Raw genomic sequence first — 71,562 nt, forward strand, 5'->3', positions numbered from 1 at the left:
GTTAGCAAAGATTAAAAAAATAAATCTAAAGACCTGCTCAGCTCCCTTTTACATATGTTTGCGAGGAATGTGGGTTACATGTTACTCTCCCCCCCCCCCCTAAAAATATGTTTAGGGGTACTCTCATTTTCCTACTCATATTGAAATACTGCCCCTCAATGAGGCCAAACTTAGATTCACAAAATGTTTAGGGGTGTGCGTACCCCCAGGGAAAAGCACTGCATGTAGGGGATTCCCTGCCTAGAGTTTAGAGAAGGAAGAATCTCAGTCTGGTTTCTATTTTAGCATGAAGCTCCCTTATCTACCCAACTCACACACCCCGGGATGAGTCAAAAACCAAAGTGAAACCGGCCTTTGCATTTTGAATTACTATTACTATTTGCTCCTCTCCAAATTTTGCAATGCAGTTCTCCAGCCAAAATATCAGTGCAAAATAATTTTTTTTAAAAAAATGTGGCATTAGGACGGGGGGGGGGGGAAATGTATACAAATATTGGCAAAAATGGCATATGAAAATGCACAAAGTCTAGGGCAGGGGTCTGCAACCTTTAAGACAAAAAGAGCCACTTGGACCCGTTTCCGAAGGAAAAAACAACTGGGAGCCGCAAAACTCGTCATTATAAAAATAACTTTTTTGGCACTTTTTTATTATTTCTTTGTTTGACCCCTCAGAATTACTCCTCCTCATAGAAATAAACGTTAAATTAACAAGTTACCTTTTGTGTGTGTGTGTGTGTGTTCTTCACTCCCCTTCAAAACAGTGACCAGCGTACATGCCCCTTACAATGTAGCGGGCGGGCGGAAAGGTGACGTCGGGACGGTGCGTGACTAACGCACGCACTGCCCCCATGCGACGTCACAGCCAGTACAGCGCCCGCCACAGTGGGGAGTGTCGGGGCACACAATGCGCCTCCTCCCCTCGCTAGTATCCGCCCGGAGCCGCGGCAAAGGTGTAAAAGAGCCACATGCGGCTCCGGAGCCGCAGGTTGCAGACCCCTGGTCTAGGGAATGCCCTTGCACTCCTTTGAATATCAGGGAATGTTGCACTGAAATTCAGGCATTGTAGGATAAAGGTAAAGGGACCCCTGACCGTTAGGTCCAGTCGTGGTTGACTCTGGGGTTTTATTGGCCGAGGGAACCGGTGTACAGCTTCTGGGTCATGTGGCCAGCATCACTTCTGGCGAACCAGAGCAGTGCACGGAAGCGCCGTTTACCTTCCCGCCAGAGAGGTACCTTTGACGTGCTTTCGAACTGCTGGGTTGGCAGGAGCAGTGGGAGCTCACCCCGTCACAGGGATTCGAACTGCCAACCTTCTGATCAGCAAGTCCTAGGCTCTGTGGTTTAACCCACAGCGCCACCCAAAATGCTGACCAATTTTCCTGAACTTCCCCCCCAAGTAACTCAAAGTGGCATGCCTTCTATGGGTAGGTAAGGGGGTCAAGAGAGCTACCTTTAAGAGGACTCTGTTTATTTTGTTGGTATTTTTTACAGCTGTTTCCCCAAAACATCAATAAAAAAACTTAACCGGAGAAGCACCGAAGCCACTAAAAACACAACCTTCAGTCCGGCTGTGGAAAGTGTCTGCTGTGTGTGAAGTCCCAGAAATTTTCACCGTGTTGTTGTTGCAAGCCTCCTCTTTTGGCATTTGCAAATCCGTAGCAAAAATAACCAAAATCATGTAAGGGGGAACAGATTATCATGTGCTCATTATGTCACAGTGTGAAATTTATTCCTCTTTACTTCCTCTTCCTTTAATTGTGTTGTTGGCATTTGCATGCTGCTGCGTAGCACGAGGTTTTCTGTGTGGCTTAGAAAAAAAATTAATTAAAAATTATTTTGCATACAACCATGATATTCAAAAACCCTATGTAAATACCTTCCTCTAAAAAAACCACCCTCTTTGCATTTTCAGAATTAAAAACCACAAAGAAAAGAAAAGAAAAAGGCTTTCTATATATTCCCTTACTCAGCGCATTCCTTCCTTCGAAAAATAATGTTTAGGGTGTTAACGGAGAAATCTGAGGGCTCCCTTGGACAAAAAAACAAGGACACAAGCCAGGACTACCAGAGCAAAACAGCAGCCAGTAGGCTATTGAAGACTGTCGCGACAGGACTCCCACCTGCCACCAGGTGAAACAAAATGGAAGCCCAGAACAAAAGAAGACCCCAACTTTTATCAGTTACTAATCCCCCAAACTACACCCCTAGAACTACATCACAACTACATCATGACTACATCATTGATACATCACAAAAAGAAGGGGTTGTGGGAGGAGTTGTGGAGATAACCTGAGTATCTTGTCACATGGCCGGTTCCTCCTTTCTCCCTCCCCATGAGTCATTTCCAGAGGACAAAGGGGAGTTGGCAGTTTCCTGCCCCCAGAGGGAAGATCTGATCATTGTCCTTTGTTCCAGTCCGTGTTGAATCCACTCCCATATGCACGTCCTTTGTGACCTTGATGGTCTTCTGTCTGGGACCATCAAGGTTGTCATGCCAACTGGGTAGGGCTCCGATGTATGTGCTGGTATGCTCAAGGGATAATGGCTGCCCTGTATCTAACCTTCCCCATTTTGTAGTCCTTCCTTCATGGAGTAAAATAAAAGTGGAACGGTGCAGATCTGATGTATGGTTGATTTTCTATGAATTTATAACAGAAGCGTAGCGTATGTCATGTGTGAGTGAGTGTGTGTGTGTCGAGTTTGTATAAACTGAAGATTTGGGGGGGGTTTCCTGTGATAAAGGGTACTCTAATTTCCCTACTCATATTGAAATACTGCCGCTTAATGAGGCCAAAGTTAGATGCACAAAATGTTTAGGGGTGTACGTACCCCTGTGTCCCCCCAGAAAAAACAACACTGCCCTTTGTAAAGATTTCTGAGTAATCCTGGCAGTTGTGGAATAAGAAGGCAGGTCCTCTTTTGGCTCAGTAACCAGTTAAAAAACAGGAGGCAGAGAGTTAAAAAAACAAGAGGCAGAAAAGAACATTCCCTCCCACCCCAAAAATTTAAGGAATGTAAGATGTGAGCCCCACCATGGACTGGTATAAGAGCTTGTTAAAATTCTCTGTAGTCTATGCTTCATCATAATCTTTGCTTTGACTGTAAGCAGGGGGAAAACTCAGTTCCTGACCAAGAAGTCATGAGCATAAACTCATGACCGTAACATAAACAGCTGTGTTTTCCAAAAAACAAACAAACAGGGCCAGCAGCTTTTACCCTAAATATGGAACTGTTGATAGAAGCAACATTTCTTGAGCTGGGACTCGTGGACCTCCGGTGAATCTGAACATTGAACAATTCAGGGCAGACAAAATAAAATAACTTCTTTATGCGGCTCAGAGTTAAACTGTGGCACTCCGGTGATGACCATCAACTAGGGTAGCTATAAAAGAGGATGAGACAAATCTGAGAAGGACAATTAGCTATGATGGTACTACTCTGCTTCCATAGTTGGAGACAGCGGTGCTTCTGACTATCAGTTGCTGGAAGCCAAAGGAGGGAAGAGTTGCTCTTATGCTCAGATCCTGATTGCTCAGGATACTTCCAAGAAGTATCTGCCTGGCCATTGCAAAACCTCCAACATTTCTCTGATGAAAATAGGGATGTCCTAAGGAAAAGGGGGACATTCCGGGATCAAATCAGAAACCGGGACGGTTTCTGTAAATCCAGAACAGTAAACCCTGGAAAATAATAATAATAATAATAATAATAATAATAATAATAATAATAACAACAACAACAACAGGAATAATAATAAATTTTATTTATACCCTGACCTCCCCAGCCAAAACTGGGCTCAGGGCGGCTAACACCAGGTATAAAAACAATTAAAATACAACTTAAAAACAAGATTAAAATACAACATTAAAATGCAGCCTCATTTCAGTAGAAACTCAAATCAAAAACTTTTTGGGGATGAAAACGTCAAATCTTCACCAAGGCCAACTATCCAGACTGGTCCTACGTGAGCCAGAAAAAAGCCAGGGTAGTCCCCAAATAGGAGTTCCATCATAGAAGGAGAAAGGAAAAAGGAAAGAGGGGGAGGGGATCAAGTTGATTCCAAGCCAAAGGCCAGGCAGAACAACTCTGTCTTACAGGCCCTGCAGAAAAAAAGCAGATCCCACAGGGCCCTGGTCTCATGAGACAGAGCATTCCACCAGGCCGGAGCCAGTGTTGAAAAGGCCCTGTCTCTGGTTGAGGCTAATCTGACTTCCTTAGGGCCCGGGACCTCTAGGGTGTTGCAATTTATGGACATTAAGGTCCTCCGTGGGGCATACCAGGAGAGGCAATCCCATAGATAGGGACTGCCATTGTGAGAACAGGATGCTGGACTAGATGGGCCATTGGCCTGATTGAGCAAGATCATTTTATGTTCTTAGTGGTCAAGCACCTGTTCTATACGGAACAGATTTCAGGTTCAGTCCCTGGCAACTCCATAACTGTTATGTACTGAGTTGAATAGGATCCAAAAGGCAGCAGTCTGATTGGTCCTAGAACAATAGGATTCGGAATGCAGCAGTCTGATTGGTCCACAGGAGCCACCCAATCCATCTCCAGGGGGAAGTGAATCGGCAACCTGATTGGCCTACAGGTGAATCCTGGAATTAGCCAATCACGTGGGGCCCATTGTGTAAATAATGTATATAAAGCAGACATTCTGGGGGAACTTCCATTCCTCCTCACCACTATGAGCTGAATAAAGAGCATGAAATCCACTCTCGACTCCGAGTATATTTCAATAACAATACGGCATGAGACAGTTCCCTATTGAAAAGAAGGTTTTATTCAGGGCCATGAAGACGAAAACCTTGCTTTTGTTTGTAGGAAAGGGTCATGGGCTCAGTAGGGAAGGTTTTCTTACGAGGAAGCTTTGAATCTGAAACTAAAGCAAGGCAGCCATCTCTTCTCAAAGCGAAGTGGGGGGGGGGGGATGCTCTCTATTCTCATAAAAGCTGAAAACACATCACAAAAAAGCATGCCGCTAGCCTTCGGTGTTCAGCAATCGGTTGCAAGAACTTAGGTCAAAATGCAATACTTCTCTCCTCTCCGCAGACATTCCCACAGCCTGCTGGCTTGCCAACCCGAGAGCGGAGGATGGAGACATCTGCACCGTTTGGCTGCTCCAAGCAACGGCCGAGCCTGTTGTGTGGGCGTCGTGGTCAGAGGGTGGCCTCCTTGTGGTTGCTGAGAGGTGGTGGCCTTCAGGCGTGAGAGGGGTGAGAAACCAGAAGAGGCCTCAAGGTCTCGGCCTTGCTCAGCAGCCTCGCGGTTGGGTTTGCAGAAGTGATGGTCAGGATCTCTGCAGCTACATCATAGCTGTCTGCGCTTGCGGAACTTTTTGGCTCACAACAAAGACCTTGGTATTCTCTGAGAAGAACTGCATTCAAAAACAAAGCTCTAGCGCTGCACATTCACCGGAAGAAGGACAATAACGAACTCTGGTGAGAAGAGGGACATTTCTCAATTCCCTGCCAGCTGACCCTCCTTGACACCCCCCCCCCCCATTTTTTGACACCACCACAGAACATTTTCTATCCACAGGGCGAGTGCCACGACTGCTACCTCAATGGGACACGGCACACACAACCTCCACCGTCCTGAGAAAACCCATTAATCCCAGTTTTATTATATTTCATTCTTTGGTAGATTTTATTCTTTGGTACTAAAAGGAAAATGCACACCAATAAAAACATTTTAGAAAGGGGCAAGGTGTGTTGTCAGCACCTGGGAGGCAAAATGGGATGGCCTGGAGGTTGCAGTCTTCTTTATTAAGGTGAGGTGTTTTGTGTTCCTAGATAAACTTTGATACCAGCTTCTAAGTTTGCCTCCATCGGTATAAATTGGAAAATGCAACTTTAATGCGAATGGTCCCTCTTTTTCAGTGATGCAATGAATGCCAAACCTCAATCTGCCGGAGAAGAGAGGGAATGTAGGAGAATTTTCCAATCCTGGTGCTGCCACTGAGGAGACCCTGTCTCTTTTAAATACCTGGCTGACACCAAGAGAGGGGGGAGGGTGGTTTCCCTGAAGCTGATCAGAGAAGAAAAGGTGGGAAATCCATTTGTGAGCATTTGTGGTGGTTTCTGAAGTTCACTGACCCTAAGCCAGGTATGTTCAAAGTCTGGCCCAAGGGCTTAATCCGGCCCTCCAGTCAGTTTAATCCAGCCCCTGTGTCAGTTTATTTCCTGGGCTAAAATCCCCCCAAAAGCTCAACAACAACAACTGCAATCCTTTAAAAAGTCCAACAACTTCAATCCTAAAAGAAGGTCAACAACTTTGGTCGGCCCTCACCCATGTTTACTTCATCAAATCTGGCCCTCTTTGAAAAAAATTTGGCCACCCATGCCAATATCAACACTTTTAAAACCAAGCTCTTGTGTGAGTTTCATTTTCTCCTCATTCACAGCTGTGAATCCAGTGTTCTGTAAATTTCCCTCCCTTGCTTCGTGCTTCCTGACCCAAAGATTACCTTCCTGTTTTTCAAACTCGGGAGATTCCAGCTGTGCAGCCCTACCCAAAATACCCCAGTTCAGCTCAGCTGGACTTCTGCCATTCTCCCTCCCTTCAGTTCCCAGGTAGATTTCAGCAGTCGTCATCCTCTGAGCAGAAAAGTGTCTGGTTTGTTTAAGACAGCAGTATCAGCATCCCCAAAGAACAAGCCAGGTTGCAAGAGTTGCACAAAAGTAATGGCACCCTGCAAGCTAATGGATTTGGCGCTTCTTCTGCCCCCTCACCTAGTTGATGTCAGGGGCCGGGCTGAGGAGGGCTGCACTGAGGAAGAATGGTGGGAGCCACCCCCTCCTCCTGATCCTAATCCTGATTCTTCCCAGGAGCAGGAGGACAGTACAGTGGACCCTTGGGTTATGTTACCTTCAGGTAACATCATCTTCAGGTTGAGAACGTGGCCAACCCAGAAGTGGGTTTGCCGCTCGCACGTGCGCAGAAGCGGTCCTCCGGTTACGAAATTTTCAGGATATGGCCTGGCCTCTGGAATGGATCCCGTTCGTAACAGGAGGTACCACTGTATAGATTTGGAACAGTGGTTTGCAGAGGGGCATAGCTCAGAAGGCAGAAGCTGGGAAATACTGGGTGGGGAACAGCTAGCAGAAGAAACAGTAGAAGAGAGAGAAAGTTAACATTTTCACAGTCTCTGGACAGCATTCAATCCTCCCTCCCCACCGTCTCCAAAGTCACAGAGAGCTCAGAAAGGGTCAGAACATAAAGCGCAGAGGTTACAAACTCAGATTACAAGATGTAGGAGTGACGTAGATTAATAGGGACAGGGGTGGTGGTGTGTGAGCCTTAATTGGGAGCAGAAGTGATGGTCAGGATCTTTGCAGCTACATCATAGCCGTATGCACTTTGGGAACTAGCATAGCCGTATGCACTTCCCCGCCAACTGACCCATTTCTAGGAGATGTGTTCTTTGTTCTCTCACGGTGAAGATTAAAGATTCTAACTGGCAAGCCATTCCTTTTGTTTGATCTTCTTATCTGCTGCCGGGGAAGGTGGGGAGCCAATTCCCCGAAGCCTGGCAGTTGCTAGGTAGGAGAACAAAAGCCAGAGAGAGTGAGAGAGAGCTGGGCTACAGACACAGGGACATGTTTGCTCTGTGCTAGATCCTAAGTTGTGACACGCGGAGATCTTTGGGGGTGTTAGCGCTGTGAGCCTCTCCATCTTATACTCAGGTTGCACAGGTGTGTAAGTAAAAACATATATCCTAAAGACACCACAGTCTCTGCTGGGCTCTGCTCCAGCCTCAGGTAGCCTTCATTCCAAGGAAACTGGATCTAGGAACGTGCTTGGAACCGCTGGAGTCCCTCACCTCTCAGAGCTTGGGGTGGCATGTAACAATGTTCCTTAAGGTTTGGGCCACCGGTGTGGCACCCAAGGGTGCAGTCGTGACCTCGAGATCTTCTCCTGCCACCTGCGAAGCCTCCGAGGGTGTTGTAAATAAAAATATGCCCTTTTCCCTTATGGGGTATCCAAGAGCCCATATAGAGTCCTTACATAGGTTCCCTATTGGTAGGAGAAAATAACAGAGGCCAACCAGAGAATATTGAGAAGCAATGCAGCCAGTAAGCTTGATCTTTATTGATCTGTTGCAACAGGGTGCTCCCCTCACACGCAGGAGAGGAAGAGGACCTAGAACAATGCTGTGCAAGGGTTTATAAAGACTTTTGAAATTCCCCTTCTGTAGATCAAGCCCACCCCCAGAAACATTATGCATACATCACAGAAGGGGTGTAACCTAAGACCACCCCTCAGATACATCCCACCTACATCACAGAAATTTAAATGTTGTTTTTCTCTTGTCCTTGTTTATCTCCTGTCTGGCAGGTTACTTGATTGGATTTCCTGGGGAGCCTGGCCATTCTTTTGTAGTGGTAAAATACTTATTTCCTGGGCCAGGTCACAGGCTCACACCTTATTCAAACAGACATATCCTTGAGACAGGATTTGTGAGGAAAGAGACAATGGGGAGACTTTTCCATTTTGACCATGCAGAGAAACATTTGCTCAGTTTAGGAATCAAAATGGTTCCAGGTTGGCTTTCCTGTGCTGATCTATGTACATGTGGTTATGAACGTTGCCATATATCTAAAACCATAAAATTCCTATCACAAGGGTGCCCTCCGTGGTCAGAGGCAGGGATGTGTCTGAAGACCAGCTGTTGGAAACCACAGGGAGATGAGGCCTACAGCAAATGGTTCCTAGTGCGGGCTTCCGGAGACCATTGACAGCCTTTGGAATGAATGCCATAAGATGAGTCTGCAGGATCATGGCCAATGACCCATCCTTTTCTCACAACTGGCCAACCTCAGATGTCTCTTTTAGGAGGCTTACAAGCAGGATTCGAGCCCAAGAGCAGCTGTATCCACCCTGTGGTTTCCATCAACTGCTATTCAGACACACCCTCCAACTGAATGTACCCCACCTGTTTGCTCTCCCAATAATCTCCACCCTTAATTATTATTATTTTGCCATATATTTTATTGCAGTCCTAATTACCCTGGGCAGCTGCACTGGCAATCTGACTGTGGTTCGCTCCATATCATTTCTGGCACATTAACAACCTTGCGATAAGATAAGCAAAAGCTGTGGGGCCAGCAGAAGCAGTGGCGTAGCGTGGGTTGTCAGCACCCGGGGCAAGGCAAGTAATTTGCGCCCCCTAACCCGTGGATTTTAGCACTGGAGTCTCTTCCACTAGATTAGCGCCCCCCCCAGATGTTGCGCCCGGTGCGGCCGGCCCCCCCTGCACCCCCAACACTACGCCACTGAGCAGAAGCAACAAATTATATTTGCAGAAAGGCGGCTGCTCATCCTGGAGCCACTCAGAGACACCCTGGTTTTCCCACAACTGAGAGATATTTGCAGCTTCCCCATTTTCTTAGCCACGATCCCTCTCACCTGCTCCCCACCCCCTTCACACAGACAACTGGTTACTTGTCTAGTTCAATTCCCCCTGCTGTTGAAGCAGAACCTGCTATCTTATCTTTTTTTAAAAAAAATAATATTTATTAAAGTTTTTAAACAATAAACAACATACATAAAAACATAATCTTTTTCAATAACCATATTTCATTCTCATCTTTGGACTTCCTCACATCTCTTGTTCCTGCAACCTGACCTCATAAACTTTTCTAGCAAATTATTTACTTATTTCAATTTATATCATATAGTTATCCAATATTATTTCTCAAATTTTAGAATTTAAAGCACTCTTTTAAGAACTTAATTTTAAAATGTTATATATCCAAAATTTGTCTTTCCTTTCAATTACATTTAAATTTGTATTCCTTGTACTAATTTGTTGGAGCCATATTAATACAGATCTTACATCTTTCTTAACATTCATACAATTTACAGTGTTTTTGTAGATAGTCCTTAAATTTCTTCCAATCCTCCTCCACCAGTTCTTCTCCCAGGTCTCGGATTCTGCCAGTCATCTCAGCCAGTTCCATATAGTCCATCAGTTGCATCTGCCATTCTTCCACTGTGGGCAAATCTTGAGTTTTCCAGCCTTTAGCAATGAGTATCCTTGCTGCTGTTGTGGCATACATAAAAAAAGTTCGGTCCTTCTTTTGCACACTCTGGCCAACGATGCCCAAAAGGAAGGCCTCTGGTTTCTTAGGGAAGGTATACTTAAATACCTTTTTTAGCTCATTATATATCATTTCCCAGAAAGCCTTCACTCTAGGACAGGACCACCAGAGGTGAAAGAATGTTCCATCAGCTTCTTTACACTTCCAACATTTATTATCAGGCAAATGGTATATCTTTGCAAGCTTGACTGGGGTTATGTACCACCTGTATATCATTTTCATAATATTTTCTTTCAAGGCATTACATGCCGTAAATCTCAAGCCTGTGGTCCATAACTTTTCCCAGTCAGCAAACATAATGTTATACCCTATGTCCTGTGCCCATTTTATCATAGCTGTTTTAACCGTTTCATCCTGTGTATTCCATTTTAGCAGCAAGTTATACATTCTTGAGAGTATCTTAGAGCTGGGTTCTAACAGTTCTGTTTCTAGCTTTGATTTTTCCACCTGGAATCCTACCTTTTTATCCAACTTAAAAACTTCTTTAATCTGAGCATAATGTAACCAATCTCGCACTTTATCTTTTATTTTCTCCATACTCTGCAACCTCCAATTGTCTCCGTCTTTTTCTATTATTTCCCAATATTTCGGCCATTTGGAAATTTAGAAATATCTCTCTGCCACTTCTCAAAACACCCCATTTTGTCCACAATCTGTAAAGTTTGAAACAAAAACAACATTTTTGGCAATACATTCATCTTAATAGCAGCAATACGTCCTGACAAGGAAAGTTTCAATCTTGACCAAATTTCTAGATCCCTTTTAATTTCAGACCAACATTTTTCATAGTTATCTTTTGGAATACGAACTGTTTGCTACCTGCTCCGTTGGATTTACAAATTGATAAAGAATCCCTGGCAGTCGGACTGCCTGGATAACAGAGCTGTCAGATTGCAAGATCTTGACACTTTGTTGCTGGAGGCATTATTAACTGAGCTTTAGTGGAACTGTTACATTGAACTGTTACATTCTGCACTTATTGAGACATTGTTATACTTTGAGACCAACTCTGCTAAATACAACTAAACTGAAGGTCTTTTGGGAAACTAAAGGCTGTTTGGACTGTGTAAATATGGAAATTTGGGAAAATTTCGAAGATTTAAACAAGGGATATTAACAATTTGATTTATTCCCGATGTGCTGATCCCGGGGGGCAGGTTAGCATAGGCGTAGTCAAAGTCCGGTCCTGAGTCTCTAGCCTGGAAATCAGTCCACAAGGAGCGGGGCGAGGTCCGAAACAGGAAGCCGGGCGGGGAACAGGAGCACTGGAGAGTCAGGTCTGGGTCCGGGCAGGAACAGGAACTCAACAACGATGTTGCTCCCACAACCTGGGACCGGGCCGACTAGCCTTTATCTATTCTGAGGCTAGGGGCGGTCCCGGCCCCCAGGAGACCCGCCTCTCTTGGCCTTAAGGCGAGCACTCCTCCTGGGAGCAACCAGTTCCCTTTGCCTCTCTGCCCTGAGTCTCTGCAGATCAGGAGAGGCTAAAGGGTTACTGGGCCCAGGGGGAGACTCACTAAGGTTTTGGAAAAAAAATTGACTTTCAGAATCAGAAAGGTTTCAGAAAGAGACAGAATTAAATGTGGTTAAAAAAGTAAAATACCTAGGGGTGAACATAACAGCGAAGAACATGAATTTATTTAAAGAGAACCTGCTATCTTATCATCATTTGAAGAGAGGGGAGAAGAGAAATATGCAAAACACTGGCTCTCTTGCAAAGAGGGGGAGAGGCCAGTTCTGGTGAATTAGAAGCCTGGAATGATCTCACTGGGTGATTCCTGGTTCCTTAGAATGCTCTGCCCAAAGGTTTTTGCGTGTGTGCTTTTGGAAAGTCCCAAAATCTTAGTAGATGAGTCCTTTGCCACAAAGGGTGGCACCTCAGCTTGGGAGCCCCCTCCCAAACGATATTTGAGCTCACACACTGAAGAAATGATTAAAGACTTTTTTCTTAAAAACGAAACAAAAACTTGTCTGGCTATTTGGATCCTGAAGTATTCTTCGTTGAAAGAGTTTTCTTGCTGGTTTTCTTGCAATTTGATTTATTGGCCTTGTTTTTTGTTTTGTTAAACCTACCCATGTTTCCTAAGGAGGTTTAACAAACCAGTAGGAGAACACTTTAATCTCCCAGGACATTCTATACAAGATCTCAAGGTAGCTGTCATATTACAAAAGAATGTCAGAAATAGACTGGAAAGAGAAGTTGCTGAATTACAACTTATTACCAAACTTAAAACCATGGAGAGACCTGGTCTGAATTGGATTCTTATCTCATTATACATGATAAAGCTATTTTTGACCATTTCATCCCTTGCTTTTTCCCCTGTAACACCAATTGAAGTTGTTAACAGTCGTCAACAGGTTTACCACACCTATCAGCCAATCACCCATCTCCCACCACCCTTCTAAGTAATACCCCTCCCCACCCTCTCACTGGGTCTGGTGACTTCTCTTCCAGTGTATCTGAAGAAGTGTGCATGCACACGAAAGCTCATGCCAAGAACAAACTTAGTTGGTCTCTAAGGTGCTACTGGACAATATGTTTATTTTTTAATATACATTTAATCTGAAGGACACCATCCTCTTTCTATGCTCCTCCTGATGGAAACACTCAAATGGCTTTTGTTCTCCTACCCAGCAGCTAGTAGAAGAGGCAGAGGAAGGCCCATCCATTAGCCTGCAGGGTACCACCACTTAGTTGTAGCTCTTGCAACTGAGCTCATTCTTTGGAGATGTTGATGAGGGCACTCAAGCAGCCAGCTTTGTCTTACAGAGAAACGTTTCTGGCCAGTTCAGCAACCTCCCCATCTCTTAGATTCTAACCCTCATTGGGTACAGGACCCTGACAACTGGAAGGGCATCATCCATATAGACCCTACAAACCCACAACAGTATATTTAAAGTGTGCAGAGCTCTTTATGCACACCACCTGATTACCCCTGCAACGGCCATTACTTATTGAATTGTTGCTAGGGATGCGGGTGGTGCTGGGGTCTAAACCACTGAGCCTCTTGGGCTTGCTGATCAGAAGGTCGGCGGTTCGAATCCCCATGACGGGGTGAGCTCCCGTTGCTCTGTCCCAGTTTCTGCCAACCTAGCAGTTCGAAAGCACACCAGTGCAAGTAGATAAATAGGTACCGCTGCAGCGGGAAGGTAAACAGTGTTTCTGTGGGCTCTGGTTTCCATCACGGTGTTCTGTTGTGCCAGAAGTGGTTTAGTCATGCTGGCCACATGACCTGGAAAGCTGTCTGTGGACAAATGCTGGCTCCCTCAGCCTGAAAGCGAGATGAGCGCCACAACCCCATAGTCGCTTTTGACTGGATTTAAGCGTCCAGGGGTCCTTTACCTTTGATTTGTTGATTCAGTCTTGATCCTGCCCTTCTCCCTGAAGGGGTCTGGAGTAGCAAACACATGCATAATACAAGCATTGAAAAGCATTCTAAAAAGCCGTTAAAAAGCTTTCCTTTAACCTGCGGTCTCAAGATTGCCAGGAACAATTGCCAAATGCCTAGGTTGTACAGGAAGGCTTTAAAATCCCTATTGAATATCAGTAATGAGGGAGACAGATACACTTTACCAGGGAAGTGATTGCACAAGCATCACTGAGAAGGTATTTCAAACATTTCAACAACAACAACAGTTTAAAAACTTTCTCTCTCCCAGGGTCTGAAGTGGTTGGTATAGGGGAAAGTGCTTTTTACAGGGATTGGGGTCCCAAGCCATTTTGGGCTTTCTATGTGGGTGGCGTTGTGGTCTAAATCACAGAGCCTAGTGCTTGCCGATCAGAAGGTCGGTGGTTCCAATCCCTGCGATGGGGTGAGCTCCCGTTGCTCGGTCCCTGCTCCTGCCAACCTAGCAGTTCGAAAGCACGTCAAAGTGCAAGTAGATAAATAGGTACCGCTGCAGCGAGAAGGTAAATGATGTTTCTGTGCACTGCTCTGGTTCACCAGAAGGGGATTAGCCATGCTGGCCACATGACCTGAAAGCTGTTTGCCGGCTCCCTCGGCCAGTAAAGCGAGATGAGCGCCACAACCCCAGAGTCGGCCATGACTGGACCTAATGGTCAGGAGTCTCTTTACCTTTTATGCTTGTATTTACACTTTGAATGGCAACCAGTGCAGCACTTTGAGGACTGCATTGAACTGACCCATTGGGCTCTCCCACCTACCAGCCTAGCTGCCAAGCTCTGCACTAGCCACCCCTACATGCAGCAATTTACAATAGTCCAGTTAGGATTCCCATGTGATGTGCTTGTTCCCTGTGGCATCAGGCAACATCTGAGTTGTGTGTTTTGAGCTCCAGTCTTTATCTGTGCAGGAATGGAAGGAGAGGCCAGGATGTCAAAACCACAGGGTCTTTCTTCTCAGTTTGTGGGCTGCTTAGCACCTCGCAGTTGGCAAAAACAAACAAATAACACAGAAAACACATGCCCCCACAGCAATAGCAAGTCTCCCCACAGAGCAGGAAAACCATCAACGTGTGAAATCAGATCTGCTCCTTGGCTTTTCCTATATACGTCTTAAAATGTGAATATTTAACACCAGAAGTTCTGGACTCCAGCTGCCCTGGACTCAGATGTGCTAATAATTCACACGTGCAGATGCATATTTGCAAATATCAGACTTATGTATTAAAGGCAGGCTAGGAATTGCAGCTGCATTGAAAATAAGCAGCTGTCATGTCTCTTCCAACCTCAGTTTTCGAACGTCTCCGTTGACGAACATTTCAGTTTTTGAACGCCGTAAACCTGGAAGTAAATGCTTTGGTTTTTGAAAAGGCCTCGGAAGTCAAACATGAAACGCGGCTTCTGCTGAGTGCAAGATCCTGAGGCCTAGCTCTCAGCTATTGAGTTTTCAGTTTTTGAATGTTTCAGAACTCGAACGGTCTTCTGGAACGGATTACATTCGAAAACTGAGGTACCACTGTATTTTGATGGACAATTTAGCTGACATTTTGCCGAAGATAATATGCATGATAGTCCGTTGCATTTTACTCAAAGTACCTTTAAAATGAACAGGCATGACAATGTAATAATAATAATAATAATAATAATAATAATAATAATAATAGATTTATACCCCGCCCATCACTCCAGGGCTATTGACTTCAATAGGTCTGCTCTGAGGGAAACTTAATGGAATACTACTCTAAAAACTACCAATGAAACTACCGCATTTTTTGCTCTATAAGACTCACTTTTTCCCTCCTAAAAAGTAAGGGGAAATTGTCAGCATTGCCCTTGAGCCAGTGTGCCAACTGGACTCATGCACTACAGCCCCGACTGGGCTAGGCGAGCTGGGTAGCACTGCCAGAGACCTCCTTTCCCACAGGAACAGGTCACAGTGCTGTGGACTCACAGCTTTGAGCTGAGAGCACCGGATTCACTGTCTCAATAATACAGCCGTTGCGCAGCAGCGTTTTGCAGAGTCTTGCAGAGTATAAACCACTCAGAGAGCAGCTCTGTAAAGTATCTTCCTTTATTCTATAACTACAGCTATAATACAAAACTATATATAGAGCTAAATAGTCTGAGCATAAATCAATGCTATATTCTGAGTGCCTGCAGCTGCTCTTAGCAGCAATCTTATCTATAAACACGATCTCTTGCACTCTCTCTCCGACACACTGACTGACTCTCTCTCTCTCTCTCTCTCACACACACACACAGAGACTCACTCACTTGACTAATTAAGTAGAGAGCAGTACATTGCTCCTCCTCTCTGTAGAGTCAGCAGAAACCTCAGGAGATTCTCAGGAGATTCTTGGGTATGGGAGGGGTGAAATCTCCTCAGAAATGTGTGCGCGTCTTATGGAGCGAATGCAGGCTGCGCAGCTATCCCAGAAGCCAGAACTGCAAGAGGGATTGCTGCTTTCACTGCGCAGCGATCCCTCTTGCTGTTCTGGCTTCTGAGATTCAGAATATTTTTTTTTCTTGTTTTCCTCCTCCAAAAACTAGGTGCGTCTTGTGGTCTGGTGTGTCTTATAGAGCGAAAAATACGGTAGCTTGGGTGAATCCTGGAGCCCTGGAGCCCAATCCTCTCCTCGCAAAAATTGCCAGAGAGAGAGAGAGAGAGAGAGAGAGAGAGAGAGAGAGAGATATGATCAGGTTCACAGCAAAGAGTGCTGACATCATTCCTTCCTGAAGGGAAATGATTGCTTCCTGGTGTGGGATAAGAATATAGATTTTTTGTATATGAATTTCTTCTTACGGAACATCTCAAAATGATTTCATGATGTGGTCAAAATCCATGTAATCTCAACCAGGTGGCAGGGCATAAATAATAAAATTAAGATTATCATTATTATTATTTTTAAAAAATACTGCTTTAAAAATGATGGTGATGATGATTTATTATTTATACCCCGCCCATCATGCTGAGTTTCCCCAACCACTCTGGGCGGCTCCCAATAAAAAGCAATAAAATATCAAAAATTAAAAACTTCCCTAAACAGGGTTGCCTTCAGATATCTTCTAAAAGTCAGACAGTTTTTTATTTCCTTGGCATTTGATGGGAGGGCATTCCACAGGGCGGGGGCCACTACAGGAAACATTAGTGCAGTAATAACCTGCAGTTTCACAAGGGTATATATTTACAGTAGATAATCAAATAAGCAATGAAATGAATTTGGATATGCAGAAGATATTAAAAGAAATTAAGTAATTGCAGAAAGGGGGGAGGAAGTCAAATTTTCAAATGCTCAATTGATTGTAAAACCAATGAAATGTATAAACCTGAAAAGAAATAAAAAAATGAAAACAAAATAAAAATGATTATATTATATACACTTTGGATCTCCCTGCCTATTGATATCTGTCAGGCGTCTTCACTGTACTCTTTTCGATGCTTGCTAAATATATTTTAAATGTTTAGAAAGCTGATGTGAGTTTTCATCTGTTTTTATTCTATTGTCATTTTAACTTTTTGAAGGTCTCTCATCATTGTTAACTTTTTTTTTAATTGATATTTTTTTGTTGTATCTTGTTTGCAAAACTGCTTTGAGGGTCATCGTCCTCTACCCGCCAACTTACAATTATGCTTTGTATAAATTTTATGATAATTATATATCACGACTTAGGTTTGTTAAAAGAAGGAAGTCGCTGGACAATCCAGTTCTCTGTAGACAGGCTGGGGTCACGAAGAGTCGGACACGACTAAATGACTAAACAACCGCAGAGAGGATGTACACAGAGACAGATAGAGTGAATCAATTTGGGATAAAACAAGCCAAAAAAAACAAAAACCCCTACTGAGAAGCTGCTCCATGTGTCATAAACACGAGGGGAGACTGCACAGCTGTTTTGCTTTGCTAAAAAGAAACTTAGGTGTTCTGGGTTCTGAAAATAAAAGGAAGAAGCTGGATGGGGTGGGGTGAGAGGGAGAGAGCGAAAGGTTTTGCTCATCTATTCAGACTGAAACTAGTCCCCATGCTCTAGAAATGCTGCAATCGCCCACCCATTTTTTGCTGCCTAATCTGTTGTGTTAAAAAAAGGTCAGCTTTTCTAAATTTGTGTGAGGAAGCTGAATGGGGAAAAGAGGAAGAGGTTTTGCTCATGGTGCACATTGTTATAAGAAAAAACTGCTCCTTTTCCCTTTATGGGGTACCCAAGACCCAGTATAGAGTCCTTATGTAGGTTCTCTATCGGTAGGAGAAAATAACAGAGGCCAAGCAGAGAATATTGAGAAGCAAAGCAGCTCGTAAGCCTGATCTTTATTGATCTGTTGCAACAGGGTCACCACTCACCACATATAGGAGGGGGGAGGAACCCAGAACAATGGTGCGCAAGCTCTTACATAGGCTTTTGAAATTGCTACCCTGTAGCTCAAGGCCACCCCCACCCCCAATATATCATACATCCATCACAGAAGGATGCGGTCTACAGCAGAAAACCTGTCTGCCAGGACACCTGATAATGGTCACTGCTTGCTTTTACCTGGGCATCCTGGCCATTCTATTGTGATGGTAAATATTCAGGTCCGCAAGGGCTTCATAAGCAAAGAAACCGTCCGGGCTCAGAGAGGGAAAGCTGGTTGTAACATCTTGTAAATAAATACGTGTGTGAAAGAAAGAAAAAAAAAAGGAAGGAAGGAAGGAAGGAAGGAAGGAAGGAAGGAAGGAAGGAAGGTAGGTGCAGCTGGGTACTTTTGTGGGTGGAAACAGATGTGGGTGAAGAATTAGGATCTCTTGCTCCCAACAGAGCAAAACTTGCAGGCTGGCTGTGTGTGTATGTCCTGTTCTGGATCTGCTTGGCCTATGTTTGAAAGATCAGGTGTGTGGCGTGGGAGCTCCTTGGGCCCATTCCCTCCCCCTTCTGGGGTGCTCCATTCATAGCTGCTGGCGTGACTTGCTTTGCAAAGCTTTGGCCAGTGTGGTGTAGTGGTTAAGAGCAGTAGACTAGTAATCTGGTGAACCGGGTTTGCGTCTCTGCTCCTCCACATGCAGCTGCTGGGTGACCTTGGGCCAGTCACACTTCTTTGAAGTCTCTCAGCCCCACTCACCTCACAGAGTGTTTGTTGTGGGGGAGGAAGGGAAAGGAGAATGTTAGCCGCTTTGAGACTCCTTCGGGTAGTGATAAAGCGGGATACCAAATCCAAACTCTTCTTCTTCTTCTACCTACATCCTCAAGCAAGGTTGCGCTATTGTGTTAATGTTGGAGGTGAGTTCCAGAGACAGTCTTCAGTCCAGCAGTCCAGGCTGCCAAAGAGGGGAGGAGAGAGAAGCTTTTGGCTTCTGAGTCAAAATTACTGCCTTTTGCTGTGGCTCTCTCTAACCACATAAACGGGGCAGGCGATGTGTTGCCCTGCCCCCCAGATGTTAGGCTGCCCGTCCCATTAATCTGGTGGTTGTTCAAACTGGCTCCTGAGTCTAATGGGAGGAGTTGCTCTTATTGTTCTCTGCTGTGATGCTATCTCACCCTTCCTCCCAAAGCCCAGGCTGGCAGACAACAACATAGCAAAACAATACATTTTTTATTTAAAATGAAAAGCATATTTAAAACATTCCAATCATTCAGTAATATCTGGAGAGAATCACATTGATGACCCAAGCCATGCAAAATATAACCTACCTGAAACATGAACCAAGTGTTTTGCTTTTTTTATTTATGTTCAAATGCAATGCTGTTGTACTTTGTATTGGTGAATAAACTCATTTGTTTAATTATCTGGTGTCCACGTATCAGAGGGGCCTCCTGGCTTTGCAGAGGAGGGAAGACACTCCAGTCCCTGACACAGACAAGAAATAATAATAATAATAATAATAATAATTTATTATTTGTACCCCGTCCATCTGGCTGGGTTCCCCCAGCCACTCTGGGCAGCTTCCACAAAGACCAAAAATACACTCAGATGTCACACATTAAAAACTTCCCTGAACAGGGCTGCCTTAAGATGTCTTCTGAATGTCAGGTAGTTGTTTATCTCTTTACATCTGATGGGAGAGCGTTCCACAGGGCGGGTGCCACTACCGAGAAGGCCCTCCGCCTGGTTCCCTGTAACTTGGCATCTTGCAATGAGGGAACCGCCAGAAGGCCCTCAGTGCTGGACCTCAGTCTCCGGGCAGAACAATGGGGGTGGAGATGCTCCTTCAGGTATACTGGGCCGAGGCCGTTTAGGGCTTTAAAGGTCAACACCAACACTTTGAATTGTGCTCTGAAACGTACTGGGAGCCAATGTAGGTCTTTCAAGACCAGTGTTATGTGCTCTCGGCGGCCGCTCCCAGTCTGGCTGCCACATTCTGGATTAATTGCAGTTTCCGGGTCACCTTCAAAGGTACCCCCACATAGAGCACCTTGCAGTAGTCCAAGCGGACTGTTGGTTATGGACATATGCTACATTAGTGTAGCCAGCTGCAGAAAACCTGTCTGCCAGGATACCTGATAATGGTCTTGACCCTGGAAGCTAATAGTTTGGCTGGGCGGTAGTAATCTGGCTAAGTACACCCAACCACAGCTCGGTCTACAATTTGGCCAGAATATTCCTAGCCATTAAGACACCTCCTGATGTAATGTTTTCAGAGATGTTATCTTTCATGCCAGGCTCCTCCTTGGCACAAGCAGCTGCTTTGATTTATTTTGGCTCAGCTTCATCTGGGATGTAATTTGTGTTCCTTTCAATGGGATTCGTCCCAAAATCCTTCATGCTTCTGAAGCGCCACATTTGGAGGTGAAGTCATGACAGTTACAGGCACACTATACCTTTCAAGCAGATTTCACCCCCGAAAGAACTCTAGATTGATAAGGGTGCTGGGAATTGTAGTTCTGTAAGGGGGAAACTGTTGTCTCTGTCCATGGAGTTTTCTTGGCAGGGATACTGGAGTGGCTTGCCGGTTCCTCCTCCAGGTGGATCACGTTTGGTCAAAACTCTCCTCTATGATCTGTTCATCTTGGGTGGCCCTGCACGGCATAGATCATAGCTTCTCTAAAGCCCCTTCGCCACGGCAAGGCAGTGATCCATGAAGGGGAGTGATCCATGAATCTACCTTGCCAACAAAGTGATCTACCTTGCCAACAAAGGTCCGTATAGTCAAAGCTATGCTTTTCCCAGTAGTGATGTATGGAAGTGAGAGCTGGACCGTAATTCTTCAGCTGATCGCTGAAGAATTGATGCTTTTGAATTCTGGTGCTGGAGGAGACTCTTGAGACTGCAAGAAGATCAAACCTCTCCATTCTGAAGGAAATCAGCCCTGAGTGCTCACTGGAAGGACAGATCCTGAAGCTGAGGCTCCAAGACTTTGGCCACCTCATGAGAAGAGAAGACTCCCCGGAAAAGACCCTGATGTTGGGAAAGATGGAGGGCACAAGGAGAAGGGGACGACAGAGGACGAGATGGTGGGACAGTGTTCTCAAAGCTACCAGCATGAGGGAGGCAGTAGAAGACAGGAGGGCCTGGCGTGCTCTGGACCAGGGGGTCACAAAGAGTTGGACACGACTAAACGACCAAACATCATCAACAACAAGGGGGAAACTACATGCCGTTTTAGAGCAGACTTTCCTTTTCTAAGCAGCCTTTTAAGCTGGTACCTTTATCCCATTCTGTTTTGGATATGAAATGGTTTTGATAAATAGGATACCTTTTAATTTGTTGAAGGTTGAAGTCCAACAGATACCCTGTACATATCTTGCCTGATCCTGTTACCCAGATTTGTTTCTTCCATACAGAAGCGATGGTAGAAGTGCTAAAATGTTGTGTTGCTGTTGTTGGGCCTGATGATGACGACATTTTAGAAGCCATAGCTTCTAGTCCTAATTCCTAGTTGCAACAGGGTGGCCGTCCTTAGCCTTTTAATTACGTGAAATGAAGGGAGTTAATTGGCTCCAGTAGGGAAATGATTACGTGATTACGTGAAATGAAGGGAGTTAATTGGCTCTAGTAGGGAATGTTCTCCATCGACTCTCCTGAAGGCAAACAGCCTGCTCCAGAACATTCCACCTTTGCACTTAAAGCCCTCAAGACATTTTCTCCAACAGAGCAATAAGGTTTGGCTTTCCTGGTTTTGCAAAGCCCTTTGGTTCAAAGCAGCAGGGGCCCATCAACTTAAGTTCACACTTACAAAGAGATTCATGAATGCCAGGCACTTTCAGCCACAGTAGATAACACTATGTGGATTCTGCGAGGCATGTGATTCATCTCATTCAAGACTACCTGACTCCTCGGCCTCACATTTGTAAAGCCAGGTTTAGCTATTTGTCCTGTTTGGATTTTCTGCCACTCCCGCTCCAGTTCACTCTGAATGCTAAAGAAGTCTTTGGCATGAGCTGAACCAGGGCCGTCTTACGTATATCTGGCACGTGGTGCAAAGATCCCTTCGGCACCCCCCCCCCCCCGTTTCCCAGAGTTGCCAACATTTTTACGGCACTGCCGGCAGCTTTGTGGGGCTGGAGGAGGTGGGCAGCAGCTGGAAGGCGGGTCCTCCGGTGGGGAAGAGGCCGAGGTTCTGGGCATGGCGCTGCTTCAGCGAGGCGGGCGAGGGCGGCGAGCTGATGCCTGGAGACGCCGCGTGCAGCCTCTGCCTCTTCCCTGGCGCCCTCCAGAACTTGGTGCCCTGGTGCCCCGCGCCACTTGCCTCTATGGGCAAGATGCCCGTGAGCTGAATCTCAATGACAGAGGCACGATGAAAGTTGAACTTAGATTCTGATCTATTTAAGGGATAGGTAAAGGTAAAGGGACCCCTGACCATTCGGTCCAGTCGTGACTGACTGGGGTTGTGGCGCTCATCTCACTTTATTGGCCAAGGGAGCTGGCGTACAGCTTCCGGGTCATGTGGCCAGCATGATTAAGCCGCTTCTGGCAAACCAGAGCAGTGCACGGAAACGCCGTTTACCTTCCTGCCAGAGCGGTACCTATTCATCTACTTGCACTTTGACGTGCTTTCGAACTGCTAGGTTAGCAGGAGCAGGGACTGAGCAACAGGAGCTCACCCCGTCACGGGGATTCAAACTGCCAACCTTCTGATTGGCAAGCCCTTCCTTCCTTCCTTCCTTCCTTCCTTCCTTCCTTCCTTCCTTCCTTCCTTCCTTCCTCCCTCCCTCCCTCCCTCCCTCCCTCCCTCCCTCCCTTCTGCTTGACCACCTCTCTTTAGAGATATTTTGTTTTCTCACAATCTGTAGCACCTCAATAGTGAATGCGCTCTTTACTCAGAATGGGATCTATTTATTTTTCTTCTCCCGCTTAAACTGCTGACCACAGAGAAGGTTCCTTCCTTTCTTCTCCTCTATTAAAGCTTCATTGCAGCATCCCAGATGAGTCTTGTCTTCCGCCTTCCTGGAACTCGGTCCACCGTCGCCAAAACCCCCAAAGCCTCACCCCAAACCCGTGTCCTGTGATGTGTGAATGACCCGTGTCCTGACCCCCCCAACAGTGATATCCCCAAAAACCAGCTCTCAGGAAGTCCATGCCAAGCCGGCAGCGCTTGAGGTGAAGGAGGAATTCCCAGCCACTGTTTGTGCCATTCCAGGCTCTGCAGTCCTGTGGAGTTCAACCCAAAGAGTACCTTTAACCTCAACTAGGAATCAAGGAGAAGGTCATTTCAGTTTGTATTTAAAGGCGAATCTATCTAACTCACAGCCACCCTCCGGAATTTGCACTTATTTGAATCTGTGATGCAGTTCCCCATCCAAACATTATTTATTTTAAAAAGAGCATATCTTAAGGGATAGGTGTGCACAAGAATGAATTTATTAGTGCAGATTAGCAGATTAGTTACGCTGCAGAAGGCATGCTGGGGAGACCACACATTACAAGGAACGCAGAAATAACTTTTGCTAGGTTTTAATAACAAAAACAAAAGCTCCTTTTACAATATATCAATAAGCATGACCCGTCCACCAGGGTACTGAGAGAGCTAGGTCTGCTCTTTATATACGATACCCAACAGCTTAATTAACATAACTTAACAGCACCTGCTATACTGCTTCACAGCTGTAAAACTAGGTCGCGTTATTTGCTCTGGCCCTTAAAGGAATACACATCTTGTGGAACAATAATAAACCTTCAAATTTAAAGAGACCATTCAACACAGATAGCATACAATAATGTATTGTACCAGGGAAATTTTGTATATTAGTCAAAATGTTTTTACCAGGAGAAAGTTTCACAAGGAGGTTTATAAAAATTGAAAACTGCTGCAGACCTGTAGGGAGCCGGATTTTCATTTTAAAAGAATGGGGAACAGAGAGAAGCAAAGCCGACAGATTAAACTCAACCAGTTTTCCTGGGCCAAAAGTGCAGCATATTCCCCTCGTGTAATGCGCAGGATGAAAGTGGGTTTTGGGGCAGCAGCGAGCTTGACAGGTGGGCTCCCTGTGTCTGTTCTGCACCTGAGCAGCAGCCTCAATGTGCAATATGGCCTCTCTTGCAACCTTCTTCTGGGATCTGCAGTCACCTTGGCAGTTCTTTAAGACATTGAGCACTTCTAGGGGCAAAGACATCACTTTGCCAGGACCCGGCTGCTTCAAAACCCACCTGAGGACCAGAACACGTCCCAGACAGGAGCACCTCTGCCTGCATGGCTAAATTCCTGCTTTCTGGACCAAACTCAGTGTTATGTACTGAGTTGAATAGGATCCAAACTGCAGCAGTCTGATTGGTCCTAGAACAATAGGATCCAAATTGCAGCAGTCTGATTGGTCCTAGAACAATAGGATTCAGAATGCAGCAGTCTGATTGGTCCTAGAACAATGCAGCAATATGATTGGTTGGCAGGAACCACCCAATCATGCTCCAGATATAAGTGAATCCACAACCTGATTGGCTTACAGTAGAATTCCAGAATTAGCCAGTCATGTGCAGCCCATTGTGTAAATAATGTATATAAAGCAGATACTTTGAGGGGACATTGATTCATTCCTCCTCACCACTATGAGCTGAATAAAGAGCATGAAATCACTTTGCGCCTCTGAGTATATTTCACTCAGGAATTGCATACCTTCAGTAGCTTAGGGTCTCATCAAACCTAAATCTGCCCCTGTTCCTTTGAAGGGGTTAATCCTTGCCACCCCCACCCCCCCGCATCTACAGATACTTACAGAGGTGAACCAATGGCATTAAGGCAGCTTTGCAAGAATAAATACAAACATCACAGTCACTTTGAAAAACGGGAACATAAACTATAGTACAAAATACGGTCATGTAACACCCAAGACAACAGCAAATCATAAACAAAAGTAAGAAATGGAACAATATGTTGCAGAAGTGGTCCCGTCCTCGTTTCCAACAAGTCCATTTCAGAGGCTCCCAACTCCAACTTTTGTCTAGAATACTGTGCCACTGAACACACCCAGGCCCCTAAACCAGCCACTTTCCCTATATCTATCCATCATCTACCTATCTACCTACCTATCTATCTACAGTCGTACCCTGAAAGTCGAACAGAATCTGTTCCAGAAGTCCGTTCGACTTCCAAAATGTTTGAAAACCAAATTGGGGCTTCTGATTGGCTGCACGAAGCCACGGAAGCCATGTTGGACATTCAGGTTCCAAAGAATGTCCTCAAACCGGAACAATCACTTCCAGGGTTGCAGCGTTTGGGAGCCAAAACATCCAAGTTCCAGGGTGTTCGACAACCAAGGTACGACTGTGTCTGCCTGTCTATTCTGTGAACTTTGGTTCCCCCTAACCCAGCTGTGCCTCCATCTTTGGCGTGGTTACAACAGAAGCCACTCATTATGATGTCTGTGAATTAAAAATGGAGAAAAAACAGTAGCATGGAAAAGCAAACCCATGGTCCACAGTCCTCCTGTCAGGAGTGCATGCAGGAGCCAGCCCCTGTGACCAGTAGGGCTTCGCAGGACTGGGGCCTTCTTAAGTTTGTTCTGGAGAGGCAAGGCGTGGCCGAACAGGTGAGGTTCTTTGCCACAGCAACACGTTTCCTGCCTTGCTGCGTTTGGCTTCTTGCTTCCTGATCCTCGGTCCTCGGCTTCTTGACTCCTTGCTTCTCAACCCTCAAACCCGACTTTGTGACTCCTTGCTTCTTGCTTCTTGCCCCTTGGACCCTTGACTTTGTGATTCCCTGCTTCCTGACCCTCGGACCCCTGGCTTCTGGACTCTCATTCCTGCTCCCACCCCGCCATCTTGCCCCCGGTCCTGACATCCTCAGCCGGGACTTCGATCGCCCATAGACCGGACCGTGACACCTCCTGACAAGGCCTAAGTCGATAGCTGTTCGAAAGAAGAGTTTTTTTCTTTTCTTTTGCAAAAACAGAGAATCAGAAGGTAAAGCAGCTATTAGCAGGGCTCTTCTCAAAAGTTTCCTCCTCTTGCAATCAAAGAGGCTTCCATTTTTCTTCCTGATTCTCAGAGCTCTTCAGAAGTTCTTTAGAAATTTGGTGGTTTTGAGGGTTTGGGGCTGATCTTATCACTGCCAGGTGACTGAGGGCTTTTTCTGAGTAAAAGTTTCCCTGGAACTTCAGAGGCCCCCAAGCTGTCAGCACTTCCGGACCTCAGAAACGCCTTGCGATGCCTTGATCTGCAACACTACCACAAGAATGTGTGGGACTATTCATGAGGCTCTGTCACCATGGGCAAATCCGCTTGGTTTTTGTTGTCGTCTCCCCCACTAAACGCCTCTGTGAATTGAACTTCTGTTGCAGAAACTGTTCCCCCTAGACTGACCCTCTCTGGCAGAGGAAGTAGGAACAATTCTTTTTCGTTCTTAGCGAAGTACATTTCTAATTATAAATCATATGCTGTGATAGAAAGGCTGATAATGTATTGGCAATAAAATAAAAAAGGGAAACAGAAAAAGGAAGTTACTTAAAAAAAAGAAAACAAAAGCACTGACCTGTTCTCAAAAGGGAATAAGAATTAGATAGATATAATTTATATCCGCATCTTCCCTTGAAATCTCCAGTACTAACATAATGAGTGTGCATAATGTCAAAATGGAACTCTAAGTGGTTTATAAGCTCCATATGGTGCCTGCATGTCTGCCTTTCTGACAATTCACTAATGGTTCCTTTTTTTCCTTTTTTGCGGTGGGGACCAGAAATTGCCTTTGCACAGACATCCTCTTGGCCCAGCACACCTAGTGCGCTGTTTTAAAAATAAATAAGCAAGTAATTCTGAATTTCTGCAAATACGTATTTGATTCAAGACTGCAAACTGACCAGATTTAAAACAGAGTAAGATGCTTTGATTGGGGCTGGATTCTACAGGCGGTGGAAAAAGTAAGCAAGGAAGCTGTTTAACCAATGGCATTCATGTACTTGGCAGGAAGTGGAATGTATACAGCAGCGATTCCTGAGATTCCCAGCAGCCCAGGCTTCTGTGGTAATGGAAAGATGCCTTGAAAATTTGGAATTCCCCGTTTCATCAGACCTGCAGGGAAAAGGGAAACAGAAAGAAATGTACAATCTATGGGTTGTTGTTTTTTTAATTGCAGGGGGCACCAGTTTCAAGAAACTGCCACTTCCTTTTCCAGTCCGAACTGGACTGACTTGGTGGAAATAACCCAAGCTTGTTTCCTAAGCCAGTCTGAACTTAAAAAGCACCCATCTCCCACCCAGCCAATATCCTTTCCCTCTAAAGCTCCTCTGCCCAGGGGCAGAGGAAGAGATGTGCAGTGGGGGTGGTACGCCCTGGGTGCTTCGCTGAGGGGGGGTGAATTTTGGCACGCTGCCCACCCGTGACTCCCAAGCCTACCCCAAGCTGTTGGGGGAAGGGGGGAGCTGTGCCCCATTGCCAGCTGCATTCCTCCTTTCCCCCTTTGTTTTGACAGCTGGGGGAGGCTTGGGGGTCGTGGGCACGCGGTGCGCCGAATGTCCGCCATTGGTGGCTTGCTGCTCACCTGGCTGCAGGGTGCATGCGCCGCTCCGCGCACCTGAGCTGCTATGTTCCGCCGCCGCCTCTGCCTTCGCTTTTATGAGGTCATCACTTGGTTCAACCCTTCCCAACCCCAGTGTAAGTCAAGACCCAGATAAAATATCTTAAGAGAGACCATCATCTCGGAAGCAGACAGCTCGCTTTGCACCCCTCAGGTTTGTAGCACGACTTTACTGAGATAGAACGTCTGAGAAGTTTCCTGGGTCCTTTGCATTGTATTTTGCACAACAGCTGGTTGTCACCATTTGCAGTTCTGCTGTGGTTGACCACACACACACACACACACACACACACGGTAATTTGTAATTTGTTTTGTGGGGTGTTTGTTCTTGGCTTCGTGCAAGAGCAACAGAACATTTTGTGCTGGTGACCTGTTCGGTCCCCTTTTTAAAGCACACTTTTTTTTCTCCTGGCTTTGGTCTGAGAGACTGTCCTTTTTTATATGTCAAAGAGCAGTTCTTGCTCTTGAATTTGACAGTGACTCACCCATTCATTCTTTCACAAATGTGGAGGAGCTAAAAGGAAGTGGGAGGTAGAGAAGGGAGTGATATCTGATCAGTTAAGTGAAAGCGAGCTTAAAAGTCAAAACTGAATATGCTTGGAGTATTTTCATCTTTGCTCATCAAGATTGGAAAAATGTGTGTTTTGCTGAGAGATGTATGGTTTCGGGGTTGTTGTGTATTGTAGCCCATAAAATCAGAAGCTGCAGAAGCCCCGTCAAACGTTCGGGTTCCCAAAAATGTTTGCAAACCGGAACACTCACATCCGGGTTTGCGGCATTCGGTAGCCAAAACGTCCGAGAACCAAGGCGTTCAGGATCCAATGTACGACTGTTTAGGATTGCTTTCAGACGGCTCGGGGGCCGGATAACTCCATACCCTCCAACGTTTTTTCAGTGAAAACAGAGATGTCCTCAGGGAAAGCGGGGCATTCCGGGATCAAATCAGAAACCAGGGCTGCTTCTCTAAATCATGGACATCCCTGGAAAATAGGGACACTTAGAGGGTCTGTTACATGAATTCCCCCTGTTCCGAATTGCAGCCTCACCTTGCTCACGTGACCTGTTCAGAATGACGTGCAGGTGGTTGTAGCTCTGCATACACTGTTGATAGTGACGTTGGGGTATCTTGGAGACAAGTCTGTTCCTGAAAGAGGGAAACAAAATGATATCATTTACAGGCCCTGCGCTAAAACCATCCAAACTCCTGCACTTGGATGATGCACGGTGAATGGCCAAGATTAGCCGAGCTGCGTATGTGATTCTCTTATATCATTTATGGTGGCCTTTGGTAGCCACTGGGGACGCAGGTGGCACTGTGGGTTAAACCACAGAGCCTAGGACTTGCCGATCGGAAGGTCAGCAGTTCGAATCCTCGCGACGGCGTGAGCTCCCGTTGCTCGGTCCCTGCTCCTGCCAACCTAGCAGTTCAAAAGCACCTCAAAGTGCAAGTAGATAAATAGGGACCACTCTGGTGTGAAGGTAAACGGCGTTTCCGTGCGCTGCTCTGGTTCGCCAGAAGCGGCTTAGTCATGCTGGCCACATGACCCGGAAGCTGTATGCCGGCTCCCTCGGCCAATAAAGCGAGATGAGCGCCGCAAACCCAGAGTCAGTCATGACTGGACCTACTGGTCAGGGGTCCCTTTACCTTTACCTTGGGAGCCACTGAGAATGGAGGCATGGGGGCTACACAAGACTTTGGATCTTGCAAACGCTGCCCATCTTTCCCAAAATCTTGCAGGAGATTTTGAGGAGTGGACCTGGGACCTTCTTTCAGGCAACGTGCGGGCTCTGCCATTCAGGTATGTCCCCTGAAAACATGGCTGCAGTCGTCTCAGATGCTCTAAACCAAGAAAGGACAGGCAGAAAATTCTAGGCGAGATGAAGCGCAAAAAGAAAAGAGGCGTACAAAAGCAAGGATGAACAGATGATGGACAGGAAGAAAACTGGCTTGCTGATAGCAGCTTCCAGAAAGGGATCAAGGGGTTTATATTCAGGAACCAAACAGGGGAAAGTGTTGAATCGGGGTTGGGCAACCTGTGGCCCTCTAGAAGTTGTTGAACAAGACCTCTCATCCTCCCTGACTGCTAGTCTCGGGTGACAGGAGCTTAAGTCCAGCAACACCTGGGGGACCAGAGGTTTAAGGAATAAAGGAGGGATGGGGAACTGGTGACCTTCCAGATGTTGTTGGACAGCTCCCAGTAGCATTTGGACACCCACAGATGTTCCCCATTCATGCTTCACTGCCTAGATCAGGGATGGGGTCCTAGTGTCCCGTCCCCCCAGGCAGTGCTGAGATCAAACTCCCAGGAGCCTCAGCTGCTGGCACGGCCAATGGCCAGGTGTCAAGCATCAGGGAACCCGACCCCCTCCCTCACAGCAGGTTGCTGGGAGTTGGAGCCACAAGTGAGTGCTGAGTGCAGGATATATGACGTATCCCCCACCAGAAGTACCACCTCTCCCCTAATACCCTCAGGTTGCATATATGTGTAAATAAAATCATGCATCCCAAAGACTACACAGTCTCCATTCACCTTCATTTGCAAGGAAACTGAACCCCTGAAATTCCCCCCACCTGTTTGGAGGTTGGGATGCATGCAATATCTTCAAGACTCACCCTACCAGTAATCTAGAAGAAGAAGAAGAGTTTGGATTTGATATCCTGCTTTATCACTACCCGAAGGAGTCTCAAAGCGGCTAACATTCTCCTTTCCCTTCCTCCCCCACAACAAACACTCTGTGAGGTGAGTGAGGCTGAGAGACGTCAGAGAAGTGTGACTGGCCCAAGGTCACCCAGCAGCTGCATGTGGAGGAGCGGGGAAGCAAACCCGGTTCACCAGATTACGAGTCTACCGCTCTTAACCACTACACCACACTGGCTCTACCCACATGTTTTCTTATCTTAGTTTTTATAGTACATAAATTAAAAAATGGGTTGTATCCAATGTTGGTTCTACTCAAAGTAGACCCACTGAAATTAAAAGGTGTGATGCAACCGAGTGAGTGCTGCTCTGTGTATGCCTAACAATGGATTTATATCTAGCAGCTGCTAAGGGGTCATTTCCAAGATATCTTTAGGTGCTATTAAGGCACTGGGCAAATATCATTTTCCCTGCACAAACATGGTTGCCTAGAGGAAGTTGAATTGTTTCCCATCTGTCTATCGATTTGCATCATAAATAAGCAAAGTGTGTTCCATAAGGTGGAATTTACCGACTTAGAAATAACCAGCTGTTATCTTGTTACTTCCTCGTTACTTTATTTTCATAACAACGAATATATTTCCCCTGTTTCTTTTGCAGAAGCACCAAACAACCTCAATGCCCCCTAAATGGAAAGCCTTGCAGGATTTGCAACTTTCACTTTTGTATAAATAGATGTGCAGTTTAGCATTAGCTGAAAAAATAGCTTATAAATTATGTGTTGCCTAAGGCTTGGAGGAACCTGAAAAGTTCTAGGCTGCTTAGCAGGATTCTATATTATATACAACAAATACATACCCTGAGGAGCATTTATTAGGAGAAATGTGTCCTAAGATCGTGATTAATTTTCATGGGGACTTAAAAAAACAAAACAAAATCACAAGTGGATGCAGAAATGTGTTGAAATAACCTTGGGATTGGCAAAATCAGAAATCGAAAGAAACAGAATTTGATGTATCCATTGCTAATTCTAGTGCAAAGTTTGTGAGATACATCCCAACTGTGGCTTTATTAGGGGTCAAAGTTAAGGTTAGATATATGTTCCTGCTTAATTTTTGATGCTTGCCTTTAAACTCACTTAAAAGCATAGAGAAGAAGATATTAACAGTAGGGCCCAAGTTTGACTTCATCTATATTTTAAGAAAGTGTGTTCTCCTTCATGGAGAGCACGTGTTGAGGTGGGGGCCGACAGGACACTCCAAAGTTGTGGGGCAGGCTAATTGATCTTTGGCCACTGTTGTGATTGGGCTTCCCTTGTTGTTGGGATCAAGTTAATGTTGCCATTTGATGATTGACAGCCAGAAATGTTAAAACTCCCTGCACGAGGCGTAGAGCTTCCTCTTTTCGCTTCATGCATCGGATTGCCTGTCCCCCCTCCCTATATTTAGGGGTTGTTCGTTTTGACCTTGCTATGCCTGTCATGGGGTTATTTGCTCTTGGGGCAGGGGCCCGGTAGGAATTTTGTCTATCTGGCTGATTGGCTGGGGCCATTTGGTTTTTGCCTACTGCGTAGCAAATCATCACAACTTGCGGTTAGGCACTGGTTTATGGTTTGGTTGGTTGAGGGGCATAGACTGGCTGTGCCTGCCCCTCCAATGCTGCTGCTGCAAGGGTATTCCGTTAAAGGAATACAGGGGCTCACTATTGCTTTTGTCCAAACCCTGTCAAGGGGCTAGGGCCATGCAAGAGCCCCTGGTTGCATTTGGGGAAGGCTGAGGGCTACCCCCAAATGTATTCCCCTTTTCTGACTTTCGCAGGCTTGCGAAATGTCAGTCTGTCCCCCAATGGGGGGCAGATAGTCACAACCAATGCCCAAGCAACCACTCACATTTTTTGTATTTTAATAAAGTTGTGGCCAAAAGTATGCCAAAAAACTTAAACAAAAATTCTGTGTGATGTGTGAGTTATTTGGGGTGGCCTGGGGACCTCGACAGGCAAAGGTTAACCTAAGCTGACAGGACACTCTCCGCATCTGTGAATGAGGGTGTACAGGTGCTTGGGTTAACATGTTTGTTCAAGAAGTGTTTGTTCAGTCTTCTTCTATTCCAAGAGACTGGATTTCCTGTGGGTTTCCTCTGAGCTCTGGACAACGTTTGTGGAGGTGGGGAAATGCTGTGGTTATTTGTTTTATGCAATACAGTAAATTTGTGGAAACTTCCTTTGACTAGCATTGTTTTCGAGGCAGCCCTCACTTCCAAAACAGAAACAAACACGCAAATTACAAACAAAGGAAGAGGGAAAAGACAACAACTATAAGCAGAAACATTTATTCTAAGCAACTGTAGAACAAGAAGAGACTGAAAGAGCCAGCTGATTCCTGTACTGTGATTCAACAAAATGGGAAAACAAAACCGTATTTTTGTTTGGCAACCTGCGTTCATGTGGACAGACTGCAGGTGCAGAGAGCCAGAGAACAAGTAGGGTTTCAGGACTGAGACAGCGTCACCCTCAGCTACCACCTGCAACGCCTGGGACACGGGTGGTGTTGTGGGTTAAACCACAGAGCCTAGGACTTGCTGATCAGATGGCCGGCGGTTCAAATCCCCGTGACGGGGTGAGCTCCCGTTGCTCGGTCCCTGCTCCTGCCAGCCTAGCAGTTCGAAAGCACGTCCAAGTGCAAGTAGATAAATAGGTCCCGCTCCGGCGGGAAGGTAAACGGTGTTTCCGTGTGCTGCTCTGGTTCACCAGAAGTGGCGTAGTCCTGCTGGCCATATGACCCGGAAGCTGTACACCGGCTTCCTCGGCCAATAAAGTGAGATGAGCGCTGCAACCCCAGAGTCGGTCACAACTGGACCTAATGGTCAGGGGTCCCTTTACCTTTACCACTTGCAACCTCAGAACAGGGTTATTAAAACAAGCATCTCTCCTGATGACCAGTGTACAAAGAAGGTTGAAATGGGGTGGGGAGGCAGGGGTGTAAGGCAAAGGGATCTGTTTCAGATCTCTGGACCTCTTGAAAGAGGAGCAGCCGCCAGAACACCCACACAGCAGAATTGACATTTGCCACCTCTTCCTGCTTTGCATTTGCTGCTGCTATCTTTGCAAGCCGCCTTAGAGTGGCTGGGGAAACTCAGCCAGATGGGCGAGGTATAAAAAATAAATTATTATTATTATTATTAAGGGAGGAGAGCTGATGAACTTGTGGGAGAGGACTCAGCTGGGGCAGGAGGGGAGTGCAGAGTGCAGAATGGCTTGCTGAACACGAGCATATTTGGTAAGGATATTTAAACGTACATAATTTTGCCACTTCAATTGTGACTTCACTAGTGGAGCCTGGTGAAATGAGGGAGAAGTGTAAAAGTTACCAAGGACTAGAACTTTCCCAGGTGCCAAAAAAGATTATTTATGTATGCCGCCACTGCGGCCCGTGTTTCGTTAGCCCCCAGATGGAAAATGAGCGAGGTCCCAACTAAAGAAGAGTGGCAACATAAACTGATGGAACATGCGCAGCTTGCGGAACTAACACAGAGGATAACAGAACAAGAAGAACACACGTTTAAAGAAGATTGGAAAATGTTTATTGAATATATGGAGTGGGGGGGGGGACTTGAGAATGTTGGCAGCATTAAGATAAATCCAACAGTGTAAACAAGATTTGATGGATGTAATAATGAAATACTGAGTGGTTTAGCTTATGTGAAATATGAAGGGATTTACGATATGCAAAATGAACCATGGAAAAAGAAGAGGGGAAGTCACTGACGTTTTAAGGTTGTTTGAATGAATATTCTAAAGTGTGAAACAGAAAATTTAAATTAAAAATAGATAGGTATATATCTATATATCTCAATATCGATATATAGATATAGATATATAGCTATGTATGTGTATAGTTACCAGGGACTCAGCTACATTGATAAAAAAAAGGTTTTAAAATCCATTATAACACTGGCACCAGATGGCGCTGTAGAGTTCTATCTTTAGGCAACGTGATTTCCCCGTATGAGGTTTGCAACACATTTTCCTGAAATTTTTTTTTTATGTGTCTAGATCCAGCCCAGATCTGCCCCAAACATTAATTAAAATGGGTGCTTTATATAAGGCGTGAATGCCCTATAATATGAACTGTACAGTAATACATGCTCAAGCGTTTTAATGCAGAGCAGACACATAGATGTTGAGTGTAAATATTTCCCTTCCAATAGTGAAGATGGTAAGGGCTTAAAGGGGGTCTTACGAACTAGGCCATATCACCACCACTACTGGGATTGCCACGATCATCTCCATCACCACCACAATTTCCATCACCTCCACCATTCTGTTCTGCAAGAAGTTCTCACCTGGTCATCATCGCCTTCTGGGGGGCTTCTCTTTGCAACCTCTGAGTATTGAAGCTCAGGAAGTGGCTCCTCCCTTGGCATCATGGAGGTAGCTGCAGAGGGGAACATAAGACATTTACTCTATTGGGTCACCCACACCTGCCTAGCAGGTTCAGGTAAGTAGCCGTGTTGGTTTGACACAGTCGAAATTAATTATTTTTTTTTAAAAAAATCCAGTAGCACCTTGGGTATAAGCTTTCGTGTGCATGCACACTTCTTCAGATACACTGAAACAGAAGCCACCAGACCCTGATATATAGTGGGAGGGTGGGGTGGGGTTTTTCTCAGGAGGGTAGTAGGAGATGGGCGATTGACCCAATGGGTATGGTAAACCTGTTGACGACTGTTAACAACTGCAATTAGTCCTATAAGAAAAAGCAAGGTATAGTATGCAGATGTCCAAAAATAGCTTTAGCATATGTGATGTAATGTCTCATTACATATGCCAAATATGCTAAACATGTCTCATTAAAGGTAAAGGTAAAGGTAAAGGTACCCCTGCCTGTACGGGCCAGTCTTGACAGACTCTGGGGTTGTGCGCCCATCTCACTCAAGAGGCCGGGGGCCAGCGCTGTCCGGAGACACTTCCGGGTCACGTGGCCAGCGTGACAAGGCTGCATCTGGCGAGCCAGCGCAGCACACGGAAACGCCGTTTACCTTCCCACCAGTAAGCGGTCCCTATTTATCTACTTGCACCCGGAGGTGCTTTCGAACTGCTAGGTTGGCAGGCGCTGGGACCGAGCAACGGGAGCGCACCCCGCCGCGGGGATTCGAACCGCCGACCTTTCGATCGGCAAGCCCTAGACGCTGAGGCTTTTACCCACAGCGCCACCCACATCATGTCTCATTACATATGCTAATTACACTCACTGTGTTTCCGTGCGCTGCTCTTGTTCACCAGAAGCGGCTTAGTCATGCTGGCCACATGACCCGGAAGCTGTACGCCGGCTCCCTCGGCCAAGAAAGCGAAATGAGCGCCACAACTCCAGAGTTGGCCATGACTGGACCTAATGGTCAGGGGTCCCTTTACCTTTACTTAAGGGTACAGAACTATGTATAGGAACCCTAAACCCCCACTGAAAGGGACTCAAGTTTCACAGAGATAAGCTGTGCGGGGCAGGATGGTCATGCCAACAGATTCTTCGGTCGGTTCCCTCAAGACTTTCCTTCTGCTCTTACGAAAAGCTTCCTACCTCTGTTGGGTAGCATCTTCCTTCTTTTCTTCCAGGTCTTTAGCCCAAGTCCAGCCAAGAGGAGCAAAATGACAAAAAAAATGATAAGAAAAGTCCAGCTCCAGCTCCAATGGAGTCCGGGTTGATTGCCACCTGTAAAGATTGGATAAATAATAGTTTTTTCGTGCAAGATATTGGAAGACCTCTAAAATGTTGGGCAATACGAGCTCTGAAGGGAGAACCCACAGCTCATTGGCGGGTTGCATGCACCATAGCTGTCAACATTTTCCTTTTTTTAAGGGAAATTCCCTTATTCTGAATAGGATTCCTCGTAACAAAAGGGAAAAGTTGACAGCTATGGCATGGACAAGGGTCTCGGCTAGAGCTGTGAGCAAACAGCTTCTTGAAAGCCTCCACTTATCTGATGGGATCAGAGCTACCTCAGCAATATAGAAACTTATTTATGTATACAGCTACAGCCACAGGAATATATTTGCCCCAAAACGAAAAGAAGATGTAGTTCCAATGAGAAAAGAATGGTTACAGAAAATAATGGGATATGCAGAAATGGCAAAACTTACTAGAAGAATTAGAAATCAAGACAACCTTTTTTATTATTATTAAGGAATGGAAGTGGTTTATTGAATATTTACAAACAAATTGCAAACAGATCATTAAGACGTTAGCAGGACTACTGTGAAAACTTGCGGTTTTTAAAACAGATATAGAAGAATAAAAAGAATATTGCGGGGTAAAAAAGTTTCACCCAGTGCTTATCTGCAGTGATCCATCTCCTATTCCTGATCACTTCACCTGGTTCCTATTTCTTTCCTTGCTGTTTTCTCATTATTATACGTACTTAGAGGTAAATTATTATTATTATTACTATTATTATGTGGTTTATAAGCTATGCTGAGAGTGATCGAATGGCTGTGAATTCCTTTCATTTTTAGAGAACTCCATTCATTGCCAAAGCTGCTGTTTTCCATGGAAAGAAAACCCACATTTCATAATCCCCAGATGTTTTCTCATGCCAGATGTTGGCTTGACGGCTGCCAATGAATGACCTTCTTGCTGCTCTGAGAAAGCAAGCTCAAATAATGGTTAGTCCCAACAACTTGTGTTTTAGACTTGGAGACAAAAACACAGCTGGGTCTGTGTCAGGGAACTGCCATCAGGGCCAGAGGGAGAGAGCAAAATCCAGAGGGATTCCAGAGAGCGTCCCGGGATTGGGAGAGGCAGCCCATCTTCTGGGGAAGAGAATCAGCGTAGCACCAGTGGAGAAGGGGGGCAGATGGGGGAAGCGGCAAGGCGGTCCCATGACTCCTTGCCGGGGACCGGCGGGGAGAGTAGAGGTCCTCCGCTGCCTACGCCCTCCTGGCGCAGAAGGCTTTTGAGCAGAGAGAGTAGCAGGAGACTAGGCGTCAAAGAGCTTCTTTGCTGGAAGAAGTTTAACAAATGCCCACTGACGGATTCTGCCAGCGATTGAGACAGCCACAGGTGAGTGGCTGTCTGGACAGAAAAGGTTTACTCAGGCAATACAGCCGGGTGTTTGCACCGGCTTACGCACGAGCAACCCCTAGAACCATTACAGTATGTGAACTGTCCCATAGCAGGCTACACTGTTTTGGGTTTAATATATACGTATCTAGGGAGACTTTCAGATAACCACTGCTATCAATGTGCTTTAAAATATAATGCCGTTATCTGGATGATAAGAGCCACATAAATGACTTCACATACAAAGAGGCCTGTGTTTACGGTGTCTGTTATAGCTTTTGAAGCTTGTGAAAGCTGCAATTTTCAGGTGATAAAAGGCAGCTGGAGAGGGAAGTCTTTTCCCACAAGTTTCTCTGTTAAAAAATGTCTAAGGCTTAAACAGAGAGATACTGGACCATCTGTCCATATTTTTGGGTGGGGAAATGTTGTAAGGTAAAAAGAAAGAAAGAAAGAAAGAAAGAAAGAAAGAAAGAAAGAAAGAAAGAAAGAAAAGGCTGGATAGTGCTGGAGTTCTTTGTTAAAGTTGCCAGATAATTTTAAATCACCAGAGCACGCACTTTTTAACATACGATTTTAGTAAGAACGATTATTTTCAAATTACAGTCGTACCTTGGAAGTCGAACAGAATCTGTTCTGGAAGTCCGTTTGACTTCCAAAACTTTTGGAAACCAAAGTGTGGCTTCTGATTGGCTGCAGGAGCTTCCTGCAGCCAATTGGAAGCCGCGGAAGTACCATCAGATGTTCAGGTTCCAAAAATCGTTTGAAAACAGGAACACTCACTTCCGGATTTTGATCGTTCGGGAGTCAATTGGTTCAGGAGCCAAGGCGTTTGAGATTCAAAGTGCTACTGTACTGATTTCATTTCTATCTCAAAAATTTATGTAACTTGCTTTTGAGGGCTGCTTTTAAAAGTATGTTTTAATGAATATTCTAGATTCCTTTGTAAACTACTAGTATAAAGAGAGAGAGAAGAAACAGATAAGACAACGCCCTGAATTTCACCCGTTTGCTTTTGGCAGGAATCGTGCTATCGTCCCCAGCCATCCTCGGCTAGTTACCAGGACTGATTCCTAAGTTTGCACTGGCTCATGAATCTGTCTAGATTTTCATTTGAAAAAATTAAAATCTTCCCATTTCATTGACCCCATGATAAGGCTCATTTTGAAATTAACATGGAAGCGAAGTGTTGGGTGTTCAGCACCCCAATCAACTACCCAGCTAATGCATAATGAGGAAGGGGAGGAGGACAAATAACTGTTCAGCTTTCACTGTGTTTTATGCGCTTTTAAAGATTAAATTAATGAATTTTTAATTACCGTATTTTTTGCTCTATAAGACTCACTTTTTCCTCCTAAAAAGTAAGGGGAAATGTGTGTACGTCTTATGGAGCAGATGCAGGCTGCGCAGCTATCCCAGAAGCCAGAACAGCAAGAGGGATTGCTGCTTTCACTGCGCAGCGATCCCTCTTGCTGTACTGGCTTCTGAGATTCAGAATATTTTTTTTCTTCTTTTCCTCCTCCAAAAACTAGGTGCGTCTTGTGGTCTGGTGCGTCTTATAGAGCGAAAAATACAGCAAGTGATTTCTACAGTTTTCTAAACAAAATAGAGAGTTGCTCACCTTCAGTTTGGCAGATGTGCAGCAAGTTGGAGGAGATGCTTTTCTGATCTGCTGGATTGGCGACCAGGCAGGTGATGTTAGGCTCTGAGGAGTTGAGCTTCCAGAACAGGTGGAGATTGTTGCCATTGCCAGAGAGGTGATATGACTTTGAACCATCTTCTAAGTCCCTGAAGGCATCTCCTCCTTTCCAGGAGATATTGAATTCCCCCTTTCCAGGCACCTGACACTGCAGGGTCACATTGCAGCCATCTGCGCTCTTGGAGACAACTTGGGAGAGGATTTTTGGTTCTGGGACTGGTTCTGTGGAAAAACATATGAAAAGCTCATATGTTTCCGAGCAAAATTCAAAGTGTTGATGCTGACCTTTAAAGCCCTAAATGGCCTCGGCCCAGTATACCTGAAGGAGCGTCTCCACCCCCATCGTTCAGCCTGGACACTGAGGTCCAGCTCCAAGGGCCTTCTGGCGGTTCCCTCCCTGCGAGAAATGAGGCGACAGGGAACAGGCAGAGGGCCTTCTCAGTGGTGGCGCCTGCACTATGGAACGCCCTCCCATCAGATGTCAAGGAAATAAGTCTATGTGACTTTTAGAAGACATCTGAAGTCAAGGGAAGATTTAATGTTTGATCTTGCATCGTGGTTTTAATATTCTGTTGGGAGCCGCTCAGAGTGGTTGGGGAAACCCAGTCAGATGGGCGGGGAATGAATGAATGTGTGAATGAATGAATGAATAAATAAATAAATAATAAATAATAATAATTAAAAAAATGTGTGCCCTCCATGGGTGTCAGCAACTGCCCAGCAACATCACTGCTGAAGGAGAGAAAGGCTGGCTCTTTTTCCAGGTTCTATTCCACAATAAATAGACACTGATGAATAAAGAATTACTTACCATACACAGAGAGGTGGAAGGTGTAATCTTTATACTGTGCTGAAGCAAACTTTGCTATTATGGAATATTTGCCACTGTCATCCATTTCCAAGTCTTTGATCCTCAGGGTGGTCTCATCTGCCATCTCCAATCTTGGTCCAAACCTGTCCCCTGGATTGGGCCTCTGCAGTCTTCCTTCATTCAATTCAGCCAGCTGAATTCCCGAACCATTTCCCCCCTGGAAATACCACTCAACAGTCTTCAGTGTTTCCGCAGGGGGGATATTTACAGGAAGCAACACACGGCCTCCCAGGACCCCATTCAACTTCTCCTTGTGGGGATTCTGTACTTTGATATTTGCAGTACCTTACAAAGTTCAGGAAGATGGAAAAGAAGGAAGGAAAAGGGAGAAACAAAGTCAAAGAAAGGGACAATGGTTGGAAGAGTCTCTCAGAATCACAGATTTAAAGCTTTACCAAATATGTAGATTTATTCGTTATTTTTACCTAACAAAATGTATAAACCACTTGATTTTAAATGGAAAAAACACTTTTAGAAATAACAAAGTTAAAAACAGGTATTTTAAAAAGTCATGATATAATTAAAACAAATGCAAGCTGGGGCTTCCGGTTCCACTCTGCCTTAATGGAGGAAGACCCCACAGCAGCGGGAGATTGTTGGCTAAGGAAAAACAAGGATGATTGAGGGTAATTATCCATGCAAGTTTTCCCCAGGGACAGGGAGGAACAGGCTTCCCTCGCAGTTCGTTTCGGTACCTGGCTCTCATTCCGGAACGGATTATGGGAAGCAGGAAGGCGCGGTGTACAAAAGCACTTCGTTTGCCGAAAACCCTCTGATGCCACCATTAAGAAGCAGAGGTACTCCTGTTAATTACTGCTTAATTTGGACTAAAGTACAGACACGTGCTAGAAAAGATGAGATCAAAAACTGTGGAACAAAACCAACCGCAAGGTCTTTAAGGTTTGAACTTGAGAGAAGACTTCATTCGGTGCAAAAGACGTGTGTAGGGGAAGGGAGCCTATGGTTTCTTCATATAAAATTTTCTGCTCTACATTTATGATTCTGCAACCCTCCTCTGAATGTTAGTTCAAATTATACTTGTACCAGTGAGGATGGAATAAATTGGATTATGGATATGGAATATAACATTAAACGGAACTGCGTGTGTAAAAAAAAGGAAAAAGGGAGGGAAACTCTATTTTGCAAAAGTATTACTATGAAAAACTAGAGCTAACTCTTCCCCATCCTTTATTGTTTATGGAATGAACTGAATAATGCTAAGAGGACTTGGAATTAAATTTAATTGGCAGTATAATTGCTCATTTATCTTCGGTTGGACGGAAGGATGAAAGGAGTCTGTGAACTTGCCAAGGAACTGATAAGGTTCATTATTGAGTCATCTGCAGTTCAACAGACCTCTCTTCTACCCAGGCTGAGAAAGTTGCAAAATAACGAAGCACGGGATGGAGAAATGGAGAATTTTCTGGAACAACAATGGGATATCAGCTTCACCTAAGGCATGATGGATAACAGCAACAACCCGGGGAAAGACAGAGAAACATCTTATGAGGACACGAAGAAACAGCGAGGACAGAATAATTGCCACACACAGGAAGGAGGAGGATATAGTTTGCATTCCTCACTTGTAATTTTATAAATCATTTAATGTGTCAACACAAATAGAAGTTATTAATACTGCAGTTGTTCTATAAGGGATTATTATTATGATTGGAATGTAATGGAAATTAATAAGATTTTGGAACGGAGGAATAAAGCAAATAATCAAGTCATCAATTCTAGCACGTGGGGGGCCACCTTATCTAAATTATATAATTTGGTATTTGAATAATTGGTATTAATAATTGTATTATAAATTTGTATTGCTTTTTTTGAGGCTATTACTGGATTGTAATTGAAAACTAATAATAATTATTAGCAAAAAACCCAACAAAGACAAGCTAGCAACAGTTTGAAAAAGATTGTGGGAGTGTAGTATTCCATGAAATTGAGAATATAACCAATCAAGATATAGAAATGGATTGTCATTTAGCTTTGTTAAGCAGTTTCTCAAACAGCAATAAGAAGGTGAGAAGTAAAGTGTTGATCGGTCATCTTTTAAGGGAAGGCAAAGTGAAGAACTACCTGTTTTTGGAGGACTTAGAAGGAGCTACACCAGAATATTGGTATATTAAAAGGTTGAGGAGACAGCTTCAGTTGAAAGGTTAATCAATAAATTGAAATTAGTTGGGAGGGCTAAACAGAGGGTACGTTTTGGATCAGAATAGTTTGATTCTGCAATTTATATGAAAATGAGAGTGAGTGATGTAATGTCACCATCTCAGTCTGCGACTTTAATTGATTAAACTCATTATAGTTTAATTAATTACTTGATTGCAATATATTGCCCACCCTTCGCTCTAAGGCCCCAGGGTGACTGACAAGGATTAAAACACATTAACATTAAAACATAATATTGCACAATATCTTTTGTGATTTCTGCTTGCCTATTAATTTCAGGAACTGACCTTTACTCAAGCTTTTAAGTTATGCTCTTTGTACGTTTCTGTGGATAAAAAAAGATAAAAAAATAAAAAGGTTTCTGAATTCTGGGAGCCCCGCCCTCGATTAAAACACATGCCAAATTCTGTATGTCTGGGTAAGGTTGCCTGGATGGAGAGGTTTGAAGCATTAAGGGCCCCTGTCTGATGCAAAATAGCAGTAGCAGGGAGTTCCAAAGTCTAGGTTCTGCCACATTAAAATTTTGATTTCTTGCAGGTGTGAAATGAATATTGTGTGGCACTGGTAAGCAGTACCAATTCAAGAGCCTGTATGGGGCAAGGTGATCCTTCACATAAACTGGTCTCAAGCTATTGAGGGCTTTATGTACCAATAGTAATGCCTTAAATTTAGCCCCATAACAGAGCACAAGCCAATGCAGATCTCTGAGGAGAGGAGTTAAATGTGGACAGGGTCTCACTCATACCAGAATTATACACTAACTGCAGCTTTTAATTCAAGCCCAAAAGGAGACCCACTCAGAGCGCATTGGATATCATTATGCAATTCTGAAAGGTGCTTTGTCAGACTGCAGAAGCATCATTGCAAACTGCCTTTTTGAACACAAAGCAGCCAGATATTCCAGGACTGAGTCTTCGAAGGATCGCTTGCGGGACCAGCTTTCCCCAGCTAAAGCTGAAATGAAATTTCCTGCACATAAGAATCCCTCCACCTCCATTTTGAGAGGAAGAAAACCGAGGCATCTCGCTCTGTTTCAACCCTAAAATGCTCTTGCTTGAGAAGGAAGCAGTACTGTTTCATACGATTTTATAGTCGGCGGCCTCTGCATCCATCCATTACAACACAGCGAGTCTCCTGGCTGCATCCCCTCTGTTGTTTGCGCTCTGTGCGTAATGTAGCTTATTTTAGATGCTACCAAATAACAGAGCCATGAAGGGATTGTGAGGCCGCTTCAGCAGACAGAGAGGCCTTCTACACAAACGTCTTTTCCTGGAAAAACAAGCGCATATCACCTTAGCAAGCCTTGGAGGACTTACCAGAGGGAGAAGAAAGCAAAGATAGAGTCAGAAGAAAGAGCTCCAGGCTTCGTTTGCAGCCATTCGCAGCCCCCTTTTGCCTGCCGCGTGGAGGACTCCTCTTCAAGACACCCAGACATTGGTCGTTCATCGTAAATCCATTCAGAGGATGGGTCTGAAAGCTGTGTGAAGTGATGAGAGGTTGAGCATTTTTAGGAGGAGAAAAATTGAGAAGCTCATTTTCTCTATGTGCCGAAAAGAGGAAGGTGGGGGCGCTTATGGAGAGGAGAGGTGTGGTTACGAGCTGGCAGCCAGCCCCTTTTGTTCGACCTCCAGCTGGTTTTTAGCTCCTTCTTAGCAGATTCTGCCAATGCACAGAATAATAGAATTGTAAGCACTGGGAGAGACCCCAACAGTCCAGCTCTAGTGCCCAAATGAGAGGTATCTCCCTTCAAATCTCTTGGAGTTCCTGCCCTCTGTCTTCATCAGAGATGGAGAAAAAGGCATTCCCCTCAGACCTCATGAGCCTCTCTGCATGTCACACCCGTTCCCAGACCTGCTTTGTGTGCAGTGAAACTCCCTCGTTTGCAAAGGCCAAATTCACATTCGTTCTCCAGCCTGTTTTGCCTCTCTTCTCTTAAAAAAAACAATATTTATTAAAGTTTCAAAAGTTACAAAAAGAAAAAGAAAAAAACACCAAGTTAAACCAACACTTAACACCACATCACAATAATAAAAATAAAAAGAGAATAGAAAAAAGAAATTTTTTTAATAAAAAACAGAAAAATAGAAACAGTTTTTTAAAAAACCACAATGAACCTTCTCATAACTTATCTTTCATTTGCTTGTTTCCTTGACCTCCTCGCACCTCCGTTTTTTGTATTCTAGTTCGGTTAGCTATTTCAGCAAATCCTTTCCATCTTTCCCAATTTTTATCCTATAATATATCTTAATATAATATAACTTTACCTTTCCTCCTTTCATCCATTAACAATCTATTTTTACTTAATCCTTTATAATATTTCTGCGAAAGCCACATAACTTCATTCCAACCTCCTTCTAACATTCCTTAATTTTACAATATTTCTGTAGATAAACTTTAAATTTCTTCCAGTCTTCTTCCACCGACTCTTCCCCCTGGTCTCAGATTCTGCCAGTCATTTCCGCCAGTTCCATGAAGTCCATCACCTTCATCTGCCATTCTTCCCAGGTGGGTAGATCTTGTGTCTTCCAGTACTTTGCAATAAGTATTCTTGCTGCTGTTGTATCATACATAAAGAAAGTTCTATCCTTCTTTGGCACCAATTGGCCGACCATGCCCAGGAGAAAGGCCTCTGGTTTCTTCAGAAAAGTATATTTAAATACCTTTTTCATTTCATTATAGATCATTTCCCAGAAAGTCTTAATCCTTGGGCATGTCCACCAAAGGTGAAAGAATGTACCTTCAGTCTCTTTACATTTCCAACATTTATTATCGGGCAAATGATAAATTTTTGCAAGCTTGACTGGTGTCATGTACCACCTGTATATCATTTTCATTACATTCTCTCTTAAGGCATTGCATGCCGTGAACTTCATACCTGTGGTCCATAACTGTTCCCAGTCAGCCATTGTAATGGTTATAAGGGGGTTACTTGTGCGTAAGTTGCCGTTACTGCTGGCTAGATTGCCTGGTTAACCTTGCCTCGGCTGACAGCCCTTCACTCCGTGGCCGTTCAGTCGCTTGCAGAATCGGTCAGCGGGCGTTTCTTGAACCTCTTCCAGCAAAGAAGTTGGTTGACGCCAAGTCTCCGCCTACTCTCCCTGCGCGGAAATCTTCTGCGCAGGGAAGGAGTGGGCAGAGGTGTGCCCGTGCTTTCCCCACTAGTTTCGGGTGAAGAGTCTTGGAGACCCCTCTCCGAATCCTCCATCTCCCTCCCTTCTCTACTGGTGTTGCACTGATTTCCTTCCCCTCTGCTGGGCCCCTCTCCTGCATCGCTCGGGAGCCTTGCCTCCACCTCTCGCTCCGATGTCAGTTCCCTGACAGCCATCATTATGTTATGTCCAACATCTTGTGCCCATTTAATCATAGCAGATTTCACCGTTTCATCCTGAGTGTTCCATTTTGCCTCTCTTCTCACCCATCACTGGCACATGGTCCTCACTCAGGTTGAACAAAGTTTCCCATCCCTGCCTTAAGCTCACCAGGCTCCTGTTTTATTCCTCTGGCTCCACTTTCAAAACTTTCCTTCCCTTTCCATTGCTGATGGAAATGGTCCTGCATGTGCTGAGCGAGGACCATGTTGCAACAGCTGAATAAAGATCAGGCTTACTAGCTGCTTTGCTTCTCAATATTCTCTGGTTGGCCTCTGTTAATTTCTCCTACCAATAGGGAACCCACTTAAGGACTCTATACAGGCTCTTGGATACCCCATAAGGGAAAAGGAGCAGGTTTTTCTTATAACAGTAGTACCTGAGTTCACCCTTCATGGATCATCTTCTGTGGTTTTCTGGGGGCAGCTGAGGACATGCCAGGATCTGGCTGCCACGGACACTTCCATCCCAGGATGACCTGTATTTAGAGGCATCCCACCTAGAACAGCGGAGGGAGAACGTAACCATTGTGGCTGGCAGCCACAGAGAACCTTCTCCTCCATAGATTTGTCTAATCCACTTTTACAGCCATCCAAGCTGGTTCCTCTGCTGAATCTGGCGCACAGCCTTATCTATCTCTGCGCTCAAGGTAGCTATATTTTAAAAATTTAGAAACCCACAATAGGGTGCTAATGCTTTCCATTTGGGCAGCTAAAAGATGAGAAACAAGTGTGCAAGTTTCCAGGTACTCCAGCTTCAAGCAAAGGACAGGTGGTGCGTGGGAGAAATTTGCCTGCAGGTGTAGCCATCTCTGTTTACATGTTGCAAAAGACTAAGGAGGGAGGAGCAGGCAGGCATTCAAATGAGGCTGCATGAAGCATCCTTCAGATATTAGTTCGCACTCAGGCCTCTTAAAAAGGTAAAGGGACCCCTGACCATTAGGTCCAGTTGTGGCTGACTCTGGGATTGCGGTGCTCAACTCGCTTTATTGGCCGAGGGAGCTGGTGTACAGCTTCCGGGTCATGTGGCTAGCATGACTAAGCCACTTCTGGTGAACCAGAGCAGCACATGGAAACACCGTTTACCTTCCCGCCGGAACTGTACCTATTTATCTACTTGCACTTTGACGTGCTTTTGAACTGCTAGGTTGGCAAGAGCAGGGACCGAGCAACGGGAGCTCCCCCCGTCACAGGGATTCAGACTACCGACCTTCTGATCAACAAGTCCTAGGCTCTGTGGTCTAACCCACAGCGCCACCCGCGTCCCCTCAGACCTCTTAGGATGTAGCAATCTCTCTCTCTCTCTCTCTCTCTCTCTCTCTCTCTCTCTCACACACACACACACACACACACACACAAGCTATTTCCCTGTCCCTAAAATCCAAAAACCAGCCATCATCCCTCAGACCTCTGCTCCATCCTTAGGTGAAACACACAAAAGTGATTCACGTGTAATGTTCACTTAGAGCTTATCCACACCTACACTTTCCAGAGATCCACACTTTTTAAAGCATTTCCACCCCTGCACAAGCTTTCACCATGAAAACCCACTCTCTGAAGCTGAATCAGATCAAATGTCAATCCAGGTCTTCCACGGACCGATGTTTGCTCTGACGGAGCTTTAAAGTGCGGGTTTTCACGGGGAAAGATCTGGAGCAAAGAAGAAAGACTCAACATAGAATCATAGAGTTGTAGAGTGGGAAGGGACCATTAGGATCATCTAGTCCAACCCCCTGCAATGCAGGAATTTTTCACCCAATGTGGAACTTGAACCCACAATCCTGGGATTAGGAGTCTCCTGCTTTACCGACTGAGCTATGCGCACACCCTTCCACACTTGCGCATGTGTACCAGAGACAGCGTGTGCCTGTGTTCTGTTCAGTGGGTGGAGAAGCCTGTGGAGTATCCTTTGGAAGTGAAACTTCTCCTTCCAGTATTCCTGATCCCAAGCACAATGCTGGCACAGAAGGAAAAACCCCTCCTCTACAAAATAATGTGTTTTTATGCTATAGCCACAAGGTGGCAGCTCCTGAATGAAAAACACAACGGGAAAGACGTGTGCCAAACTTGTGCGGCTTCCTCAGCGTGCAGGTTCGTAGCAGTGCAGTTTTGTGCTGGAAGAAATTCAGACAGACTCCAGTTCTTCAGTCAGTTCAGTGCTTTACTGACAGGACCAAAGCATAAACAAAAAATTCCTTCCAGTAGCACCTCAACTAAGTTAGTTCTAGGTATGAGCTTTTGTGTGCATGCACACTTCTTCAGATACATCTCTAGACTGTCATCTTTCCTACTAGATCTGTGATACTTCCACAATATTAACACATCACTGCCATCTAGAGGGGCAACTCAATAATGCAAGAAAAGTGGGATGAAAAGTGGAGGCTTTCAGCAAGACGTTACAGGCTATGCACTCATTGGAAAGGAAGCAGTTCGTCCACCTTAAAATTTTAGCAGGGGCAAACAGTATTGAGACTAGGGTCACCTTCATACCATACAGTTAAAATTCTGAGATACCACTTGAAATATACTTGGAGTCGAGAGTGGATTTCATGCTCTTTATTCAGCTCATAGTGGTGAGGAGGAATGGAAGTTCCCCTAGAATGTCTGCCTTATATACATTATTTACACAATAGGCCCCGCGTGATTGGCTAATTCCGGGATTCTCCTGTAGGCCAATCAGGTTGCGGATTGACTTCCACCTGGAGCTGGATTGGGTGGCTCCTGTGGACCAGTCAGACTCCTATTGTTCTAGGACCAACCATTTTGAATCCTATTCAACTCAGTACATAACACCACTTTAAAGTGTAGTTTATAAAGGGGGCAGAGAAGTGTTAGGAGATCCCTGTTCCCCCTCCCTGAACTACATTTCCCAGACTTCTTTGGAAACTGGCCCTTCCCTGTCGCAGCCATGTGGTTAATGGAACACTTTCCCAGGCAGGTTTGGCTGGCGCCAACTTTCTCATGATTTCAGTACCACGCCAAAAGCATGTTCTGTTTTCCTAGGCATTTGAGTAGCAGCAATGACATTATATGACACTGTTAAATCTCCTTTCTATTTATTTTATTACTTTATTTCTTACCTTGATTGTAAATCGCTTTGGGGCTCCCCCCTCTCTATATATGAAGTTTCTCTATATATACGAAGTTGCACTGGTCTGTTGTCACACTGTTATTTTACATCATCAGACAACCCTACCTCTCCTGCGAAGATTCAGTTGAACCCATGGACAACACAATCCCATTTATTTCAATGAGTCTGCTCCAAGTTACTTTAATGAAACCTGTCAAGCACTTTGACCACTTTGACCAAACTGCGGGAGGCAGTGGTGTGCTCTGGTCCATGGGGTCACGAAGAGTCGGACACGACTAAATGACTAAACAACAACAAATCAAGCACTTTAATCATTGATTAAACTTTGAGATAAAACAGTGCAATTGGGACATACAAACAACATTTGCGTGCCTTCAAAGGCACGGCTTAGTCATGAATCTGAATCAAAGTGCCCTGACTCCATCACAAACAATAACATAATCAGAAAAGGTTGGGTTTGGTAGTGTAATAAACAAAAATCTGCTCTTATTCCCTTATGGGGGTCACAAGAGCCCTTATAGAGTCCTTTGTAGGTTCTCCATCGGTCGGAGAAAATAACAGAGGCCAACCAGAGAATATTGAGAAGCAAAGCAGCTAGTAAGCCTGATCTTTATTGAACTGTTGCAACAGGGTGCTCCGCTCTCACGCAGGAAAGGAGGAGGACCCAGAACAAAGGTGTGCCTGTCCTTTATAGACATTTTTAATTCCTTGCCCTGGAGCTCAAGACCACCCCTCCATACATCATGCATACATCACAGAAGAGGTGTAACCCAAGACTACCCCCCACAAACATCATACCTACATCACAGAAAAGGTGGTCTACGACAGAAATTTGAATGTTGTTGTTTTTCCTGTCGGCTAGGTTATCTGATCACGCCTTATCTGATTGCCTTTCCTGGTAGCCTGCCCATTCCTTTGAGATGGTGATTACCCAATTCCTGCCCTCCCTCCTTGCAGAGAAAACACTTGGTCAGTTTGGGAGTCAAAATGGTTTCAGGGCGGTCTTCCTGTGCTGCTGCAGATGGGTGGTTCCCATATCTATGTACATGCTAGATTGGTATATTTATGAACACACACACGACCTTAATTTTTTTATTTCAGTGATGTACCTATGGCCCCCAGTATGAGAGTAAATTACTCTGTTTGGGGGGGGGCAGAACAGAAAATGGGGTTTGCAGCACACAACTGCACTAAAGCAGCACTCTGGCACCAGTTTGGAGTCAATCAGGTAAGGCTGGATTTGGGGGTATATCTATGGCCCTTGGTTGACTGTCAATCACTCAGGTTGGGGGGGTGTGCAGAAAGCAGGGTTTGTGGCACAAAACGGCATCAAACCAGCACACTACTTTGACACCAGTTTGGAGGCAATCTGACAAGGTTGGGTTTTCAGCCATTTACTTGTGACCCCGGTTCGAGTGACAATTACCTAGTTTGGGGGGTGGCACAAAACGTGGGACTTGTGGCGCAAAACAGCACAAAACTAGTGCTAAACTTTGGCATCAGTTTTTTTTTTGGGGGGGTGGGATCTGAAATTTCAGGGGTGTTCAGTTTCAGAGCTGACAGCCTGCCACTCCTCCTTTCCCGGCCAGACACTGCTGGCTTGGATGAAGAGAGAGAGAGAGTTGGAAGACAGCCAAAGTGAAGCCAGGCTGCAAACAGATAAGATAGGCTTGGAAACTCTGTCCACTGACAGTGGGGAAGGGCCAATAAAGACTCTCAGTCCTCACCAGGTGCTGGAAAAGGCTCAGAGAAGAGTGGAAGAGGAGGGGTAGAAAGGCGAGTGTCACAGTCCGGTTCACGGGTGATCGAAGACCCGACTGGGGATGTCGGGACAGGGAGCAAGATGGTGGGGTAGGAGCAGGAATGGGAGTTCAGAAGCCAGGAGTCAGGAAGTCAAGAGTCCGGGGGTCAGAGAGCCGGGAGCCAAGAAGCCAAGGGTCTGAGGGTCCGGAAGCAAGGAGTCATGAAGTCAAGGGTCCGAGGATCAAGAAGCAAGGAGTCACAAAGTCAAGGGTCCGAGGGTCGAGAAGCAAGGAGTTCAGGAGTCAGGTGTCTGAGGATCAAGAAGCAAGGAGTCACAAAGTCAAGGGTCCGAGGGTCGAGAAGCAAGGAGTCCAGGAGTCAGGGGGTCTGAGGATCAAGAAGCAAGGAGTCACAAAGTCAAGGGTCCGAGGAACAAGAAACAAGGAGTCCAGAAGTCAAACGCAGCAAGGCAGGGAACGTGTTGCTGTGGCTGACCTTATATCCCTTCCCGGCTCTTGCCACCAGGTGCAGTGAGTTACCAATCAGCCTCACCTGTGTGGCTGCGCCTTGCCTCTTCAGAATAAACTTAGCAAGGCCCCAGTCCTGCAAAGTCCTATTGGTCACAGGGCCTGGCTCCTGCACGCACACCTGACAGTGAGGTTCTGGCGCTGTTCTTGTTGGACACAGGGATCTGATTCAGACTAGAGCATCTATCGTTGCTGGGAGAGAGTGTGAAGCTCTGGGTATTTGCTTCTGTAAATAAAACTATCTTGAACTGACGGGAGTCTTGTTACTGCTGTTCAGCTGGCTCATTTCCAGGGATCATTATAGGGGGTCACACGTTAATGAAGCTGGTGGAGATGAATGAGCTGTCTTTGTGCATCTTGGCCTTTTCCTTTTTTAAATAAAAATATTTTTATTAGCAATTTCCATATAACAGCTTATCAAAACATATCTTAAACATTATTTCCCCCCTTCCCCCCCCCCAAACACCCCTGCCCCAGAAACGTCCCTCAGCTCTCTCTCTGATTTCTCAGCACATATTATTCTCTGCATACTGTAAAATTGTCTAAATCCTTATATTATATTTCTACTATGTTAACAATCAATAAATTTGTGTATGTTTATCCAGAATGCAGCAGTCTGATTGGTCCGCAGGAGCCACCCAATCCAACTCCAGATAGAAGTGAATCTGCAACCTGATTGGCCTACAGGAGAATCCCAGAATTAGCCAATCATGTGGGGCCCATTGTGTAAATAATGTATATAAAGCAGACATTTCGGGGGAACTTCCATTCCTCCTCACTACTATGAGCTGAATAAAGAGCATGAAAGCCACACTCGATTCCGAGTATATTTCAGAGTCCAATTCATTTTGGTTTTTTTAAAAAGAAAATTGTAAAAAGTTCCCATTCTTCTTTGAAATCACAGTTGTCCCTATCTCGCAATTTGTATGTCAATTTAGCCAACTCTGCATAGTTCATTATTTTCTCTTGCCACTGTTCATTTGTCGGGGTTTCCTCGTTCTTCCATCCTTGTGCTATCAAGACTCTTGCCGCTGTTGTAGCAGACATAGATAAGTTCTTTGTTTTCCTTGGCAAGTCTTGTCCTACAATCCCTAACAAAAAAGCTTCTGGTGTTTTTTTTTGCAAATGTCCTTTCGAACATTTTCTTCAATTCATTATATATCATTTCCCAAAATCATTTCCTTTTCCATAGCCACTGGCGGGGTGGCATTGCATACCTGGCTTCAGTTTGGTGCTCCTGCTGCCGAGCTTGCAATGTGCCCAACTTCCTGCTGTCTCGCCACTGCCCAATTGGTAAGCAGTGGCGATGTGTGGCATTAGAAAGTCACCTAAACCACCTCATCCCTTCCTGCTGGGTACTGCTGCCAATCACACCCTGACCATATGTCTAATTTAAACCCTGATTTCTGGTTGGCCAGAAGCGGCTTAGTCATGCTGGCCACATGACCCGGAAGCTGAATGCCATCTCCCTCGGCCAGTAAAGCGAGATGAGCGGCGCAACCCCAGAGTTGGTCACGACTGGACCTAATGGTCAGGGGTCCCTTTACCTTTACCTATCATAGAATCATTGAATTGTAGAATTGGAAGGGACCCCAAGGCTCGTCTAGTAGCTAGCCCAAATCCCTACAATGCAGGAATCACATCTAAAGAACCCCTGGCAGATGCCCATTCAACCTCTGTTAAAAAACCTCTAATGAAGGAGAGCCTGCCACCTTCTGAGGTTGTCCACTCCATTGTCAAACGGCTCTTACCCCCCAGAAAGTTCTCTCTGATATTGAGCTGATATTCCTATTCTTCCCAGTAGTGATGTATGGAAGTGAGAGCTGGACCACAAAGAAGGCTGATCACCGGAGAACGGATGCTTTCGAATTCTGGTGCTGGAGGAGACTCTTGAGAGTCCCATGGACTGCAAGAAGATCAAACCTATCCATTCTGAAGGAAATCAGCCCTGAGTGCTCACTGGAAGGACAGATCCTGAAGTTGAGGCTCCAATACCTTGGCCACCTCATGAGAAGAGAAGACTCCCTGGAAAAGACCCTGATGTTGGGAAACATGGAGGACACAAGGAGAAGGGGACGACAGAGGACGAGATGGTTGGACAGTGTTCTCGAAGCTATTAACATGAGTTTGACCAAACTGCGGGAGGTAGTGGAAGACAGGAGGGCCTGGCGTACTCTGGTCCATGGGATCACGAAGAGGCGGACACGACTAAATAACAACATAATTTGAATCCATTAGTTTGGGTCCTACCCAGTAGAAAACAAGCTTGCTCCATCTTCCTGGTGACAGCCCTTAAGATATTTGAAGATGGGTTTCATGCAACCTCTCAGTCTTCTCCAGTCTAGACGTAGGACTCCCCAATGCAGTTGGAGCATGGGAAGAAAGAGAGAATGTTATAAATGCTAATAAAAATGTGTATGCATCCCCCCCTCTCCGCCCTCCAATTTCGATTTAGGGCCCAGATTTTCCCATGCCAGATTGGTTCCACTCCAAATACTGGATAGGGCCCTGACTACCATAAGGAGGGACATAATAACTCTAGTAATGAGCGAGATTTGCCAGAGATTCCGTGTCTTCAGACATTGCTTGCAGGTTTGAAGTGCTTCCAATGTAGGTGTATGTGTGACCCAGCTGAGCCTTGATTAAAGGACCCAAACCAGGTGTGCTTCATAGGGCATCACTCACCTCCTTTCATGCAAGAAACACCCCTGATAAGCTCAACCATCCCAGCAATTATTTGCAATCTGCTGCAATTGTGGTTACAAGGAATCCTTTGCGGCTCTGTTTCTTTCCAGTAAAGGTGGGTGAAGAAGCAGTTGCTTCACCCAAAGTCGTAAACCAGTCTCTGTGCCGGGATGATAAAACAGAAACACTTGTTATGAATGTCTATTTGGGTTCCTTGCCAAGAAATGACATTACTTCCTTAATGGACTGGAGAGAGAAGGGATGTCTTTTTTCCCTGTGATCTGGGGCCTCTACAGACTTCTTTTTCACTGCACATTGCACATTCAGGATGGTTTGTGCTCTGAACAGTATTAGGGTATTCACAAAAGTTCCCAGGATTTTGTTTCACTCAGGGATTGGGTTTTGCAGGACAGAGCTAGCACAGCTAGCACAGGTTCCCCCCCCCCCCAAAGGTAAAGGACCCCTGCATGGTTAAGTCCAGTCAAAGGTGACTATGGGGTTGTGGTGCTCATCTCGCTTTCAGGCCGAGGGAGCCTGCGTTTGTCCACAGACAGCTTTCCGGGTCATGTGACCAGCATGACTTAACTGCTTCTGGCGCGACGGGACACCGTGACGGAAACCAGAGTGCACAGAAACACCGTTTACCTTCCCACTGCAGTGGTACTTATTTATCTATTTGCACTGGTGTGCTTTCGAACTGCTAGGTTGGCAGGAGCTGGGACAGAGCAACAGGAGCTCATCCCATTGTGGGGATTCGAACCGCCGACCTTCTGATCGGCAAGCCCAAGAGGTCAGGAAACCTTTTCAGCAGGGGGCTGGTCCACTGTCTCTCAGACTTTGTGGAGGGCCGGGCTATATCTTGGCGGGGGGGGGGGGGAGAACAAATTCCTATGGTGGATCTGTGGCCCTCCAGATGTTGTTAGATTCGATGGGGTTGGCTGGGAAACTGCCCTGAGTGCAAAATATTGTGTAGCACAACTATAACCAGGAGTAGGAGCCTGTCATTGCATTAGGCCTGTGCTCAGACATCTCCACTGGCTGCCGATTTGTTACCAGACCAAGCTGATGGTTTTACTCCTGATATATATAAAGCCCTTGACAGATTGAGGCCAGTTTAGTATGCAATGACATTGCTCCAGGAATGGGAAACATGCAACATTGCTGGAGAACAGGCTTCCATCCTCCTTGGCCATTGCTCATGCCGGCTAAGGGGGAGGTGGACTCCAGCAAAATCTGTAAGGCTCCAAGAATCATGGGTCTAAACGTAGGTTCTGTTACCTCTCCTGGTATGCCCCATGGAGGACCTTAAGGTCCATATATATCAACACTCTAGAGGTCCCAGGCCCTAAGGAAGTTAGATTAGCCTCAACCAGAGCCAGGGCCTTCTCAACACTGGCTCCAATCCTGGTGGAACGCTCTGTCTCATGAGACCAGGGCCCTGCAGGATCTGATTTCTTTCCGCAGGGCCTGTAAGACAGAGTTGTTCCACCTGGCCTTTGGCTTGGAATCAGTTTGATTCGCTCCCCCTCTTTCTTTTTCCTTTCTCCTCCTATGAAGAGATTGCACCCTCATGTTTTAATGTTGTATCTTAATCTTTTAAATTGCATTTTAATCAACTTGTTTTTATTATTGGTTGTTAACCACCCGGTTAGAGCCCAGTCTTGGCTGGGGAGGGCGGGGTATAAATAAAAATTCACCATCATCATCATTATTATTTATTGTAATTGCTGGACTACAACTTCCATCAGTCTTGACCAGTGTTCCCCAAAGTGGGCAAGATTGTCCCCGGCCCTGGAATTATCAGCAGGTGGAAGTACAGTAGTGTCAGGTGGAATTGGAAGGGCGTTGGATTAAAAAAAGGGGGGCAGGGGAAGCATAAAGAACGAAGAGAAGAGATTTTTGAAAAACCATTCGTACAGGTTTCATCTGCTGTGTAATTGCACTTACCACCAGGTCAGGTGCCGTGGTGGGATGGCAACAACGTCTCCTGTGGATTCGGCAGTTGTGCTAGAAGCAGGTTTTTTTTCCTGGGCTTTGATGAACCCTTTTCAGCTTCACCCAGGCCTGGGAAACGGATCTCAGCTTGCCTGCCTATTTGGCTGATGGCAGGCGGGCCCAAGCACCAGTTGCACCCCTGGGACTGATTGGACTGAGCCAGGGGGACACTGTTTCTTTTCCCTTGAAAAGAGGGCAGTAGGCCTCACAGCATTCATAAAGGGACAACTGGACCAAAAATTATTAAAATAATGGGGATGTGCTAAAGAGTATATTAAAAAAACATTGTTCTGGAGTAAGCATATCGGTATGTGACGAATGAAGTTTTGCAGGGTTAAAGAAAGAGAAAAATGGTGCAAAAAGTATAAAAATAAAGGTAATCTACATTAGACACAACAATTTAGAAAGAGGAAAAATTTTGAGTGAGAGCTGGACCATAAAGAAGGCTGATCGCCGAAGAATTGATGCTTTTGAATTATGGTGCTGGAGGAGACTCTTGAGAGTCCCATGGACTGCAAGAAGATCAAACCTATCCATTCTGAAGGAATGAGTGCTAATTGGAAGGACAGATCCTGAAGCTGAGGCTCCAATACTTTGGCCACCTCATGAGAAGAGAAGACTCCCTGGGAAAGACCCTGATGTTGGGAAAGATGGAGGGCACAAGGAGAAGGGGACGACAGAGGACGAGATGGTGGGACAGTGTTCTCAAAGCTACCAACATGAGTCTGACCAAACTGTGGGAGGCAGTGGAAGACAGGAGGGCCGGGCGTGCTCTGGTCCAGGGGGTCACGAAGAGTCGGACATGACTAAACAAATAAACAACAACAACAAAAATTTTGAGGTCTTAGAACAAAGGAAGGAAGTCAATATGTGTATATTTACGTAATGATTAGAATGATGATATGGTTTTATTTGTAGATGTGTGTTTTTATTTTTTGTTTGTTTCTTTGTGTTTGTTTCTCTTGTGTTTTGTTTTTTTCTTGTTTGTACTGTTTTATTTTGGATTCAATGTTTGCGATTTTTGTTGTAATTTTGCATTGAAGATAAAATATTGAATAAAATATTGAAAAAAGAAAAAAGAAAAGGGGGCAGTAGACCATACACATTTGGGAACCTCTTGGTCTTGGTCTTGGCCATGCTGGCTGTGGGTGAGGGGAGTTAGGGGTCTAAGTATCTAAATACCAAGTTAATTACTCAAATTGGTTTATCTGGAGCCGTATACTCCTGGGATGACCAAATGCCTCTTCCCAGAGAGCAGTGTAGGATGGGGGTTCCAGCAAGATGTCCTTTATCAGCACTATTCTAAGAGTATGTCTGCTTGGAAATAAAGTTAATTGGGTTCAGTGAAACCCGCACACAATAGGATAAAGAATGTCAGCCTTCCTAAGTTATTCCTCCCCGCCTCTGCATCTTCACACACCCATGCTACCACCCTCAGGTGAAGCGATGGTGGGATGAAAAACATCTTGTGAAACAAGGAAGTGAAAATAATTAGAGAGCGCCTATTAAACAGCTGACAATTAAACAGCTGACTGTTAATTTTAGGCTCCCAGAATTGAGCAATAATTATTTCCTCTATGCGCACCAGCGAACCGTATAAAAAGGGTTGTCCCCCAATGGGTTTACACCAGAAGCACCCGGTCCTCTGAAACCATCTCTTCGGATCCAGTAGGAAACCAGGTAATTTCTTTCCTTTTAATGGGCAAATGGTTCTGCAAATGCTTCTCTTCTCCGAAGGTTCTTCAATATCAGACTAACCTGATTTGATCTCTCCCCCCCATACCCAACTTTTACCCAAAGTGAAATGTTGAGGGAAATTTCTGAGTTCCTCCCTGGGCAAAATTCTGGAGAAATGACATAAAGAGTGTTTCAGTTGAGCTATGGTTTGGTGTTCCTATGCTTCTCGCTGATTTTGAATGTCCCCGGGGGACATCTTCTGGAGAAAAGAGTCTGTCCAGTTAGCGTAACTGATAATGTTTGGGGACTCAACTTGGCACCAAACATTTCCTAAAGAGGACCTTCTGGTGGATTTGGAGCGCACTAGGGGAATATACGGGACGCGGGTGGCGTTGTGGGTTAAACCACAGAGCCTAGGACTTGCTGATCAGAAGGTTGGCGGTTCGAATCCCTGCGATGGGGTGAGCTTCCATTGCTCAGTCCCACCTCCTGCCAACCTAGCAGTTTGAAAGCACGTCAAATTGCAAGTAGATAAATAGGTACCACCCTGGCGGGAAGGTAACCGGCATTTCTGTGCACTGCTCTGGTTCGCCAGAAGCGGCTTAGTCATGCTGGCCACATGACCTGGAAGCTGTACGCCGGCTCCCTTGACCAATAAAGCGAGACGAGCACCGCAACCCCAGAGTTGGCCACGACTGGACCTAATGGTCAGGTGTCCCTTTACCTTTACCTTTAGAGCTGCCCTCTTGAGATTCAGACTGCAGGTGCATCTAGTTCAAGTCCTGCCAGCACTGAATGACAGCTGAGTTTAATTGAAAGAACACAGATAAAACATAGGTGTGTGTGTGTATGCTAAAAACAAAAAGCTATAACAGAAATGTAGTTTTGGAACATAGGACCAGGATTTTTTTAAATATCCATTTTCACTCTCCCCACCCCTTTCTCTGAAAGTAACACATAGTGTCTTCTTCTTCTTTGGTGATCCCTCGTAGCCGAGTAAGATTGTCTTCCATAAACATGGTTTTAACAGAGAGTCTGTAAGGGACTGTGGAGGCCAAGTCTGGATCCACACGTCCTACCACAGTGGGGACATTGGTTTCCCAGCAGGATTGATCACGGTGAGGGTTTTCCAAGCCTGCCTTCCTCTTGGCACGTTTCTCCCTTGCGTCCTGAGTTCGAGTGTCTTCAAAGCCCATGACACCTTTGGTAAAGCTGGAATGCTTGTAGGCTAGTGCTCCCCAGTTGTCAGTATTTATACTACATTTTTAAAGATTTGCCTTGAAAGGGTCTTTAAACCACCTTTGATGACCACCAGCATTACGCTTTCCATTTTTAAGTTCGGAATAGAGTAGTTAACACATAGTGCATTGCATTCCGGGTAACTTCTTGGAAGCCACATGGCTGTGGTGGGTTGGGACCAGAGGGAAAATTGAGGCTGGGGGCTGGAAGCTCAGGGTGGATGGGGGGGGGGAGAGGAAAAGGTGGATGAAGCAACAGGTGCAGTAGTCTAGTATCTACTCACACAATCCCTCTCTGTCCTCTACCCAGCCATGCAAGAGGCATGACCAGAGTTGAAAGACACATTTCACACATACCATAAAAAGGTTTGGGACATGAAGCAGGGCTTTGTGAGGGATGCAGAGAAGAGGCATGGCTGCCAAGAGGGGTGTTTGATCTAGTAATAATAATAATAATAATAATAATAATAATAATAATAAGAAGAAGAAGAAGAAGAGCTCTGAGGGCAGATAGAGTACCTTCAATGGCTGCATTCGACCCCTTGGCCTGAGGTTCCCTACATCTGCTTTAACCCAATTTTGCATATTATATCCGCTCTTCCAAAAACCTCATTCTTGGCAATAGACCTCATAATTGTAATAAACTTTATGCAATAGGTAGAACACAGTAGAAAAGGTTTGAGTGAAAACACTGCGGAAATCAGGGGGTGGGAAGTCAATTTATGAAACGATGTAGCTGTTTGGTACGAAGATGATTGTGAAAATGTTTGAAAAAGTTAATAACAAAATGATACTGCAATAACCTCGTTTCAGATCTTTCCCAACCAGCTTCAAGATGTCTCTGCTGAATGACGGTATCTTGATGGAGGACTTCTATGACCCAGAAATGGAAGGCCTGGACTCCTTCTATCAGTATCCGTACTGCTACCGACCACGTCAGCGTAGCTGCTACTACCCTAGGGGTTATGGCTATGGCTATGGTGGCGGCTATGGCGGCTATGGTTCCAAGTGGCGTCCTGGCTACACTTGGCAATATCCACAGTACTGCCCGCCACAGTATTATGGCCCCGGTCGCTGGCCATGTTACTACCCTGGTAAGAGGTGGCCATGTTAAGTCCAGATGAAACATGGATGATCCAGGAAAGAAGAGGCAGGATTCTGACCCGCAGCTGAATGAATGGACACAGTAGTCAGAATTGCTGAGAACTCCAGAGGCCCTACTGTTCAGCCAGTGGGATTTGTGAGGTCTCCGCACTTCTATTAATGCTTCATGCTTGGACTTTATTCCTTTGGTTCCCCCTGTTTCCTGGCGTCTTGTATCCCAGCCGTTGGTGCTATGCTAGGACTCTCTACCAAATTGTGTTTCAGCAGCTCTTGGCTGAAGGAGGCTCATCGCAGAATAGCAACCAACTCTGCTTTTTTGTTGTCGCCTCGATCCATGATGATGTATATCAGCTTTCCAAGAAACAAGATGTTTCATATCTCTGTTACTGCTGCATGTTTTTCAACTGCAACAGGCCATTTCCACTGGCTCCTTCCTTCATATCCTCAATAAAAATTTCAGCATCTCCTAGAGCAAAATGGTTTTGTCTACTTCTCTTCATTTTCTACCACAAGAGTATTCAGTGGTGGGCCTCTGGGTGTGGTTGGGGTCCACCTCACAGCAGCCCACCCAAGATGGCCAATGGTCAGAGGTGGTGAGGGTTGATATCCCACAACTTCTGCTGGGCACCATGTAAACTATCCTTGCTCTTTGACAAGGGAACCTGTGCTAAAGACAACTGGTTGATTACCAAAATCATTTCTAGATACATTCTGGGGATCAGGGGTAGGCAATAGTAGCAGCAGTAGTAGTAATTAACAATAATAATATTTATACCCCATCCATCTGGCTGGGTTTCCCAAGCTACTCTGGGTGACTTTCAGCACATATGAAAATATAATAAAATGTCAAACATAAAAAAACATCCCAATACAGGGATGCCTTGTCTGGTAATATTCAATTTTCATCCTCCTGGATGAAATAACAATATATTATACCCCGCCCATCTGGCTGAGTTTCCCCAGCCACTCTGGGCAGCTCCCAACAGAACATTAAAAGCATGATAAAACATTAAACATCACAAACTTCCCTAAACAGGACTGCCTTCAGATGTCTTCTAAAAGTCAGATGTTTATTTCCTACACAGCTGATGGGAGGGCATTCCACAGGGAGGGCACCATCACTGAGAAGGCCCTCTGCCTGGTTGCCTGTAATCACACTTCTCGCAGTGAGGGAACCGCCAGAAGGCCCTCGGCGCTGGACCTCAGTGTCTGGGCTGAACGATGGGGGTGGAGACACTCCTTCAGGTATACTGGGCTGAGGCCCTTTAGGGCTTTAAAGGTCAGCACCAACACTTTGAATTGTGCTTGGAAACGTACTGGGAGCCAATGTAGGTCTTCCAGGACTGGTGTTATATGGTTTTGGTGGCCGGTCCCAGTCACCAGTCTAGCTGCTGCATTCTGGATTCATTGTAGTTTCTGAGTCACCTTCAAAGGTAGCCCCACGCAGAGCGCATTGCAGTAGTCCAAGCGGGAGATAACCAGAGCATGTACCACTCTGGCAAGACAGTCCGTGGGCAGGGAGGGTCTCAGCCTGCATACTAGATGGAGCTGGTAGACAGCTGCCCTGGACCTGCACCTCCATGGACAGCTGTGAGTCCAAAATGACTCCCAGGCTGGAGACCTGGTCCTTCAGGGGCACAGTTACCCGATTCAGGACCAGGGAATCCTCCACACCTGCCCGCCTCCTGTCCCCCAGAAACAGTACTTCTGTCTTGTCAGGATTCAACCTCAATCTGTTAGCCGCCATCCAACCTCCAACCGTCTCCAGGCACTCACACAGGACCTTCACCGCCTTCACTGGTTCTGATTTAAAGGAGAGGCAGAGCTGGGTGTCATCTGCATACTGATGAACACCCAGTCCAAACCCCCTGATGATCTCTCCCAGCGGCTTCATATAGATATTAAAAAGCATGGGGGAGAGGACGGAACCCTGAGGCACCCCACAAGTGAAAGCCCAGGGGTCTGAACACTCACCCCCCTGTTGGCATGCAGAGGGTTGCAAGGCCAGCTGGCTAGCCCCAGCTGGGTCGCCTCCTTCCAGCTATCCCACTGCAAAGACCCATCGGTTTCTAATCCGACGTAAATCAGTGAACCAGGCTTCAAAGCCAGGGCACACTATATCAGCAGATCGAACTGTGCACACAGAATAGGAGTGAGGCTTGTGGAAGCTATACACACAACGGAAGTTCCCAGCAAGCTGTGCTGGTATGTAAACAGACATGTGACATGCAACAGTTCCATGTCTGCAACTAAAGGTGGAATGGAATTTTACAACACACACCCTCCACCACGTTCTGGACACGGCCCAGGAGGAAGGAGCAGAACCACTGTTTAACAGTGCCCCCAGCTCCTTGCCCCTCTAGACGGTCCAGAAGGATGTCGTGGTCGATGGTATCAAAGGCCTCTGAGAGATCCAGCAGAACTAGGAAACAGCTCTCACCTTTGTCCCTAGCCCGCTGGAGATCATTGACCAGCGCAACCAAGACAGTTTCAGTCCCATGATGAGGCCCGAATCCTGACTGGAAGGGATCCAAATGGTCCACATCCTCCAGGTGTTCTTGGAGTTGTTCAGCAACCACCTGCTCAATCACCTTGTCCAAGAATGGAAGATTTGAGACTGGTCCAAAAATGGTTTTTTAAGAAGCGGTTTAATGACCGCCTCTTTAAGTGGGTCTGGAAAGGATCCCTCACAGAGGGAAGCATTCACCACTCTGCAGAGCCCATCGTCTAGCCTTTCCTGGCTCGCTTTTATGGGCCAGGATGGGCAAGGATCAAGGAGACAGGTGGTCAGTTTCACTTGTCCAAGCAGACTGTCCACATCCTCAGAGGTAACAGATTGGAATTGATCCCATGCTACTTGACTTGACTAGACTAGACTAGACTAGACTAGACTAGACTAGACTAGACTAGGACTTTAGCACTTTTTGCTGTGTTTTGCGGACTATAGAGATGAGGTGGAGCGGCTGACAGAGTGGTGCAGAGCTAACAACTTGCTCATAAATACAAGGAAGACAAAGGAGCTTGTGGTGGACTTCAGGAGACAGAAGAGCAATGTCCAGCCACTTCTGATTGATGGGGTCTGTGTGGAGAGGGTAACAACGTTCAGATTCTTGGGTATTGAATTACAAGAGGATCTGTCCTGGAGTGTCAACACAAGGGGGCTTGTGAAGAAGGCGCAGCAGAGACTGTACTTTCTGAGAATCCTAAGGAAAAACCATCTTCCGCAGAAACTGCTGCTTGCCTTCTATCACTGTGCCATTGAGAGCGTGCTCACTTATGGCTTATGTGTGTGGTACGGAAGCTGTACTACCCAGGACAGGATGGGGTTGTGCAGAGTTGTTAAGGCAGCAGAGAGCATTGTTGGCTGCCCACTCTCCACCTTAGAGCAGATTTATGCCACAAGGTGCCAGAGGAAGGCACTGGACATAGTAAAAGATCCATCGCACCCTGGTCACTGTCTCTTCGAGCTCCTGCCGTCGGGACGGAGATACAGGACGATGAAGACAAGAACGAGCCGTCTCAAGAACAGCTTCTTCTCCAGAGCGATCTCGGCCCTGAATGGGAAGCCTGGACTTTGAAAGTCATCTAATCTTCCTTGCTGTATTATACTGTATTATTTTAATTAGTGTTTTTATAGTTGTTCTGATTTTGAGTGGAGTGCCCTACCTGGGTGGATGGAGCAGCCAAGTAATTTTCGTTGTCCCCGAGAGGGGGCAATGACAATAAAGATGATGATGATGATGATGATGATGATTATTATTATTATGGGTAAAAAGCCCACCCAGGATGGGCTGCCACTGACCCATATGTATCATAAAAAGTTCTGGAAGGAGCATGCCCTCACCTGGTGCTTTGATAAGAGACCTTTGATAAGAGTTTTTATTTCCATGGGGGTTTCCGCTTGCCCTCACAGTAAATTTCACCAATCAGTGGTCATCTCAGCAACTGCTGGCTGCCTGGCCTGCTCTCCCAGTAGTTTTACAAAGTGATCCACCCAATGTTGCGTCATTATGGTGGCATCTAATGTTGATCTTGTGTTGTTCATGGCCCAGGACACCCGTTCCCAAAATTTATCCTCCCTTTGCTCAGACACCACTAGCATCAGCTACTGCCACTGTCTTCTCACTATAGGAACTTAAGAAACTTAAGGAACTTCTTCTATACTGCTCTGACTCTACTCATGTTTATCTTGTTAATTTCAAAGGCCCCCCCCCCCCGAAAAGTCCTGATAGCCTTTAACAGGAACATGTTTGCTTTTCTGCACTGCCTGTAGAACCAGACTTCCTCGTTCTCTTGTATTCCCTTGGCAGCATTTGAATTGATCAGATTAGGTCTGGTAACTGTAGTAATATGCATGTAGTCCACCAGCGGATTGGACAAATCGCTTATGAAATAGTGTTGCAATCTCATCCTATGAACACCTGCCAGGATCCTGCGTATCTTATCGTTCATGTTCAGAGACTGTTTCACTCTCGTCACACCCAGGGATTGACAAGGAAATAGGCTAAAGTAGCCGCTGAAAACAGGGAGTGGTCATTTTCTGTTCTTACCGGCGCATTAATTGTTTTTGACAAGTTGAAAAGCGAGGCTGACACAACAAAGTAGTCTATGACGCTTCCGCCCTTATTTTGTAAAAAGGTAAGCTGGCAGTTAGAAGAGTCATCTTGACTCCCATTTAATTTATATATATTTGTTGTTGTTTAGTCGTTTAGTCGTGTCCGACTCTTCGTGACCCCATGGACCAGAGCAAGCCAGGCACTCCTGTCTTCCACTGCCTCCCACAGTTTGGTCAGACTCATGCTGGTAGCTTCGAGAACACTGTCCAACCATCTCGTCCTCTGTTGTCCCCTTCTCCTTGTGCCCTCCATCTCCCCCAACATTAGGGTCTTTTCCAGGGAGTCTTCTCTTCTCATGAGGTGGCCAAAGTACTGGAGTCTCAGCTTCAGGATCTGTCCTTCCAGTGAGCACTCAGGGCTGATTTCCTTCAGAATGGAGAGGTTTGATCTTCTTGCAGTCCATGGGACTCTCAAGGGTCTCCTCCAGCAGCAGAATTCAAAAGCATCCATTCTTCGGCGATCAGCCTTCTTTATGGTCCAGCTCTCACTTCCATACATCACTACTGGGAAAACCATAGCTTTAACTATACAGACCTTTGTTGGCAAGGTGATGTCTCTGCTTTTTAAGATGCTGTCTACGTTTGTCATTGCTTTTCTCCCAAGAAGCAGGCGTCTTTTAATTTTGTGGCTGCTGTCACCATCTGCAGTGATCATGGAGCCCAAGAAAGTAAAATTTCTCACTGCCTCCATTTCTTCCCCTTCTATTTGCCAGGAGGTGATGGGACCAGTGGCCATGATCTTTGATATATATATATATATATATATATATATATATATATATATATATAATTTGTGCAGGAAGACCCATTCCAGCAGTTCCAGTTCCTGATGACTGACTCTCTCGTCCATAGAAGTTCATGGGAGGAGGAAGATTTCCTCTGTGCCAAGCCCCTGTCCCTGGTAGTGTAATTCCCTCTGAGCTGCCTCCAATGCAGGCATTGAAATCTGAGCAGACATTTCACAATAATCTGTTCTAGAGGTTTTGTCAGATTCAACCAAATGTTAATGCAGAAAAAAATGAACCTTCTGGTACTACACTAAACTGCAATGGCAGGAAATATTTATAAAGCAAGCCAGACTCTACTACAACAATTTCCCTAGCTAGATCAGATGGTCAGGGCCCTCATTCCTCACCCTTTTGAAGACTTCTTGACTGCTGGGAGACTAAACTGGTAAATAATAATAATAATAATAATAATAATAATAATAATAATAAAATGTATTATTTATACCCCGTCATCTGGCTGGATTTACCCAGCCACTCTGGGTGGCACCCAACAGATTAAAAAACAGAATAAAACATCAAATATTAAAAACTTCCCTAAACAGATGCATAGGGTTAGTTTCCTGCAGCCAAGTCTCTTGTAGGCAAATACTAACATTTTGTTTTGTTTTGCATGAACTCTGTCAAATCTTTTCCCCCTTCTCACCCCACCAGATTCCAAGTAAGAATAGTGAGATCTTTCTGGGAGCTTCCGAGTTAATGACAAAGTCTTTCTGGCAGTCTTACAGTAGTGCAAGAATTGCTGTACCTGTTTCCCCAGCTTTTGACCATGAGAGTGCCTTAACTGCAGAGCTTATAGGAGAGCGACCAATTCTCAGTTCCCCTTCCCTGGATAAGAAACTTCTGCAGTCTTAGAGCAGATCCAGATGTTATTGGGGGAGTCGTTAAACGCCGGGGTCTCAACCCTTTGTCGTGCCCTGCCTCTGTCACTCTGTCTTACATTTCTGGGCCTCTCAGTCCAACTTCCATTATGTGTTGGGGATGTTATGTTCCTCTGTTACGCCCAGCATTTGTGTAGGCCCCTTTTAACTCAAAAAGGACATCTCTATTTGCAAGCAAATATGCGGACCAGTGGAATCCGACTGTTTAATTAAAACAAAGCATCGCGAAGGCCCATGGCGGGTGTTGACGTGATGTGATTTCTGCCCAGTGCTCTGAATGTCAAAGTGAAGAAATTCAATGAAGCGCGGGTAAAAGGCGGGAGTAACTATTTATGGGGGATGGGGTGGCGCTGTGGGTTAAACCACAGAGCCTAGGACTTGCCGATCAGAAGGTTGGCGGTTCAAATCCCCGCGAAGGGGTGAGCTCCCATTGCTCGGTAACCCAACAGTTTGAAAACACATCAAAGTGCAAGTAGATAAATAGGTACCACTCTGGCGGGAAGGTAAACAGCGTTTCCGTGCACTGCTCTGGTTCGCCAGAAGTGGCTTAGTCTTGTTGGCCACATGACCCGGAAGCTGTACGCCGGCTCCCTTGGCCAGTAAAGCGAGATGAGCGCCACAACTCCAGAGTCGGTCATGACTGGACCTAGCGGTCAGGGGTCCCTTTACCTATATCAAAGACCAGAATTCATCTTGTTTTCCATGAAAACCAGTTCAGTACTGCCCTTCTGATCATACATGTCCACCCAGTTGCAACAAAAGTCATTGTCAAGTTCCATAGATGGCCCTAAAATTTCCCACATGTCTGCTAGCAGTTGGGTTTCAGATCTCACTGGTCCACTGGACTTCAGAACTGGCCACATGTATGATCACATCAAGCCCTGGGAACACGACAAGATTTTGAATTAGCTCCCTTCAGATGAGGGACTCTCTATAGTAGTTATCACACCAGCATGGGAACATTCAAGTGGTTTCTGAACACCCAGAGAGCAGTTAGAAAAAGCTGCCCAGGCAGTAAAACATTGCTTGGTTACAAAATGGTAAAAGATCCTAAACTATTGGTATACAAAAAGCCCTAGTTTCAGATTCCATCCATGTCTGAAACAAAAGTGGCTGGTTAAAGCCATGCGGCTGAGCAGAAGCAACCAGTGCAGCCCTCCTCACATACTGAATCCACATATAGAGTGAGTACGACAAAAGGCTTGGTTTCCAATTTTCTCCCAAGGTGAGGGGAAGTGACATAAGCTAAGGCTGGCAGGACAGCTTACTCTATAACATTAACCCCTTGAGGCATTTATTAGGCTCAAGTATGCTGGTTGTATGAGGCTGGCAACTCTACAGATCAGAGGATCAGACCTTCCAAGTATCCCTGTTTTTCAGGGACAGTCCTAGATTTACAGAAGCCGTCCCAGTTTCTGATTTGATCCCAGAATGCCCCACTTTTCCTTAGGACAGGAATAGGCAAACTCGGCCCTCCAGATGTTTTGGGACTACAACTCCCATCATCCCTAGCTAACAGGACCAGTGGTCAGGGATGATGGGAGTTGCAGTTCCAAAACATCTGGAGGGCTGAGTTTGCCTATGCCTACCTTAAAGTTAAGGTAAAGGGACCCCTGACCAATAGGTCCAGTCATGACCGACTCTGGGGTTGCAGTGCTCATCTTGCTTTACTGGCTGAGGGAGCCGGCGTACAGCTTCCAGGTCATGCGGCCAGCATGACTAAGCCACTTCTGGCAAACCAGAGCAGCACACGGAAACACCGTTTACCTTCCCGCTGGAGTGGTACCTATTTATCTACTTGCACTTTGATGTGCTTTCAAACTGCTAGGTTGGCAGGAGCAGGGACTGAGCAACGGAAGCTCACCCCATCCCGGGGATTCGAACTGCCAACCTTCCGATCAGCAAGTCCTAGGCTCTGTGGTTTAGACCACTGATGTCCTTATTGGAATAATGTTGGATGGTATGGAGGATGATCCTCATGATGAGGATGTTCAGTAAAACTGCCTTGGCTGTACACGCCTGTTCCCTCCTAGAAAGGGGTGTCTGCAGCCAGTTTCAGAACTGAATCCTGTGCTTCTGCCAATCAGCTACCATCTGATGGGTGTGATTTGGAGGGAAACGGCCTTGCAGGCCCATTAGGATCCCACTTGTGGTTCGAAATTGGCCTGTGAGCCAGAAACTTCCTACTATAGCTTTTCCATGGCAGGGATGCAGCCTTTTCACCTTTGAACCCACCCACTTAATTCCTTTGGCCTCATCCACCACTGCTCTGCAACCCCTGAGATGTTCCCATGGGCAGTTGTGCTTCCCCGAGTTGAAAAAGGGCCTCATCCTTGCACTTTCACTGGAGGAAACAACACTTGGCCTTGGGCTCCATGTAGATGTTTCAGAACAGGACACCTGCATGCTTATCAGCCCACACTTGTCATCTGGTGTGCGGTTGCATTCCAAATCTGTTTTCGAGCTGTCTTCAAAGGCGGCCGCTTGTAGAACATGTTGTAATGATCTAATCTGGAGGTTGCCAAAGCTGGGTGACGGCAACCGAGCCTGTTTCTTCCAATGAATAAACGATGATGATAAAATATAGCTGTTGTGATTCTCAATTAATACCTTGTGAATGCTCTCTCGGCCTGCCACACCCTCAAGGAACATGAGAAGAGAAGAACCTGATGGTCAGTCAGGTGTCTGTAGGAAATCCTCAAGCACAAAAACAACTCCCTCCTCCTGTGGTTTCTAGCCTCTGACAATGAAGGCAGAGCTTCACCCGCGAGGTTAGTAGTCGTTGATACTCAGTGCTAGATCTAAAGGTAAAGGTAAAGGGACCCCTGACCATTAGGTCCAGTCATGACTGGGGTTGCAACACTCATCTTGCTTTACTGGCCGAGGGAGCCGGCGTACAGCTTCTGGGTCATGTGGCTAGCATGACTAAGCCACTTCTGGTGAAGCCAAAGCAGCGCACGGAAACGCCGTTTACCTTCCCGCCGGAGTGGTACCTAGTTATCTACTTGTACTTTGACATGCTTTCGAACTGCTAGGTTGGCAGAAGCAGGGACCGAGCAACGGGAGCTCACCCCGTCGTGGGGATTCGAACCGCCGACCTTCTGATCAGCAAGTCCTAGGCTCTGTGGTTTAACCCACAGCGCCACCCTTAGTGCCAGATTTACATATAAGCTAAACAAGCTATAGTTTAGGGCCCCACTTTCTTGCCCCCCCAATATATTTCTTCTTAATTGTATTTCACTATTAATATACTTCTTCTTAATTGTATTTCAGTTCAACAATTATTTTGCTAAAATACATATTTTTTATGTGCAAATGGCTTTAGATACCTATGAAGTCCATAAATTACCATATAGCATATTCAACACAAAAAACAGCTATGGTTTGTTGTTGACAAAGGACAGCTGGACATAGAAAGGGCCCCATGACCTTCAGTAGCTTAGGGCCTCATCAAACCTAAATCTGGCCCTGTTGATACTCCTAACCTTCCCTTTTGTGACTTTGTTTAATCCTCTTTTAAAGCAATCCAGGTTAGTGGTCATCAAGAGTCTCTTATGGGGAAGAGTGCCATAGTTTAATGATAAGCTGTGTGAAGAAAAAACATTCTTTTATCTGTCCTGAATCTTCCCACATTCAGCTTTGTGGGATTTCCATGAGCTCTCTAGTGTTATGAGAAAGGGGAGAAGAAGAAGAAGAAGAAGAAGAAGAAGAAGAAGAAGAAGAAGAAGAAGAGGAGCATTTATATATTGCCCTATACTCAGAGGTCTCAGAGCGGCTTACAGAAAAGATCACAATACAGTCATAACTAGGAAGTCGAATGGAATCCATTCTGGAAGTCCGTTTGACTTCCAAAATGTTCAAAAACCAAATTGCGGCTTCTGATTGGCTGCAGGAAGCTCTTGCAGCCAATCAGAAGCCACGGAAGCCCCGTCAGACATTTGGGTTCGAAAAGAACGTTCGCAAACCGGAACAATCACTTCTGGGTTTGCAGTGTTCGGGAGCCAAAACGTCCGAGTTCCAGGGCGTTCGGGATCCAAGGTACAACTGCATATAAAATCAAAATCAAAACAATAACCCAATAACAGCACCCCCCAAGAGCTACATTTTAATATGGTATACTAGGTTTAACAGATTAACCAAAGGCCTGGTTAAAAAGGAACGTTTTTGCCTGGCGCCTAAAGGTGTATAATGACGGCGCCAGGTGAATTTCCCTGGGGAGAGCATTCCACAGACGGGGAGCCACTGCAGAGAAGGCCCCGTTCTCGAGTTGCCACCTTCCGGACCTCTTGAGAAGGAGGCATTTGAAGGAGGGCCTCAGGGTTCATATGGAAAGAGGTAGTCCTTGAGGTATTGCAATCTTGATATTATCTATCTATTTCCTCCATGCCGTGAATCATGGGCACTCTAAGGGGCCCAGACCCCTTGGCCTTTCAAAAATATTTGCTCCCCGCATTGACCGTGGCGAGCGGCCCCAGTCCTTTTCACCACCGCTATGTGAGAGCACCTTCCTCTCTCCTGGGGAGCCTTCCCTCCTGCCCTCCCCTCCCCTCCAATGACCTCAGTCTGGACCCAGTGCCCCACAAATCCCTTGCCATGGAGGGGACTTGGCTGCCGCCACCTGCTGGCATCCAGGCAGGGAGAAGAGGGGGCTGTGCACAGCCTGGACCTGCCGTTGTGCCCTTGCCAGTCCCCTGTTAGAATTCCTGCTCCAAGATTGCAGTCATGGGATTTTTTGTCTATCACATGACGGTATCTGTCTTGACTCCACAGAGTGGGGAGTGACGGAGACAGGATGTTTGTGTTACTGTGTTCCATGAAGTGGGACTATTGTCCTTTGTTCTTTCTCTTTGTTGTCTGATGCTAGAGAGAGAGGGAGCCATGTTGCAGTGCTCCGTGTGTGTTTATATGTAAATAAAGTAGATTAGCCAAAATGCTGAGTTGCCGAGGTCTGTCACGCAAGCTGCGAATACTCTGCGGATCCCTAAGTGTGCCGGTGTCGGTTGGCATTGGTCGCTGTGATGTTCGGGCAGAAGAAAGCTTTTGAAGCTCCCGACCGGCCAGGAGGGAGGGAACATGCCAGTAGGGCATGGGTCTCTACCAGGGTCCTACTCAAGTGTAGGCCGAGCTCCTGACATCCCCCGCCAGCTCAGCGCCACCTCCCGCACCCAGAGCCCAGCCTGCCCAGGCCTCAGAAGTGCCAGGGCTGTGCAGGGCTGTGTTTGCTTGACTCTGGTTTCCGTCCCTCCTTCCAGTGCCCTTCTGGAAGGGCAGGGCAGGTGTGTGTGTGATCATTCCTCATATTTTATTCAACTTGGCTCCACTTCAATGCATTATTTCATCAATTTTGATCATGCACCTCTCTCTCTTTTTCTTTTCTTTTCATAATATTCTTTATCGGTTTTCATTTGCGCACTCCACATACACATATTGTATTGCATTTCACATTTACACCTGCTCCCCACAGCCGACTTCCTTTCTTCCCTCTTCTGGCCTTTTATATCACATCTAACTTTTTCTCATTGTCTTCATCTGTTTTGTATACAGTGGTACCTCGGGATGCAAACAGGATCCGTTCCGGAGCCCCGTTCGCATCCTGAACGTAACGTAAGACGCGACAGCATGTCTGCGCGTGGATCGCGAACCATTCCAGACCTGGTTTGGAGGCGGGCGGAGGGGAGAAGCAAGCTTGCTTCTCTCCCCGCCCCCCCGCCAGCCCCACAAGCTTGGGGGATAGCGGGGATGCGGAGCGCCGCCACCCCGCTATTCCCGGACCAGGTCTGGAGGCTGGCGGGGGGTAGAAGCAAGCTTGCTTTTCCCCATCGCCAGCCCCACAAGGTCGGGGGACAGCGGGGCAAGCTGCTGCCCCACGGAGGCTATAGAGGCTTTCCCTGAAGGCAGAAGAGGGAGACGGAGCGCTCCGTCTCCCTCTTCTAGCTTGGGGATGGCTGCGCAAGCCTGGGGGGAAAATAATTCCCCCCTTGATTTCCCCCCCCCAAA

At 45.8% G+C, this 71,562-nt stretch overlaps 1 protein-coding gene and 1 long non-coding RNA gene across 3 annotated transcripts; one reads left to right on the top strand and one right to left on the bottom strand.

The window, feature by feature from the left end:
• Nucleotides 1-26,292: 26,292 nt before the first annotated feature.
• On the bottom strand, nucleotides 26,293-45,404 carry LOC310833324 (SLAM family member 9-like). Of its 2 annotated transcripts, XM_083715986.1 has the most exons (9): nucleotides 45,261-45,395; nucleotides 43,174-43,779; nucleotides 42,145-42,182; nucleotides 39,620-39,964; nucleotides 38,731-39,030; nucleotides 35,634-35,765; nucleotides 34,402-34,493; nucleotides 28,469-28,566; nucleotides 26,293-26,917 (listed from the first exon to the last, which is right to left on the bottom strand). In XM_083715986.1, exons 4-8 carry the CDS (start codon nucleotides 39,741-39,743, stop codon nucleotides 28,474-28,476), a joined length of 741 nt encoding a protein of 246 aa, XP_083572112.1. In that variant the 5' UTR covers nucleotides 39,744-39,964; nucleotides 42,145-42,182; nucleotides 43,174-43,779; nucleotides 45,261-45,395; the 3' UTR covers nucleotides 26,293-26,917; nucleotides 28,469-28,473. The 2 variants fall into 2 exon arrangements, with proteins under 2 accessions (XP_083572112.1, XP_083572111.1); XM_083715985.1 differs by lacking the exon at nucleotides 42,145-42,182 and having other exon boundaries at nucleotides 45,261-45,404.
• An 11,406-nt stretch (nucleotides 45,405-56,810) lies between these two features.
• On the top strand, nucleotides 56,811-59,761 carry LOC310833484. The gene is made up of 2 exons (XR_014558698.1): nucleotides 56,811-56,945; nucleotides 58,994-59,761. It is a non-coding gene; the product is annotated as an uncharacterized lncRNA (long non-coding RNA).
• Nucleotides 59,762-71,562: the final 11,801 nt, after the last annotated feature.

Source organism: Podarcis gaigeae (assembly GCF_964106915.1).
Source record: "Podarcis gaigeae genome assembly, chromosome: 16".
Lineage (NCBI taxonomy): Eukaryota > Metazoa > Chordata > Lepidosauria > Squamata > Lacertidae > Podarcis > Podarcis gaigeae.

What these genes read in the sequence shown, in the direction of transcription:
- LOC310833324 (XM_083715985.1), bottom strand. Translation starts at nt 43,303, where the DNA reads ATGAACGACCAATGTCTGGGTGTCTTGAAGAGGAGTCCTCCACGCGGC. An exon ending in CTTCCACCTCTCTGTGTATG is followed by an intron (nt 39,031 to 39,619) that starts GTAAGTAATTCT and finishes GTTTTTCCACAG; the next exon opens with AACCAGTCCCAGAACCAAAA. An exon ending in GAAGATGCTACCCAACAGAG is followed by an intron (nt 34,494 to 35,633) that starts GTAGGAAGCTTT and finishes TCCCCTCTGCAG; the next exon opens with CTACCTCCATGATGCCAAGG.